Genomic DNA, 72089 nt, shown 5'->3' with positions numbered 1-72089 from the left:
ACAGTTAGAGTTGAGTAATCCCTCAGCCCAAACTTTCGTTAGTCATTTTGAGGATGACGACAAAACATTATCTAACTTCTGTTTACCGAAGAGATTGGTGAAAAGATATATCGTTTATTCGAATACCCAGAAACACACTGAAAACACACTGATAACACACTGTGGCAAGGCGTGCATGCAGTTTTAAATTAACTGGAAACAGATATAGAGTTTAGGATACAGGTCACATGTGAACAAAATAAAATAAAATAAAATAAAATAAAATAAAATAAAAATGAAGGCTAGGAAGGAACTTTCAAAATGGATTCCATTACAGGTATACACATTTACCTCATTATTTTGTAGTCAATTTAAATATGTTACCTCAGAAACATATTGCAATTTCTTTCTTTCATGTTTACATTACATGAAAAAGTTATATGGGCAGGTTTTTTCATCCAGTTTATTGACTAAAATTGGAAAGCACTGTTGTCATTTATAAGCATAACTAACCTTTTTTAAAGTGATGCATTTTCTCAGATCAATTTGAAAGCTACATGCTCATTGCATTTCTGAGTTTCTGAGTAAATGAGGAACTACATTTGTTTGCTGTATTTCTTCAAAGTAGTACTGAAAACACTGAAGCACACAAAGACACCTATTTTATGCATCCGATACTATGGTGCTAGCTGACAAAACAGAACAACAAAGCAGTAGGAAATACTGTGCTATTAACTGAACATGGACAAGTGAAGCTGCTTCCTTTGTGGACCCTGACACGTGTACAGTTTGTTGGCCATGATACAAATGATCTGAGGAGAGAGGGGGAGAGAACAGAGTAAAGTAAGAGAAAGTAAAGTAGGGGAGAGAGGAGAAATAGCAGTGTCAGTAAGTCAGACTTGGAAAGGGAAGGAAGGAGGAAATATTTGAGTTGTGACGTCAGAGAAAAGGAGTGGAAGTGCTGCCCTTTTATAGCCATGTTCTCCCTCTCCGGCACATTCCTCTACTCCTCCACCTCCTCCTCCTCCTCCACCGGGCCAAGAGCTGTGACGCAAACACAGGGAGTGGGGGGCAGGAGGAAGGGGAGAGGTGTTGATACACGCAGTGAGGGACAAGGCAGAAAATTTCCCTTAACGCTCCTTCTTTACCACTTCTCTTTCCCTTTCACTCCACTCTTCCTCTCTGAATTTTAACTTTCACCAGCTGGTGTGATTTGGCCCCAAAGCAGCCGTGCTGGTGCATTTCCAGGACTTCATTACAAAATGCCCCATTTCCACTTTAGAGGGATACCATTCACTATTGAAAGGGTTTGGGATGGCTAACAACCCTTAGAGAGAATCCACATATGAATGTTTTAAATTCTGTTGTAAGAGCAGTCTTCAGGAATTTTTGCAGCATCTCAGTTACATATGAAGGGTTTTATACCGAGCATCTGAAAAACATGGCAAACACATTCTCATTCCCAGGTCCCCGGTCGTCTGATAGTGACACCAAAGGCACCTTCAGGATCAGGATGAGAGACACTGGGCTTTCTCACTTTTATCATGTGTCCGTGTCACATGTTTAGTTCGGTTTTGGCTTAAAAACCACTTGGTTAAGGTGAGGGAAAAGCTAGGTTTAGGCATAAAAAACACTTTGTTAAGGTGAGAGAAAGGTCAGGTTTAGGCTTAAAAACTACTTTGTTAAGGTGAGGGAATGGGTAGGTTTACGCTTGAAAACCACTTAGGTTTAGATGAGAGAAAGGGTAGGTTTAGGCTTAAAAACCACTCTTCTAAGGTGAGGCAAAGAGTAGGCTCAGGCAACTAAGCAGAAACTGAACACAGTCTCAGTCACACACGAAGGGTCTCACTGGAGACGGGAATCAAACTCAGGGCTCGGATGTGAAGGTTCGATGACTTAACACCTGCCATCCGCCGAGACCACATCCTTTCATAGACTTTGTTGCTCTTCATCCCCCAAGTCACATACTGGGTACCTTTGGCGTCGGTATCACACACAGAGGGGCGCGACAAAGCTGCTGTATTTAACACCGTAGAATTAGAATGGGCTGACATGTCATGTTACAAAATGATTGAGGATGTCAGAAGATGAAATCACAAGGTGGTGCGCAGCTCCAAAATAAAATAATAATAATAATAATAATAATAATAATAATAATAATAATAATAATGCTACTACTACTAATAATAATAATAATAATGATAATGTTGATACTAATACTACTACTACTACTACTAATAATAATAATAATAATAATAATGTTCTATAATCTGCCCGCTAGTGACCTTCCTATTTTACAGAACAAGAAGTGAATCTAGATGAGCATGTATAAACTGATTTGAAAAGGAGAAACAGCACCCAATGTTTGTGGGTCTCATATGAAGAAGTTGTCTCACATGGGTAAGCCGACAGCAGAGCCCTACATTACCAATTACGGCAACTGCCCCTCTCAGTTTAAAAAAAAAAAAAAAAAAAAAAAAAAAAAATCTAAAAGAAAGGTTCTCTGTGAAATTTACACTAGTATATACACAGACATAGAGATAAATATGCATAGAGATAAAAGGTAATGAATTTTAATGATTATCAATAATTTGACTTACTGCTAGAATTGCCAAACTCTTGTATAATCAATACCCATGTTCTTTGTGTGGACTGTGTGTATACACCGACCAGTTGCACCATAGCATTGGGCAGAAGTAGAAAGTCCCTTCGGCTAGTTTCACATCTGTTTGCCTGAATAAAGTAAATCTTTCACAATAATCTGGCCCATGCATGTTCGCTGCACACTTCCTGTTACTGACTGCACACGCTCAGTATACACTTCTCCTTTCAGCCCTCACACTTCCTGTTTTTAATGACCTTGTGTTTGATACAGCATGGAAATAAATTAGTACTTTGTCTAATATGCTCAGTGACATTCAGCAGATGTGGGGCCAAGATATGGGAATAAAAACTTTCTGTGTTAAAGGCCAAGTCCTTGAATAACCTTCAAATATCAGCTTAAGAGTCAATGCACAACAGAACAGCAGAAACAGAAAATCCAAAGAGAAACGAATAGGTTTTAGTTTTAGTTTCTATTAAATATTCACAATATATTTACATCAGTGCGATGTGAAGGCCTGCATTTGTTCAGTGAAAGTTGGAACAGCATATTTGTCATCTGGAAGCAATTCCAGCATCCGGTTTTTATACAAAAACGCTTGATATGCACCAAAACAAATGAAAAGAAAAATATAAAGCATAGCAAGGGGCTTTCAATTGTTGCTTGGAAGTTGTTGAGTTTTTTTGCCATGGTGAGACCAGTTTTTGTTATATTTATTCTCTTGTTTGAAGAACCCAACCTCAGTAAAGCAAACCCATGTGTGGAACTGCTGTTTTTGCTCCTGATGAGCAAAGGTGCAGGTCAGGTGCAAAGGTCATGACACAACATGTTGAAGCAATTCAGTGTTATTCTTATGAAACATTTCTTCCTCTTAATTACTCAAACTAATTTTATTTCATCTCCAAACACCCATTTCTACAGCAGAAAATGTTTCTCTGTTTTATGGCCTCAGTGTTATCTGTTACGGCTTTCGAAAAGCTGTAAAATTCCTCCTCATCCCTCTGAACTCTGCACCCTTGTTGCTACGGGACCGGTGTTGCAAACCAGCTGGTTCTTGTCAGGAAAAAAAGAAAAAAAGAAAAAAAAATAACATTATTTCAGGTCCAGTGATTTAGTTTATGGGCTAAGATCAGCAGAGAGCTGGTGGCTGGTGAGGCGATTCATGACACAGCACACACACATCTTAGCCCGTAGGACAAAAGGCCTTTCTATGGAGAAGCACACGCACACAGATACACACACACACGCCACTCAATCACAGAACTATGTTTAAACAGGTGGGAAGAAAATGAAGTGGATAGGGAGGTGTGTGGTTATAGACAGGGATGGATATGGAGTGTGTGCGTGTGTGTGTGTGTGTGTGTGTGTGCAGTCTTGGCTGTCCTCCCAGGAATACATACCACAGTGACACTAGTGCCGAGACTAGCAAAATTCCTTCTTATAAAAATAAGCATCATGGAAAACTTGAGAGGAGAGGAGAGGAGAGGAGAGGAGAGGAGAGGAGAGGAGAGGAAAAGAGAAGAGAAGAGAAGAGAAGAGAGGAGAGGAGAGGAGTGGAATGGGGGTCAGGGAAGATGGAAGAAGAGCAGACTGGAAGAGCAAGAAAGGAAGGGACCAGTGGAAGCAGTGAAGAATAAAGGTATCCATGAATACATCCCAATACATCACATATCACACAGCCTATTCATTTTTTCCCTCTCTGTCTCTCTATCTCTCTATGTCTCTGTCTCTCTATCTCTCTATCTCTCTGTCTCTCTATCTGTCAATCTCTCTGTCTCTCTATCTGTCTCTCTCTCTCTCTCTCACCAGGAAAACAATTCTGAAGAAATTACCACATAAATATACCACACTGTAGAAGGATTTTGGTTACCCGCGTACAATCAGCTGACACAGACACGGTATTGGGAAGTTACATATGTTAGGCTATGTCTATATATGCACTCAAGCAAAACTTTTGGGAAGTGACTGACAGCTGTAAAAGGAGAAGCAGGGGTCTGATGACGCTGGGCACAGTGCGACTAACCAGCCATCTCACCTAAAATGGTGTTAACTCTAGGAATAAACTTCATCAGGGTTTTCATACTGGTGTGTATTCCCTCCTCTCCCCTTCTTCTCTTGGTTTACTCTTACCACAGTTTTATACACACGCCACCACCACTTTTCATATGATATGATACTTACCCTTCTCTTCCTGAAAGGGGCCTTAGGTGGACAGAAATCACCTTGAAACACCCGCAAATGAGACCAAATGAATGTGAATTTGACACTGGCAGTTCCTACAAGCACTCGGCAATCATCTTAATACCCTCTGGAAGTTTTCACCTGGAACTAAAATCAAGTAAAATTAACAAAAAAATATTTATGTCAGCATAAACTGTCATACTAAAAACCTTTGCTATATAAACTCATAAGAGTGTAGTGTTAACTGATGTACCGGCAGGCCTTTATTGTGTAAACATCATCAGACTGATGGCTGGTCTGGGTGTGCATGTCTGTGTAATCGTAAAGTGTTTATGAAGAAGTAACACACCGATCCATGTGCAGAGTGAGACATCTCACTAAAACTATTTAAAAGGCAAGAAGCCTGGAGTAGAGGCAACATCATTTTGCTGTTAAAATGATAATCCATAAGCTTCTTGTTTTAGTTTATTTTGGCGACCCCCCTCGATTGCCATTCCTTTCTTCTCCCAGTTCACTCAGGTACGTGCCCGCAAGGAGTGATAAATCCTCGATGAGCCAAGTTACAATAACGTAACTCTGTACACACACTTCATTGTGTTAAAAAATATGTTTCCATCAGTTGTCTGACTGAACTTAAATGGGTTCAATCACTAATTTATGGTATCAACTGGTAACAGAGAGTAGCAAAATGGACTTATAATTATTTGAATTTCAGATTTGCACTTCAACTGAGTAGATTCTTGGTGAGCTGAATAGGCCTGAATGGCTTTTGATCAGTAGGACCAAATTCAATCTCCATTCTCACCTATAGACTACAGACTATAGACTCCATCTCAGCACATATAGACTGGGATTCACATTTTATTTCTTAGTTAAGCCAATCTCTCTGTAACATCATAACATTTAGTCCGCAAATGGAAGTCATTGTCGGTCGTCCCTCATATTTGTGTATTTATCATGAGGACACAAACAGAATACAACATTTGGTACAGTGTCTTTCTCATGGTTCACAAAATAAGCTGAGAGACAAGCAGGCTGGTACACCACATGGAAACTACTGGAGGGAAGTCGACACAGGAAACTTCTCATTGTATAGCAGCAGAGAGGAAAGAGGAGGAAGTGGAGCAGTGTTTCTATACAAAACAACAGGGGTAGAAAGAGTCATAAAACACTGTGCTCAAATAGAGGCCCTGTTACCTTGCTAAAATCTGTAGAGATAAAATTACCACTGTAAAAACCCAGTCCAGTTAATTTTAAATTAAAAAAAGTAGCTCATTTAAAATGGAAGTAGAGTAAAAGTCAGTGAGTTTGTTTTTTAAAAAAGGGAACACTGTTATATGTGATTTTTTCCATGTAGATCTAGATGATAAGAGGACGGAGCTCAGACTAGACTTTTCATTGGAAAAATTAGTCCAAAAATAAAATGTGAACAAACTGAAACCCACGAATCCCAGATTACTGTTCTCATTGTCATCGCTTTTGATGCTTATGAAGACCCTAGAGAATCCGTACCCTGTCATGGATGTGATTTGAAATGTAGCACAGTACCAAACATCAGAAAAAACATGCCTAAGTAAAAGTAAAACTACTGACTATACAGATACTCAAAAAGTACAAGAGCACAAAAAAGCCACTCAAGTGGACCACAATAATTTTGAGTTTGTGTAATTACTTAGTTTCAACCTTGCAAAACGCACACATACATGCACACACACACTTGTACACCCACACATAAATTACTGTTGCTACTACACAACCTTCCTGGAATCTAGTATGTATTAAAAAAAAAAAAGGGAAGAGGAAGGCGTCATTTCATTTGACATGATAGTCCAAAAACTTCCTTCAATATCACTGTGATCAAACAAGCTGATCAATATTATGAGTGGTTGCCTGGATACGGAGGGATGAACATCGTGAGAGAGTATACAGACCGGGGATTGCATCTCCCTTTGGCAAACGCAGTTGCATGGTGACGCATACACACAGACACCCATATGTGCATGTACTGACATTATAGGTTAAGTATTACCATTCGCCGTTGTGAAAGGGGGTTAACAGACAAGATGTTTCCTCTTTAAAGGATTTTTCACATATACAAACACACACACAAACACACACACACACACACACACACACACGCAGACACACAGTGCAATCTGGATACCATTATGTTTAGAGCACGTCTTGTCCCAGATACTAGAATGTGTGTGGACGTCAGAGCGTTCATCTGGAAGATGGAAGATACTCTCAGGAGATACTCGGATAGACTCTACAATAAATTCACACTGAAGACACACACACACACATGCACACACACACACACACATACACATGCATACACAGTTCCTCATATAGATTGTGGTGGTTGCTATGTGGAGAGGTAACATACATTCCAACAATACATTCCAAACCTACTGCCCCACTTCTGTCTGGACAGGGACACACCAACAAGTACACATACACACTCACAAGTATGTCAACATAGGCTACACATACGCAAGCTGTTCCACTCTATTTCCACACAATGTGAGCTATCATCATGACTATACAATATAGACGCTGCACCACACCACCCGGAGGAACGTCAGGAAGGAGATGTGGAAAATTCAGTCTTCGGTCTGCCACCCCTCCGTTTATACGTTATTTAACAGCATTGTGCTCCGCCCAGGTGCTGGGATTATGAGTAATTTGTCTGTTGCTAACTAGCTCATATTTGATATGCTGGATTATACATTTTAAATGTGCATGTGACTGATATTGGCACTGATCAGTGAGAGCTAGGGTTCACGGTGGAAAGACTGGAAAGACAAGGACAACTAATGCATACATTAGACAAAAAACGCCAGTGCGCATGATGTAAAGTGTGCTGGTTTCCGTTCAAATGGCAGATGTATAGTGGTTTTCATGCATGCATCACAGCATCATGGAACTGCTATTCACACAGACTGAACTGATTTGCAGCTTTAACAAAGGAGGATCACAGGTGGGATCAGTCAGTGGGATGTATTCTTTCTCCTTTTTATTGTTATTCAGGGATTAGTGTTGGGCTTGTGGCAAAATGAGTCTGCATTTGAATATACAGCACTATCATTAGATCAAGATACACAGGATTAGTTTCACTCCTGCTGAAGGTTACCACTCCTCCAGTTATTAGGCCTTTCATTACACATTACTGTGATAATTTTTACATTTCTTTATTAATTCATTCAATACATATTCAATATTCAACATTCTTTATTCATTAATTTATTCATTTGAGTAATGAAGATTCTGACTCTATTATGACTCTGACTCTATTATGGATGTTTTATTTAACTTGGTCAGTACATAAATGAGACCCAAAAAAAATTATGAAGTCATCAAATAGCACTGCCTGAGGTAACTGAATAAATTTTTTTTTTTTTAAATTGTAAAATCAACATGAGTTTTGCCGTTCAGCAACCACAGAAACTGCAGTTTGGTGATGTCAGCGTACTGAAAATTCCTTGTCCCAAAACTAATAGCCCACCAGAAGAAATATTATTCGGTAATTTTACCAGAATAATAAAAAAAAAGGCTGATGTTGCAGAATAACAACATAGTGGTCTTTTTTCAGTTCCTCTTTACATAGCTTCTGTAAATAAATGTCATAACAACGCTCCTCATGACGCTTGTAGCCGCTCCATGGTACCCAAACGCTTGACATCATTCAGCAGTCAGTCTTCATGCGTGTGCCAGGTTTCTTTATATGGCCAATATCCGCAAGAGAAACCCCACCTTGTCACACAGTATAGATTACTCAGAAGACGGTTCAATTCACTGAATTTTCTTTCAGAGAGGATTTTTTTTTTCACGGAAATTAGCTGTGGACATCACTTGGATCATATTTCCATCCAAATTTGAATTTTTCAATTTTTGAATTTTTTCTTATTCCTTTTATGTACCATACATAAAATAACACAACCCATTCCCTCTTTCCCTCTCTTCTCTCTTTCTTTCCCTACATCTCTCTGTCTCTCTGTCTCTTCTGGTAGTGTGAAAGGATTCCACATATCCCTGCTATTGATCTTAAACCTTGTGATCCTGTTTTTACAGTTTTGGCCTCACAATAAATTGTCATAAATTACAAAAACTACGCATGAGATACTTTTGTAAATCGCCTTTTCACTGCAATCTCAGCTCAGAATCCTTCATTTTATTTTTCCCTTGTGCAAACAGACAAGAAAAGTTCAGGACCATTCCGTCAAGAGTTAAAAATGAGATTTTTCTACGCTCTGTTTCCATTCTGATTACACAAGAGGATGACAGAAACGCAGGGGGATAAACTCTCCCTCTGTTTTTGAAACAAAGATTTGGCTGTTTGTTTTGTTTGTGGTTCAACAGAATCTCCAGGAACTGTTGCTTCATCTTGGCCGCTGCTTGGCTGGCGTCGAGGCAGGAGAGTTGTGCAAGTCTACCTGTATCTGTCTATGTGTTTAACATGTCCCTGGATTTCTGGCATGGTCTCTCTCTCTCTCTCTCTCTCTCTCTCGCTTTCTCTCTCTCTCTCAAAAGATTCACATTTACACAGGCCTGCTTTTATCCACAGAAACTAATTTCTGTACATTTCAGCAAGTTTTGTACAGCTTTTGCAATTTCTCCCTAAATAAATACATAAATAAACAAACAAGTGGGACTGTACTGATGTTTTGATTTAGTTACACCATGTAGTTCATAAATTCAGCCACAAGGCTGCAGCATTGTGTGGTGTTGGCCAACTGAAGTAAAATTACCATGTAGTAATCTTACTTTAGGCCCTAAGAAGCACTCTGTTATAATGCTCAGGTTTTCTTTTTTGTCTCAGTAATAGAGGTGTTTATTCAGTTCTATGTCTGACATTGAGCTCATAGTTAGTGGTGCTGTTCTACTGGACTGCATTTTATTGAGAGCTGTTTCCAATATTCTGTCCCCCTCATTGTTTATAAATAGGAAGGACAAAAAATTAGAATCACCTCTCAATATAATGTAGTCCATTATAAGACCTCTGCAAACTACAACCTCAGTGATAAACAGTTAATTAAATTCTCCACAATGTCAACAAAAACTGAACATTCTAAACTTTGTTAAAATGTAGAATTGATGGCAGAGCTGAAGTGCATTAGACTGTACAGGTGGACCTGATAAAGTGGATAATGAGTGTATACTGATATCATTATCTATGATCTATGATCTGTCTGTAATAGCAGTATGTTATTCCATCATCTGCATGTTGCTACAATATCCAAACATATCCAATCCACTCACTGAGTGCCATGGCAGCTAGCACAGAAATGGTGCAACAGCCCCACCTGCAGGTGATTCTGAGCAATAGAGGCTCTACAGAAAAACAACTATATAGTTCTTTTGTGAACAAGGATCCAAATTACAGGACCATCTTTGTGGAAGGGAGGGGAGTGTGGCATCCAGTCGTTTTCAGTAAACTACAGATTGTCATGTCAATCCATACCTGAGCCCACATGAACAGACATTTGCTTCAGCTGATTTTCCTATTTGTTTGATTCTCACCAAGGTCAGCCTCACCCTTTCCCATTACTTGATTTATCTGAAATTCTCGCAGGCGCTGTATGTCTGCCATTTGGCCTCATATGCCAAAGTGAGGCTGAATCCCACAATGATAATAAACTTACAATCTGGTACAGTCCTATACACACACACACACACACACACACACACACACACTCACGCACACTTGCAATCTGGTACAGTCCTACACACAAACACACACACACACACACACACACACACACACACACACACACACACACACACACATTCACACACACACGACACCCTATGTCATTACCCCAGAGGCAAATGAGCTATCTCCAAACCTGCTAAAACCTTAACCCGCCCCCCTTTTTCTCACCGCCCCTCCACCATCATTGTCATTGCACTCCCTCCTCCACCACTCATTCCCTCCCTGACCAAGCCGGTGTTTCCAAAGACATTTGTAACTGTTCCTTGTTCTAAAACTTCTCCTTCTTCCTTCTCTCTCTCTCCCTCTATCTCTGTGTCTGTCTCACCCCTCCTCCCTGTGCTTCTCCTCCCCTCCCCGTCTCTAAATGAATCCACAGGAGGGAATTCCACAGAGGGGGAGAGAAGGAGAGGGAGGGTATGATGTCAGAGGTCGAAGGTGAGGTTGTGCCCTTTGCCCTGTGAGTGGAACCCTACTGGGCAGTGTGTGTGTGTGTGTGTGTGTGTGTGGGAGGGAGAGAGAGAGAGAGAGAGAGAGAGAGAGAGAGAGAGAGAGAGAGAGAGAGAGAGAGAGAGAGAGAGAGATGCTACATATTTGCAAATATGAACATTCCATTGCATTCATGTTTTCTCAGGATATAGCTGGTATGACACACTGTCCATGGTTAAATTTAATATTTTATCCATTAAATTACAAAAAAAAAAAAAACAGTTTTTAAAAAATGCATTCCAACAGACTGTGACATAGTGCTATATGTAGATAGATAGAACATGGAAAACAGTGCCAAAGACTTTGTTTACTGTTCAAAGTTTAGTTTAGTTAGGTAACACATAAAAATTGGTAACAATTTTCTTCCAACACATATTCGTTCCTAAAAATGGTCAGTAGGTAGAGGTAAGACATATTTTGGAACATGGCAGCATTATTCCTAAAACAGGGTGAAATGGTGCTGCTTGGATGCTGCTGATGACACCAAATGACATTCCTGCTCAGGTGAACACTGGCAGATTCACTGAATGAAACTGGCGTGTTGCAAATTGTTTCTGTATGGTGAAATTGTTGCATCCAAAAAAAAAAAAAAAAAAAAAAAAAAAAAAAAAAGTCAACTTTCAGAAAGAAAAACAGCATAGTTTTTAGCTTTCAGATGTTATACTGTATTTTTAACATTATGCAATCGGCATAGTTACCGCTCGTCCGACTGTCCCACAACAACAGAAAAAAATGCAACTGTCATAGTTGCACCATTTGAAGGAAATCCTGCATTCAGTAGCAGGAGCAGATCTCCTCCCAAAGTCCAAAATCCCTCTGTGTCACACAAACCCCAAGGGTTTCTGCAGACTTGCACACACACACAAAGCAGGAGCACAGTGCATTGTGAAAGTGGGATGGTGGGGGGGAGGATTGAAGAAAGAGCGGAGGAAAAGAGGAGCAGATGTTCAACAGGTCTACAGACTCCCCTCCCCTACCTCCTCCTCCTTACTCTTTCACTGGTAATAGTAGCCTCTTATCTGAAGAAGCCTATATGGGGCTGTAGAGGAATGGCTTCACTTAATCATGAGAGTTTCAATGGGCTGAGTGTGCATGTGTGTGTGCACGTGTGTGAGTGTGTGTGTGAGAGAGAAATAGAGAATGAGTCCACACACAATATACACACATGCACATGCACACCAAACAAACAAACCTGGAAGACAAACCTTGTGTTGTCGAGTCTGCCACAAATGGTGCTACAGCACAGTTGGCTTCCCTTTATAAGTTGTGCCAAAATACACACACAAACACAAACAAGTACACACAGCTTGTTGACACTGTTGTGATTAAGGATTAGACAGCGCATTCAGTCCCCCCCCTCTTCTCCTACTGCGTCCCCCCTGCTGCGCCTCCTCTGCTGTTGAACAAACTTCATCAAATTAGGATTGGGTAAAAATATTGATTTTTCTGATTAATCACAGTCTTCATTGGAATGATCTGATACTGAGTCTTAAAGGACCAGGCCATTGATTTTTTTATGTTTAGCCGAATATCCACAACATGTATATACTTCACGTGTTAGCTAATGTTTTCCCAAAGCAAGCGGTCGTATTTTAGAGCTCTAATGCCACTTTTCCTCCCTTTTATCCAGCCATTGGTTTCCATTCATCTCGCTATGACATGAAAATGAACTTTCAGAGACTTCAAACTTTCTTCACATCAGTTTTCCAGCACCAGAATAAAGTCGTCCACATTAGTTTCCCTAAAAGCAGCGTCACTATTGTGTTTTGATGCCTTGAAACTGAGTGGTGTCTCCCTACCAGAAAAATAGTCCCTGTGGAGACGTTTTCTTTACATGATGAATTACCAGTTCTGTGGTTTTATGAATGGCAACAACTTTATTAGCCACAGAAGCAGAATTTATAAGTTGGATGTTTCAACTAAAGATTTAAGTTTGACAATAGAGGGATTTTGATTATGTTGTGAAATCTGAAATACTCCCACATAATCTGCAAAACAGTTTGTTGCAATGCAAAATTTGGGTAAATTGTGGTGAATGGGCCAAACATTCAAAATTGCTGGTATGTTTTTTGTTTGTTTGTTTGTTTGTTTGTTTTCCAAATCCAAAGGTCAATCTTTCAATCTATGCCTTTTTTCAGTGTCAAGATGTGTCAAGATTTTTATCTTGCAGATGTCATCTTCTGAGCAATTGGCCTACAGAAACTCAGTTGACCAAGTTGCAATGAACAAACCATGATGGGAGCTTCACATTAGAGGCCAGCACCACCAAGCCAAAAGGCGTCTTTGTCTTTTGGATTTAAAACATGACAGCAAAGAGGGGTTGGACAAAAGTAAAGATACATGTAAGCTGCAAAATCAATACAGAGATTGTATCAGTACATTGTGAATCAGAATCAGATTGAATCAGAAAATCAGTGCCATTCACTATTCTGTCTCAATCATCACATCAGCTGTGTTCTGAGAAGCACTTCTTCTCTTTTCTTTATTTCCACCCCCACCTCTTAATGAGCTGAACAACTATGGCTCCCCATATTGACATGAGTCAGCTGTCCTGGTGAAGCCCGCAGTGCAGCCTGAACCTCTCCTAAAATCAAGCAGATGTTGACGTTTGGATGCTTCAGCTCTGACTTTGTTAATGACATCACCGCAGGAGTGTGTGTGACAAATCAAGAATGTGTTGGTGTTTTACTAGGCAAAAATCTGCAGCCAAACCTTATAGTGTCTCGAGCCTATCTCAAACTAGTCCTTCCTGTTTCTCTTTCGCCCTTTGCCCCTATTCCCTTTAAATACCCCCAAATCTTTCTCCGTATCTACCCCCACATCCCTCTTTCACTCAGCCCCCCAGCCCTTTTCCTCCTAACAAGCCCTTCACTCCTCTCTGTTATATCCCCTTTGTGTGTGTGTGTGTGTGTGTGTGTGTGTCGAGGAGGGCGGGCCATTAGTTTGTTAGTTAGTTCTGCAGCTCATTGAACTCATTGTGCTCCAAAGGCCTTCTAGCGCAGCTGGACTCAACAAGAAGCAAGAACTACTTTTCAGTCTTTCTTTCCTCCTTTCTTCTCCTTACTCCCCTCCCCCTTCTCTCTCTCTCTCTCTCTCTCTCTCTCTCTCTTTCTCTCTCTCTCTCCTCTCTCTCTCTCGCTCCCTAATCTCCCACTCACCCAAAGAGGTTTGTTTATGGAAGTAAACCGAACTTGCCGGCTAAATAGTTTGTTAACAGATAACATTTGTTTACCTAGCCAAATTGATGGAAGGGCCCGCTTACCTCCTAGCACTTATGTTGTTGACATCTTGCTAATGGCTTGTTGTTCACAGTGGTGGCCATCATCCAGGGGTGAAAAAGCAAACACACAGTCAGCCTCTTAAGACTAGGAATTAATTAGGTCGGTGTTTAAACTTCTAGGTTGGCACCCAATGGTGGGCTGAGACATAATTACGTCGGGAAAATGAGACTGAATTTTAAAAGTGGCAGACACAAGGAATTAAGTCATTTAATCAGACATTTTAGGAGTGATTTGGGGGAGAATGGGAGTTTACCTACCTGGCATACCTACCTGGTAAAAATCTGAGGAAATCCCCCCTGGTTACAACTCATGCACTCTGCTGGAAAGAGTGACATACAGGCCAGTAATAGTCTTGCATTAATGGCCTATACTTTCAAAAGGATTCACAGTTAAATGGACTCAGATTTGAAAAGTAAAAGTAGTCATTGTGCAGAATCACCCCTTTCAAATTATTGACTTTTTAACCTGTAAGAAGGATTTTAATGCTGTAAGTCTAATTGCTACATATGTTGTTGGCTAGATTCAACTCTGATAATGCATCACATCTTTGTATATGAAACCGTATTGTGCAGTGTAAATAGTAACTACAATTTATCTGTCATAAATTGTGCAGTAAAAAGTAAATTTCCCCCAGGAATGTGGTGCAAGTTCCACAAAATGGAAATGCTCAAGTAAAGTGCTTATTCCTCCACTTTACTTAATTGAGTAAATGCACTTAGTTCTTTTCCAACTCTGCTAAACACACACGCAGTCCCTTCACTTTTTTATTAAGATCAATGTAGTCATTACATACCATTATATGTTGTATTTTCTTTGTGGTTAGTGCTTTTCGGTGTCATCCAGTTCCCTGCCCCGCGGGCACAACACAAGCCGGGGGGATCTGCTCCATCATAAGAACGCACAGCCGTCATAACACGCCTGTCTGAGATAACCTCCTCTCCTCAGGCTGCGCAGGGATGACCTATACTATTACATCACGCTGCTGCAGGGGGATGGGGCCTCTTTTTTCACACACATACACACACTTAATGGTGACCACTTGGCTGGACCAAAACAAAGCTTCTCGGCAGGCTTTGTTCTGAGCTGAAGTCACGGGTTTAGAGCGGCGAGCAGCTGGTTTTAAAACTTGCAAACTTTTTCTCAGAACATGGAGTCGGATTTATTTTCTCGCAGCCCAAGAAGATGTTGTGGGCAGCTTCTGAGAACTCTTTCTTATGACCCCAAAAGTGACATCTGTGTGCCATTATGCGTGGCTATTAGCCATTATCAGGTGATTGACTCACATGTCTCCATTTTATGTAACCAACAGTGAAAAGAAAAGACGCTGGAAACACAACATGGCTTATAAACTATGATGCATTTGAATAATTTGGGAGCCAATTAAAATTTTCTAGCAATCAAGCAAATTCAAGGACATTTAGCTGCATTTGTTTTTCATTTATTATTATTATTATTATTATTATCATTTAATTTAACCTTCATCTAACCAGGCAAGTCATTAAAAACAAATAACCCTTACCCTTATTTATAATGGCTGCTTGGCAAAAGGCAGAGCCTCATAAGGGATGGGGTAGGGGCTAAAAAGGAAAATCAAAAGTTAAAAAGAAAGATATCCAGATTTTTCCAACACATCCACCAGTTACATACAATCACAGCAAGCATACATTTGACAGCAAGCATTACATAAAAGACATGCAGTCTAGCACACAAACATCAGCAGATACATTACATGTGACAACAAGCATTGCATAAAAACTTCACCACAAAAAAACAGACATGCAGTCTTGCACACAACCATTGGGTAAGCGGTGGACAACAGTGTCAGGCCATACAGCAGGAGTAGCAAACACAAACAGATAAATAGCAGCAAGAGAATGAGAGAAAGCATGGGACAAACATGAGGCAGACAGGCAAATGTTTGGGAAAATGAGAGGGTCAGGACACATCTGCATGCATCACTGAGAATAGTGTCCTTGAAAGCTGATACGGGTATTAATGTGCTTGTTCCTTAATAGTATTGTTGCATAATGAGTTAAACTTAGTTCTGGAATGGAGAATATGATGGGTCTAATCTATACAAACAAATGGCATAAGACATCTCTCTTGAATTCGTACTGCAGAATTTCCCAAACAATTCCTGAAGCAAAACTGCAGAAACCATGAAGAGAGTAGGACTTAAAAAAAAAAAAAAATGTAAAAATATTTAGCTACACCTCAAAACTACTGACTCAAAAACCCTCTGAGACTTTGACCTCTCTTTCAACAGATTTTCAGGAATATTCCCAGCATGATGGATGCTTTTATCCAATTTGTATCCAATTTCAGCAGAGCTAGCCAAAGTAGGAATCAGTTCTCCATGAAGGCATTGACTTGTTTGATTTTATTTTATAATAATGTTTTGTCTGTGTGAGTATATTGTATGTGTATGCATGTATTTTTATGTTTTATTTTCTAAAACATGCAGAACACTGATTCTTATTAGCAAAATGCTTCTTGCAGGCTTGCCAAGAAAACTACTGGTTTCAGTATGCAGCCTCTTCCCTGACAGTCTGAGATGTGTCACAGCCTCAGTCCTTCAAACCTGTGTGTGTGTGTGTGTGTGTGTGTGTGTGTGTCTGGGGTGTGTGGGGGGTTCAGGGATGGAGACAGTCTCATGTTTCTGAGGTGGAGCATTTCACACATTTACCTTTACCTTTGGAGTCGAAAGACGTTGCTGCTTGGCTAGACTGATGTCTCCAAGCTTTCTGTCCATGTTTCTCTTGCCCTGTCTGTCTTCCCCTTTGTTGTCAGTCTGTTTCTCCTCTTGACTTTTTTTCTCTGTCTGCTGATCTGTCTGCCTCCCTTTCTGTAACATCCATGTTCACCTATCATATTCAGCATCCTTTTTCAAGGTCGCATTATCTCAGACAAGTTTTCACAAGCAGTGTCCAAAGCCCTCTTATCTTCATCTTGATCTTCAGTGAAATGACATCATGACTACATTTAGCATGAGAGTTATAGCCTACAGGCCCCTGTTGTTTTACTGTGCATGTAATATCTACATGGACCCAAACTGGATTTAGAAAGTTTTTTTAACCTGCTATTTTTTTAAATTATTATTATTATTATTGAAGGAAATTCAAAGTGTAGGGGTAGCAATGTTATTCTCACCTATATTTTCTGAAAAAACAATAGGTTCTGAAATGTCATGATCCAGTGATAAGATGTAAATATGCCTTTGTAGAAAGATTCCTTTAGCTGACAACCATCACACAGTGCTTTGAGTAGGCCTACGTAGTCCTAGTCTCACCAGTGCAAATATCACCCATCGAAATGAATGTGCTAAGAAAAAATTGCAAGTTATGATGTGCATAAAGCTTGTTTTGAGGATATCAGCGTGGCATTAGACAGTGTTTTTTCTGTGCCAGTGAGCTCCAAATACAAACAAAAACAAAGAATTATTATCAGAAGAGATGATATCTGTGTTGAGCATGACTGAAATCAGATGTTATTGACGTTCAGCTTGTGTTTACTACTTCTGTGGGAGCTTGAGGTTGCAGTCCGGGACCCTGTGCCCTCAGTGGAAGCGGCTCCGGGGCCTGGCAGCCGGACTCACGCGGCGTGGGAGGGGCTAAGAGCGCAGTCAGGTTTTAAATCCACACGTGGTCTGCTGTCGGGCTTGTTTAGCACCACACACACACCGCTGGAAACTTCTGAGCGACTCATGCCAGCGAGTCGCCCGCATCCATCGCTGCGTGGGCAACGGGATCAGTCGAGGCTTTTTTTAGCAGACGCGACAAAATGCCATCCTACCCCCTGAGCCAGTTCGCTGACCTGGAGGAGATGATGTGCAAGGTGAGCGACTCGGAAAAGTAAAGTTTGAGGCGGAGAGAAATTTGGCTAACGCAGGGTTAACTGGGTTAGCTTAGCTGCCATGCTAACTTTCTGCAGCTTGCTCGATCACACTCTCCGTGGCTCATTTAGTTGATACTGTGAGCTTAATATCTATCCGTCCACTGGTAATTGCTCACCCATAACTTTATCGATCTCTTGACATGTTCATTGGCTCGAACTTGGACTGGACTTGAAGCGAGCGAACTCATCAGAAAGTGGACGCGTTGTGCAAGATGTTGTTGTGATCCCTTCAAACTTGGGCCCAACAAAGTTTTCTAGCATTAACCCGTACTTTCGCCACGACAAAAAAAAAAAAACAGCTTTAATTAATAACTTTATATTAATGCATCTTTATGATAAGCCGCCTAAAATAGCTTGCTCTCGAAGTCAATAAAATTACGAATTGCACTTGTCAATATGCAGTTACTAAAGTGATTGTTTTGAACCGCCAACATGGTTTTGGTTTGGGTCGTGCATAATTTCTGCCTTATTTTGCGTTTTTGACTAGTGCTTATTGTGCTCACAGTTGAACACCCAAACAAGTTCTGGATGGACGATTTGTGAGATCTGTCTGAGAGGGGTGTGTGATTTTTCATTTTGGTGCAACAACTTAAAAAAGTTTGTAGCTGGAAGTGAATTCTTGTCAGGGGAATGGGGTGAACATGGGGTGCCATCTCTAGTGAGGTTGGGAAATGATACAGCTTTATCTCACAGGCCATAGTATGGAGTTAGAAACCGCACCAACCAACTTACTAATATTAAAAATAGACCAGATTAGCCCATTTATTATAGCTGTACCTTTTCAATAATGGAGCAGTGCACCTCTCTGCACTCTCTGTAACCATCTTCATACTCCTTCTTTACTCCATGTTTTTGTCTAACAGATGTGTTTATAAAATTAGCCTCACTAGTCAGAGAGAACAAATTTGCCTTGGTCAAAATAAAGTGTTGCTGCTGACAAATGCAAACATAGAAGACAACAACTGACACAAGTCCTGTTGACAGAAGTTCATGTTTTCATACTATCAGCCGTGCATGCAGTTCTTCACACTTGCTCAGTCTCACATTCAGGCTGTCATGTAAAGCACATATTAAGTGCTTGTTAAGGAGATTGACAGTGTTACCAGGGAGAACTTGTGTCTCTAAATGTTTTCAATATTGATTTGCACACTTTTTATGCAGTTGCATGAGGTAAATCAACAGGACATTAAATTGAGCATTCCAAGGCAAGTTAATGTAACCGAAGTGCTGCGTAGAAAACAAGTCTTATCAGCTGCAGCCATGTATTGAATTTTGCTTGTGGCGAAACAGAATTCCCCAGTGTTCATGGTGTGTAGACTTAAAGCAATTATGTGTTTGCAACTGCTAATCAAATCTCACATCTGCACTTGAAACACTTGTTTGAAAGCGAAATACCAGTAAATACTCTAGATTTGCAGTCATTAATGTGCAAATAATACCGTAATTTAAAGGGTATTTGTTTTTCCCTCAGTCCTTAACAGAAAGCTTGAGGTTTAAAAACTTAAGTTGTATTGTTTGTCCCTCTTGCAGCAGTTACTGAGTCTCAACCTGCGGGAGCAGAATGCACTGCTGCCGTCTCTCAGTCTGGAAATGAGGACACCAGGCTTTGTTGGTCAGCCACGCAACCACGGCTCCTTCTCCTTTTCTCTCTCCTCCCTCCCTTACCTCCCCACCGATCCTTCAGATACTGCATTACTGTCTTCCGGCCAGTGGGGGCAGCAGTCAGAAAGCCCACTGTCCCCCCAGCTCCCTAATTCTGCCCAGTGGGGAAAGGCAGGCTTCTCGGTCCAGCGGTCTGTCAGTATGGTGGAGACAGGCAGCACCACAGCTGCAAATCTGGGCTGGCCCGGGACTGAAATAAAGCATTCCAAAAGTGACACCTGCCCCACTCCGCTGAGCACCAGCTCCTTCCTGCCCTCCTCTTCCTCCTCCAACTCCTCTCTCTTCTCCTCCACCTCCTCAGCGTCTGCCTCGTCTTCCTCATCGCGCTATAAGACTGAACTATGCCGTTCGTTTGCAGAGAACAGCATCTGCAAATATGGGGGCAAGTGCCAGTTTGCCCATGGGGCTGAAGAGCTGCGGGATTTAAACAGACACCCCAAGTATAAGACGGAGCCGTGTCGCACGTTTCACACTATCGGCTTCTGCCCCTATGGGATCCGCTGCCACTTTGTGCATAACAGTGAGGAAGATCAGAAACACTCCTTCTCTCGGTCCTCCTCCTCCTCATCCTCCTCTTCCTCCTGTGCCCCCTCACAGCCCCCGTCCTCACGCTCCCGCAGGCCCCCCCTTCTCAGACAGAGCTTCAGTTTTGCTGGCTTTCCTTCTGCTCCCCAGCAAGCCCTTCAGCCCAACCTTCCTCCTCCTCCTCCTGCATCTTCCTTTGCTCGTGCTCCCTCTGCCTCTCCTCCCTCCTGCGCTGACATCACCGATCTCCTCTCTCACACTTTCCTGGAGATGGACTCTGCCTTCGAGGCATCCCCAGCCCACCAGTACCAACCCCCCGTGGCTCCGACCTCATCAGCTGATGCCCGGCCTCAGTTCCTGCCCTCACCCGACTCAGGCTGTTCCCTGTGCGGGCCGTCCCCGACGGCTTCTCCATCCCTGAGGCAGAGTCCCGGTGCCACCGGGGGCTTTGCTGGGCCTCTAGGCACCCGCTCCCTGTCCTACACCTCTCTGTCAGACCCGGACCAGGACGGAAGCAGTGGAAGCTCAGCCAGCTCGCTCAGCGGCTCGGAAACCTGCAGCGGCATTAACGAGGGCACCGGCAGACGCCTGGCTGTGTTCAGCCAGTTCTCCGTCTCTGAGGACGCTACTAGCTTCTACCTGTAGGGTGCCATGTGCTGGAACACATGCACACACACACACTCTCACACACATTCTAATCCAACACATATATACACACACATAAATCACACACACACACACACGTACAAACGCATTTTCAGTCTCTGGCACACAAGCACTGGACTCACAGCAAACACTGTGTGTGTTTGTGTGTGTGTGTGTGTGTGTGTGTGTGTGTTGCAAAGAAAACAAAATGTGCTATTGCATGTACCAACTGACTCAACCCAAAAGCAGATTGCACCCTTAGAGATTCACCTGTTGATTTCCTGTGGTTAAAATCTCACACTTCTGCATGCAATAAAATCTGCGACAGTGGCGCTGATACTAAAATGTGCGTAGCCAACAAAGATAGTAGAGTAGATTAGACTTATTAAGACAGTGATTTTAGTAAGGCTGTGGAGGTTTCAGAAGATGATGTTGTAGGTTAAGATGCCTTGTCAAGACAAAGATAGTAAAACAAAGATGTTGTAATCACAGTGTGATTGGCCTTAATTGTGATTGGCCTGTAGTTAAATCTAGCCAAACGATTCCCATTTCCTTTTACTATTGTCTTCTCAATCTGAAGAATGTGATAAAGCCAAAGACATATCTGTCCCAAGCCCATAGCCTTTTTTTATGGTGGGACAAACACACTGTGACTTTTCTAACTTTGGGAATATTGTCGTTGCATTAACTTCACAGTATTGTTTATAAACTGGTGAAACTGTTTTCCTCGTAACTGTACAGTATAAGGGGCTGTTTATTTGACTGGCCTCAGATTAGCAGGCCTTGAAACCTGAATGTTAAGTTTTTCAATGACTGAAGTGCCTGTGGCGTTACTCAGCAGGTCATGTTACACTGTTGAGGTGAGATCTGCTGGTTAGGAGGGAGACGGCTGAGGGGTATACAAGTCCTTTTCAGCAGTGGAAGCTAGTACAAATAAGAGATGTGCTCTTTTAGATCTGTTTTGCTGGTAGATGTTCATAAGTGTTACTCATCTGCTTCTGTCCCATGAGTGACTGATGCCTCAGATTTGCCTCACAGACTTGTAGGGGTTATATTGGAAGGATTTCAAACAGCAAAGGTCACATAGGATTGATTATATATTATTTAATGTTGCATTCATGTCATGTTGGATTTATTGGAAATATTGTGGGAGGAAATGGGGAGGGGTGGTCATCCTCATCAAGCTCATGGTGGTGGTTTTTTTAAGTAGGACATGGGAAGTTTTTGGGTCGGGAGCTCCAGTGACCCCTGCTGCTGCGGTTCAGTTTGCAGAACTCAAAACAAAGTGCCTTCCCACTCTTGTGCATCTTCTTCCATGACATGAATGCAGCATAGGTTGCAAAGTAGAAACAAAAAGAATCAAGCCAAGTGAATGTTTTTTTGTTGTCTTTTGAAGTCCTGTTTTTATTCTTGGCTTTGTTTCCCAGAAGCCACTTGATGCTTACTGTTTGTCCCTATTAAGTGGCCTTAAACACAGACATTCAGGGATGTGATTACTTTGGGCACACACTGCCATTCAGTTTCTGATGAATATTCATGTTTTGACACACTCATCTCTACACACGCGCGCCTTCTCCCTCACTATCACTTCCTGCTGTTAATTTATACTGTTATGAATGTATGGTGCTATGATCACATCTCTAAACTGTATGTCTAGGATTGTTCCCTTACTGAGCTACAGCCAGCTTATTGTAGTGTTAAAGTAATGTACCCTAGTAGTGTTTCAGACATGTTGACTTAGCTGTGTTTGCGTGTTTCTGATGTTAGTAGTTGGTTAGAAGAACAGACACTGTACTGTTAACGCTCTATTTAAAATGGCCATTCGATCAACATGTTTGAGGCCTGTTTAGTGTTTAGTAAGTTAATTTCTTTAATTTATTTTAACGTATTTATAGAGGACTTTGAGTTGTTGTTTGTATCAAGTTTAATATATTTGGGATTTTCTTTTGTTTTTGTACTGGAAATAAAGTTTTTTTTGTTTTTTTTTTTTGTTTATTTTTAACCAATTGATTTGTTATGGTGATGTTCTTAACCTTTTCAAGAGTGGGATTTTAGAACACATGTAAAGCCCATACAGGCATGTTGTTTGACAGAAGAAAAACAAAAACAGCTACAAGCTTAGGGGAATACCCCCGTATTTGGGGCAAAATACCTTTTTCCGATTTACCCAGACTGAGACAAAACTTTCGATACCATTTTCACCTCTGTACATCCAGCGGTTCTGTCCCTATGGGTAGAAATTCATGTTAGCTTAGCATAAAGACTTGAAGTCTATGGGAGTCATTAGCGGATCTCCGTCAAAGTTAAAAAGTAAACCTTACAGCAATTCCAAAGCTATCTTATGTACATGATGTATTGTGTATTTGAAGTGCATGTCTTTGAATTAGTTATGAATGAATTAATCTTTTTTTTTGGCATTGCTGGGAGTTTTTTTTTTTTTTTTTTTACTTTGACGGATAATTTTGCACCGTAGAACGTGCACCATGTGAACACATTTGTGAGGGTACATGCCAGTTTTGGAACGCAGGTGCAAGAAGGGAGGAAACAAGCAGGAAACCATGAACTGTCACTACTGGTTTTCACTCTTACTCAAATTCCCTATTGGACTGTTAATATTGAGAAAGTGCAAGTGCATGACCACACCGTCTGGTTTTACTTTCAAAATGAGGTGAACATTTCTACCAGTTCATCTGTTTTTAAAATGGAGGTGTTGGGGTGAGCAGTGGGTAAGGTCAGGGCAGAGATGAGAGAATACTTCACTTTGCTGTGGAGCAATACAGAAGCTGGATGCCTGGGAAAATCTTTATTTTGGTTCACACAAGATGACTCATGATCCTTCACCCTCCTAGCTTTTTGTGTTTTTGAGGAAGGCAGCAGGGGCATGCACAGGCTCTGATTTGGGCAAAGAGCACTTCCTCGGAAATTAGTGTAGTCTGGCTTGTTCCTCACAAAGAAACTTTCCAAAAAAAAAAAAAAAAAACCCTGGCAAGAACAGTATCTAGAGGCCAAACTGCTCCAGGCCACTCAAAGTGAGGAGTGCATTTGAAGGATTGCTGTAAACACAATGCATGCAGTCTGTATTTAGGACAAATGATCATAGTCTAATTATGTTAAAGGGCTTAGCTTTAAAACTACATACAGGCTAGTAGTCGGCCTATGTATTACGCTATCTCGCAATTTTTGGTATCTTCATTCAGAATAAAACACTTTGTGGTCACTCTGGGTCAGAGCAAGATTAAAGAGAATGAATAAACCACAAGCCCTTAAATATCACTGCTGACCAGTGTGAAGTAAGAGATGGTCTACATCTCCACGGTAGCCATAACTGGAGGGAGAACCCACCACCTCACACATATTTTATGTTTGTAAAACTTGGCTAAACCAAGTATTGCCAAGCTACCGCAGCCCCGATTCACACTGACTGGTTCTGCTTGTGCGCTAAGCTGCGAGCACAGGCCAGAGTCCCTGCTGCAGACTGCACATCGCATGTTGGACCCTGCAGTGTGTGTCCACTCATGCCAATGAGATTTCATATGGAGATAAGAAGCCTTTTGTGTGGGATTTAATCTTACCAATCCTGGGCTCCAACCCCTTTTTCCTCCTCTCTCGCCCTCCCTCCCTCCTTCCAACCATCCATCTCTTTTCCTTCAATTAACCTCCCCCCAGCACCACCACTGCTCTAGTGGGATAACCCCACAGTGGCTGAATAGTGGTTTAATCTGTTTTAATTGTGGTGGACAACTCGTTTATAGCGGTGGGGGCTTCATTAGTAAACTACAACACACAAATAAATTGATCCCCATTAAAATATTAGTGTGAAACTGCTCCTGAGCTATCAGGCTCCATATTCAGGGAAACATGCTCTTCACAATGAAAACAGTGTAAATAACTAAACGTGCTTATTGATCAGTGGTGTATTTATTTTTTCTTCAAAGAGATTTTGGCACATATTGACGTAAAGAGCAAAACAAACAAAAAAAAAAAGTTGTGTGGTATTATTTTTTTAAGGTAGCAAAACAACTATCTAAATTATTAAATTATTGAGTTTATTTATCACCAGTTTTTTCCATTCATGACATACTGCCTTAGTAATGCCTACTTCTTGCCATGGCAACATTAAATTGAAACAAAATGAGAGGCCAGAATTCACTCACACACACACACAAACAAACAAACAAACAAACAAAAAAAAAAAAACACTTTATTTTGTCACTGTTAAAATTAGATGGTGTGACCACCTGGGAGTGATTAGTGGCCGGGAAATGGTTAAAGGCGTGTATGTGTGTGTGTGTGTGTGTGTGTGTGTGTGTGTGTGCTCGTCTGCATTCGAGTGTATGTGAGTGCGCGTGCACGCTGCATTGTGCCCGATACACATTCTCCCACACTCTTGCCCTGTGGGACGGAGCAGAGGCAGGCAGATGGCTGTATTCAATTCCACTACTGGTCAACATATGGTCCCTAGAGACAGGGTTTTGTGTGTGTGTGTTTGTGTGTGTGTGTGTGTGTGTTTGTGTGCATGCTCAGGAGAGGGAGAGAGTAGGGGAGATTTCACCCTGTGGCCTTACTAAGCATGAGTTAGGAAAGAGCAAGAGAGATGTGAGTGGCAGGGAGATAAAACAGTTAAAGGATAAAAAGAGATGGGCCAGTTTGAGCGGATGAGGATGACTGGGTGTGTTCTCTCTGCTCCGACAAATTATTAAAGCAGCTACATGGCTATCTTTAGATTATAAAGGTGATTGAGTGGGAAAACAATTTAACTGACCGCCAATCCCCTTACCTTGCTAAAAGAGGCCATACTATGGAGGAGAGCAGAACGAGGAGGACTCCTATAACTGATGAGTGACAGATGAGTGTGAGGGGAACAATGCCAATGAATAATGGGAGATTCCCAGTGTCTCCCTCGGGTCCAATAGAACAAGCAGTTACCACTGAGGTCAGGGCGCACAGGCCAGTGTGCTCTCTGAGGCAACTGAACTTCTGTGTTTCTTTTTCCTCATCCCATCCTATCCTATACTGTAATTATACCAGCTAATCAGTCAAAATAAATTCTGACTGCCTTGTAACATGTGGTTTAACTTCTGATTTGAAATACTATGCATTAAGTCAAATAGTCTAATGAGATACCAAGACTAGCAAGGATATGCCTCCCATATACATATTTTCCAATGTGAGCTGAAACACCATAAATAATAATTTAAAAAAAATAATGTCCCATATTATTAGGGGTACAGTGTGGTTATTTCAGTTTGGTAATAATGCTCCAAAAATCAATTTAACTAAAATATACTTAGTAGAATTGAATCAGATCAACGGTATCTGTCAACTTCTCTGTCTCCCAGTAAAACAGACTTCACCTGGACAGTGTTGCTGAATTGTCATGAGTCATCATTTGGAAAGGATGAGCGCTAGTTTTATTTTCACACCCCCGCCACCTTCTTTTTTTTTTTTTTTTTTATGTGGCCCCCAACATCCCTTTCCTCCCCTTCTCTCCTCCCTCTCACTCCCCATTCACTGTCTTTCTGTCTGAGTGAATTGGTGACATTGTGATGCAGCGGAGAGGAGGAGGAAGGGGACTGAAGCCACGTAGAGCAGCACACAACAGCTGTTGCTGACCCCTCCCTCTCACTTCCCCTCGACTCAGCCCCAGCTTTTCTATCACTTCAGTAGTCAGACTGTTAGTAAGTCTTTGAGGCATGGTTACATGACTTCCTTTATACTCGCCCCATGCCCCCTTCTCTAATAAACTGGTCCTCCTTCCTCCCTCTTTCACCTCTCCTTTCCCTCTCACCTCTCTTCCTCTGCTTCTACTTTCTACTATTCTGCCCCACAGGCTTCCACTCTAATCCCTCTTTCTGAAATATTTTCTTCTTTCAGGATAAGATTTGGACTAATTGTTGAAAAAAAAAAAAAAGCCCAGAGAGAGCAGGCCGTGGTCTTTCCTTGTTTCCTCCCTCAATCCTTTCAGCAGATTCCACCAGATTTCTCCAGTTGTATGGAAGATCCAAAAACCACTGGCCTCTCCCACATTACTGCCACCCATCTGGAGTCCCACAAAATCCAGAGATCTTACTGGATTCTTTTTTTTCTCTCTCTTGAGTTGTTTGGCTTATACAAGTGCTGCTGTCACCAGCAGTAAGACCGTAGCCCATTTAGAGCAAGCAAGAATTTAAGAGACCACATTTTTAAACAAGCCTTTCCCCTCTCTTAATTCTCCCCTTCTTCTGCTTTATGTCAACCAGTGATGCTTTATGGCAGAGTTTCTTTGTGGCTAGTTTATAGTGAGCAGCTGCGTGGCTGTTGGTGAAAATAAAAAGCTGGTGTGAGTGTGGGTGCTTGAAGATGAAAACTTAAGAGCCTCTCAGCAGATACAGTGGCTGTTTACAACTGAGCCAAACTTTGGCTACTCTTTCCAAGACATCTGCCTGAATCTGCACTCTGTTAGGGAGGATACATGCATGCACTGCTCTCCACTATTGCCTACAGATTGAATTTGTCAATCTGTAACCAAACATGCACACATGCATGTTTGGTTGTCAGCAACACTTGGATAGTAAGCACAACTTAAGCACAACTAAATCATGTCACTACCCTTTTGCACAACTTAAGTTCTGATGTTATTATTCATGGTACCGATCCCATGGCTTAGCAAGGGGTTCACTGGTATGTGCTTCCCATACAATTTTCCCCATGTGTGCTGTGAAGGCATATAAATCAAAAATAAGAGATGGGAGATGACTTGAAAACAGATGTGTAATATTAAATGTGCTCAAATAGCACAGAAAACTGGCTCATGCAGAGGCAGGGAATACAAAAAGTTGTACACAAACAGCACATTTCGAACTCAGGCTCTTCCTCAGCCATTCCACGTTGTTTGCACACAGAGAAACTATGAGTGGTGACTTTGTTGCTGAAGCAGTAATAGCAAAACTTCAAGGTGATTGGTTGCATACAAAACTTTATTCTGTAAAAATATTACAGTGATGTACTTCGAATAGAACTGGGTGTTTGATTAGAGACAGAAGACACAGTCAGCACCTTACTCCATCACCTGATGCAGCAACGTCTTGATCTATCAAAACTGTCAACAGGCTTTTTAAAAACATCTACTGTGATAACAAATTACAGCTGTACAAATGTAAACTGAAAACCATGGCTACAAAACATAAATTAAGTGAGCCATGGGCTCTTATTTGGGTCAATCAAGAGAGTTGCAGTTTCATTTTCTTCTCAATCTGTTAAGAGGGATAGTATGTCGAGAGATAACCACCATTGTATTTTCAGTGAAATAAAGCATAGACTGTTACAGATGGCAAAAAGTCAAAATAAAACTTTCTTAATGACCTAGTAGAACTGCAGAGCAATGCACTGAATATGTGTAGCAGTGATTCACTTACATTCATTTACCAGCACCTGCTCTCACAATGCAAAAGCACAGAGAAGATTGAACTTCTTGACATATCACCTACTGGGAACAGGTCTGAGCTGAATCCTGGTTCCACACCACCACAATTGTCTTTGTATCCTGCTTAGGCAATATCAGAGTTTTGGTGTTGCATAATCAACCACGCACCAGTATATATGCCATCAGGAACAAAGAATTTTGGACTTTTGGACTGGAAATTTGAACATGGGCCCAACCCGCCCACAAAAAAAATCTCCCACACATCTTAATCTTTTATTGTTACCTTGTATGGCGGTATCTTACAATCAAATGCAGGATCTCAGTTGCCAGTAATTTGCTGGCTTGGTGCTTGTCGGGGAATTTCAGGTAGTGAGGTAATGAAGTTTGTACACTTTGACCTGAAGGTGGCCCTAACAGCAACGCTGAGAGGTCACCAAATTTGACAGAGTTCATATTCTGGGTAGCATGAATGTACTTTCTAAACATCATCTGCCCAACAGAGTTTAAGAAAACAAATTTGATATTTGATTATGATTAGTTCTCTACTCTTTTATAATCCCATGGTTATAATATTGATTACCAACATCATGAGAGATATATTCATACCAATGGTTAGTTTCGGTAGAGATTATGGGGGTCGGCATTGATGTTCACAGGATAAGGACAAGATACACTTCTACTTAATTTATATATAAACAAACCAACCAGCAGACGAGTTCACTTCAATATGCCCCTGTTCTCTATATCCTAAATTCTTTAACTGTGGGTAAATCTCACATAGGAAGATGGAAGGAAAGAGAACATGGGATCCATAGGATAACATGGGATATTACAGATGAAGAGACTTTGGATAAAACCTGGTACAAAGTGCGATGACAGACATGACACAGCCATACGTTTCCCTCTAGTGGCAGAAAGAAGCCACAGCATTTATTTATGTCCTACTCACATCCTTCATCTACAATTCATAAGTCTGGTAAGATGACCGTTCATCAATAAACCAAACTGAATTTGCCCACAGCATTATTATATATCCGCTTTAGGGACTTCAAAGGAATGTGGTTAGACTTAATAAAGAGGATATTTTTTAATGACTCCATTGGTTCTATGGATGTCATATAGCAGAAAATCTGAATCTGAATTAAACAGTACTGCACTAAAGACCATTGAGACCATGCACAGTAACATCAGTGTGAATGCACACATTTTACACTTTTGTGTGCCAGGAATAATTACAAATTTTTTTGCCAATAACAATACTACTACCACTAATAATAATAATAATAATAATAATAATAATAATCTTTTATTTTGAATCCTGAGCTGGCTCATTTTCGAACAGGACCACAACTTTAATGTAAACAAGTATATGATTAACAAATGCAGCTCAGGATTCTATGGTAAATCATGTCGCAGCCTCACGAGAATGAAATAAAATATCCAGGGCAGAGCAAAGCTTCTCTGAGCGTATGTGTTTGCAAAGAGACAAGGGTTGATATATGAATGCAATGAGTCTGCAGTGATTTTCCGACCAGGCTAGGACAAAACGGTTCGTCCCTAGCTGTAATTCAGATGGAGGGTTAATGGAGATGGCGTGGGACTTTGAGTAGGTTGCAGAATCATAAATCCTAAAGTGACGTCCTGTCCTAGAGACGACCCATCATTCTGTTTTAAGTTACATTCTTCTCTGTTTTGCATACGTCCTAATGAACATTCAGTCATATTAACATGGGGACACAAAATTGCACAAAGAACACTGAAGTACCTTGAGATTTACATTCACATTATCTGGCTCATAGCCATTGAAAGTCAACATTCACTTTTTCACAGCTGGGCCAAAAGGGGTCAGTCAGGGCCGAGGTTAACTCGACAGATTTAAAGGTCCAAAGCATTATACATCACTAAGGCAAATGACCTCTGATGAAAACAAGGTGCAAACAGAATCAAGGTTTTGTGTCAAACTGAGTCACAGAAATAATGAGCGAAGCTTGATGAACCCCATTTCACCCTGTCGGTACCTGGTTGATGAAAGGGACCTGGCTACCCCGTTGAGCCTGTAGTGAAAAATCAGGCTGATGGTTGATTCCCTCTGTGGTTGAAATGTCCAGCGGGATGAGCAGAACTCTATTATCTCTTCTTTGAGGATAGCACAGCCTTATATCTACAGGGTTCTGCTCATTAGGATCAGGCAGCAGGGAGGATCGGGTCACAACTTCTGGATCACCACCTGGAATTTACCTGTCAGGAAAAACAGGCAAGATGATGTTGACTTTCATCTATTTATTACAATCTGTCAAACCAATCTATACTGAACTGTCCTTTATACTGACTGACTAGACCACATAAGTGGAGAGTGGAACTAGCTCAATAAAATAAAATAAGACAAAACAAAACAAAACAAAATAAGAATTAACTTCATGCATGTCCTCATCTCTAAAAATCTCTCGTCTGGATCAAGAGTTCAGTATCTTGCTCAAAGATACTTCAAAGCTACACTGGCAGCAAACCTGGGCCCCCTCCTGGTTCAAGGATGACCTCACTGACTACAAGGCCATCCTGATGCCCCAACCCAGTGATAAAAGTGTAGAATGTAAAAATTATTAAGACTATGAATGTGTTTTCATGGCAAAAATAAAATCTGGGTCCTTTGCTCCTGCTGCTTTAAGCGGAGATGCAAAAATTCCAGCAGGACACAAGGGAAAACATGAATATGTAGGTCAAACATGATTCAGAGTAGAGGGATTATATATAAAACCACTAGTCTTGGCCATCTCCAGTTAATGGCTTTTACTCTTTCAAACCCACAGGTAGCAGGAACATATCATTTCCTTTTTTACTCCCAAGTACCATTTCTTTACTTTGTGAAACAAAACGTCATTGCATGTCACTTTCAGGGCAGTGTGCCATCTGATTTGTTGATAACCCACATTGAGGTAGTTACTATTAGCAGCTATGCACACTGAGTCGTCACTTTATCAGGTCCACCTGTCCAGTCTAATGCAGTTCAATCCAACAGCTCTACCATAAATTCTACCTTTTAAGAAAGTTTATAATGTTCAGTTTTTGTTGACATTGTGGAGAATGTATACCTTTAACTCTATGTTTATATTGTGGTTGTGGTTTGCAGATGTCTTGTACTGGACTACATTTTATTGAGAGGTGTTTCTAATGTTTATTATTATTATACAATGAGGGGGGACATAATAGTAGAAACACCTCTCAATAAAATGCAGTCCAGTACAACAGCACCACTAACTGTGCTCAATACCAAACATAGAACTGAATGAACATCTCACAGTACTGTGATAAAAAGAAAACTTGAACATTATAGGCATCAGAAAAGTAAACTTTATAGCACAGCAATTGGATTGGACTGTATTAGATTGTGCAGATGGACCTAATAAAGTGGCCACTGAGTGCATATTTAAGGCAAATGTAATAGTACTGTAGATTAAGTACATTACCATACAGAGTGCATTGGATTTACTGAACTGTTTTTGTTTGTTTTGTCTTGTTTTGCTTTTTTAAAGTGATCTACAACAGCATTTAACACATGACACAAGAAAAACTGACAGTAGACTTTGTTTTTACTTTGATGCTTCTTGACTTCAGAGGCTTTGCTTATTCTTACAAAGCTCCTTGTAATCACTTCTGTTGTAATCATGAAAGGTCCAACCGCAGTTACAGCAAACAATGGCTAAATATGTAACAAAAATGCAAGAAATAAAGCCACATGATAAAAAGATACATCAAAAAATAACTTTGTATTGTGTATATGTTACATTTTTTTTTGGCCACAGAATGGAAGAGTTTGCCATTGTTTACATCTGCCTCACTGTCATTCAAATAGTGTATCCCAACCCACGTAAAGCAATATCAAATATTGCTGTTGTGTGAATGAGGCAAACTGCTGTCCAAGAGCTGAGGATCTCCACTACGGCTGCCAAAAGGTACATTATGTGACCTGAAAGCTCTCTATTTCATGTTAAGTGGGACAATTTATATGTATTCTGATGATAGTTACTTACAGGATGGCATGAGAGAGACCTCTGCTGTCACAACACTGTCTAGACCCAGGCTGGAGAGCGCTCCTCTTATCACACCACACGAATAGGCCAGGTACTGAGAAAAGAGACACATACAGACAACTATGGGTTTGGATCCAAAAAGGCTTATGTGCTTGTGTGTGTGTGTGTGTGTGTGTGTGTGTGTGTTCTCTAACCTTAGGGGCATCATCCAGGTACTGTTTTCCACTGGAGAGCTGAGTCAGCAGAACAAACTTGTTGTCCTGGAGAACATAGGTGCCCTGTAGAAGTGTATACACACACACACACACACACACAAGCAAACCTTAGCTATAGATTACGCCATATGCTGGCGATTTAAATTTAAAGACCTTGTGTTATGTAGAAATACGGCTCACTCATGCATGTTGATGATGCTTATAATAATAGTAAAAAAATCACACAGAGATACAGAGATACAGTAAATAAAACATCAGCTAGGGTGGCAAAGTGCATGGGTGTGCCATAAAATGATCTCAGGTCTGCATTGTTAATTAGTGACAAGTAATACACTGTTCCAGGTAACTGACATTCAGTTGAATTAATTTGCAGGAAAAGGTCTTAATGCATTGTTAATGTAATGTGACATACTGGCGCTCCCTCTGAGATTATACAAAAAAAAAAAAAGTTTCAAGCAATATTTTGAAGCAACCAACAACAGTCACTGGTGCTTTGGAGTCCAGATTTTTCACAGTAATCTGACCATCAAAGACACTGAACCACTGTATGCCTGTAATGCATTGTTACGTATCATGCATTTTCTCCTAAGCTCAGGAAATCATCTTATTTGTCTTGTATTCAACTAACATTATACACTATATCTACTTATTGTATGTTCCTCCATCCATTGTCAACTTAACACTACTCTGATGTGTCTACTGTTCCTGTCATTTGTATCTGAAGCTATACATATGTCTCTACTCCACTTTCTATACTTTTCTTTTTTTGCCATACTCAGTGGCCGCCCACCTGTCGCTAGTTGAACATTTTTCATAGTTTATTTTACCTGATGGTTGGTTCTGAGGTTGTCAACCTGCCTCCTGAACACCTGAGTCCAGAAGTCTTTGCAGATGAACTTCATTATGTCCAACTCATCCTTAAAGCTGGGAGAGTCCCTGGTAAACCTGGAGAGAGCAATCATCATCTCAGACACTGAGGACAACGAGGAAGTGTCATGTACACAAGACGTGCACGTCACACACAACCACACACTAGTGTACCTCTCAATGAGTCCCTGTCCCACTCTGAAGCCCATGCCCTCCAGGACAGATGTGCAGACAGCTCTGTCCTACACACACAGAAAGAAAGAGAGTGAGAGAGAGAGTGAGAGAATGAGACAGGTTATCTATTTAGCTGGCCAGCAGCATCATAACTTTATTAGCCTGGTCAACACTACTGAATTATCAAGCCAGTAGTAACCTCAAATATTTGGCAATTATGGTTAGCTTTGTCCTGAAGCATGGAAAAGTGAAATGGATGGTAAAAATGATTCAAGTCATTGACTGGTCCATGTATTTACTGAACAGACCTTGTTGTTCATCTCTCCATTAGTGGATTGTTGGTCCTTGAAAACATGAGACACCATCTCCATGTGGAGAAACTCAAAGAGAACCCCATCTGCCATGCCTGACACACACACACACACACACAACAAAACAAAGACACAGTATCAAGGTGAAAAAACAGCTGCTAAATATGAAAAATCGTCGATTAACGTTAAGTAGCCTGACGCTGCCAGTTAACTGCCAGCTAACGTCAGTAGCCGCAACATAGCACAAGCCGTTTTGTCGTTAATATTTTGTTTTTACAGGAATAATCTTGTTGTACGAGAATGAATGAGGCGTTAAAGTGCACATTAATGCTACTGAAGTGAACCTAAGTAAGTTATACGAGGTGAAAAGTGAGGCCAGAAACTTCAGGCTACCTGTTAGACGACTTTTCAAGAAGTAAACAAAAGCCCGCTTCCTGGCTACGACACGGCAGGCACGCGTCTTCCAATCTCGACATGTAACGTCACGTCACGTGACACTAGAGCACGCGTCACGTGGTTTCACCGTTCATGTGATTTGTGTTTTGACTTCGCTGCCAAGGTTTGACGTTTTTTACATTTCTTTCAAAGTATAACACGAGTTTAGGTTACCATTTTAGATGTTACAGTTTCTCCACGGGCAAAGTAACATACTGAGATGAAAACAGACCCGTTTCCATGTTTTATTGAGACATTACTGTCGTTTTTACGTGTCTGTTTGCTCTCCATGATTTGTCTGTGCAAATTAGCTAACATCTGGAGGGTCTTTCACAAATCAGGATTAGTCAGATAATTTTTAAACGGTTGTGTAGTGTCTTATGGGTCTTTAAATTTAAATCGCCAGCATACGGCGTAATCTACAGCCAAGGTTTGCTTGCTTGTGTGTGTGTGTGTGTGTGTGTGTGTGTGTGTGTGTGTGTGTGTGTGTGTGTGTGTATGTGTGTGTAAATGAATGAAAGCAGCCATGGCCAACAGGTACCCGATTGTGGTGCAGGGCGAGGCGTCAGAGACAGACTCCGATGAAGAAGTCTACATCACGTCCCTGTCTGCGCCCCAAACTGTGTCAGTGGGAGCCAAGGTTGTCTCACATGGCAGTGTGTGTGTGTGTCACGTGTGTGTGTGTGTGTGTGTGTGTGTGTGTGTGAGAGAGAGAGAGCGAGAGCGAGGGAAGCCACGATCCTGTGTGTGAGAAAGAAAGGAGAGCAAGCAAGTATGTATGTAAGAGAAAGAGACAAGAGACTGATAGAACAAGAGTGTGTGTTTGTGAGAGAGAAGATAGCAGTAACACCAGTGTGTGTGTGTGTGTGTGTGTGTGTCTATCCATTTGTATGCTCTGCACCTATGCAGTCCATGTCTCCACCACTCCTGTCATGAGACTAATCCGTTTTTCTGTGTCCCTGGATGCTGCCAGGTTCCTGGGGAGGCGTCTGAGACAGACAGCGAGGATGAGCCGGAGCGGGCGGACAGAGAGCCGAGAGCCGACACGAGTGCAGCAGCGATCCAGGAGAGCGCTCAGATACTGAGGAGAGACCTGCCTCCTCTCATAGTAGTCAGAGACCATCCTGATATACAGTCAATAGTGGAAGACAGGCCGAGCCCGACCCACAGACCACAAGGTGAGGAAGAGCAGCTTTAATTTTATTAATAACAGTCATCATCATCATCATCATCATCATCATCATCATCTCCATAATCATGACAATACACAAGCTTATTCTGGTTCAAAACCACATGTTATGGATTGGTAGTCATAATTTCAGTAGTAAACGTCACCTGTCATTGGTGTGTTTCTGTTGGTCATCCCTGTAAATATGAAAACTGTCAGAGTGCAGTTCTGAGCATCACTTCCTCTATTCTATCAAAATCTGATCAGAGAGGTCTCAGATCATCATCTCCATAATCTTCTCTATAATCAGACCAGATCTACGATCAGAGAGGTCCCAGATCAGATGGACAAATGAGCAAAGAAATGGTCATGCAAATCCACTTTAGTTTCAGCTATTATTAATTTTTTCCAGGTGACACCCTGCTACAGCAGAAGCTGCAGGAGTCTAACAGTCGGCTGTACTCTGATGTGGGACACGCACTTCGGCAGGCTTATGGCAATGCCAGCCGAGAGGTTCGTTGATATGTATCACATTCTAGGTATTTACAGAGAAAACACTATAGAGCTCTGCCAACAAGCCCTTATGCAGCTTATTGATTCTCCAGTGTTGTGAAACTGAGTATTTGAGCACAAAACATATTGCATATTGCAGTAATTTTTTGTGTGTAATGGTGCCCAGCAAGAAAAAAATACTACATAGTATATGATGTAAGAGATACCATGCAGCCAGTGGAGTTTCCACTGTGGCTAGATTGTTCACAGACAGTCTTATGTGGAGCATCTAAATGTAATTGTAAACAGTAGATAAAATAGGCCTACACCCCCTAGAGTGTAAGTAAACATATAGTCTACATTTTATGAATGAGCACACAGGTTCACTCCTGTAGCAGCAGTCCTCACCATGAGGTACCTGTAAAACTTGGAAGAGAACTTGGAAAACTGCACCGTGGAAGTTATGATTGTTTCATGTGTTGAACTGCATGAGAAATGAGTGTTCAGTGTAACCGCCACTGTCACTGGTACCTGAGCAGTTTTCCAAGTCTCATGAATCAAGATAATCATTTCCATAATAACAATAAAAACATCCTGTGTCATTCATCTTGTATCAGCTAAGTGACCCACCAGAACTGTTCATTTGAACTGGAATGCCCCTTGTTTACCCAGTTTACCCCTTTCTTACCCAGTTTATTTTTGTTACAGGTGCGCAGTGCTACAGCTCAGCTCAATGCCTCACAGAGTGCCATTATCAATACTTCTCACAGCATCAGATTAATACTCGATGACCTGAAGGCTGTGTCGGAGAAGATAGACATCATCACCAGCTGCCATCTCCTGCCTGATATTAACATCAGTAATCCAGTTAATAATACAACCCCCGTGCCTTAAAGAATGAGCATTATTATTATTATTATTATTAAACGTATCGGTTATACATAGAATTATAGGTATATTGGAGAGAGGGACAGTTTTTCCTCCACAGTAGGTTTTCAAAATATATTACAAATTACAAATAGTACATACAGTACACTTATGAACAGCTTCAGGTTACATTTAAACCTCTGGTTCAGCTGTTAAATATTGTTTGTCCCTGTGCTGAGATCTTCAGATAAACTTGTAAGACGATGGAGTCAGTCTGAGTAAGAAAAATACATGCACATCGGTTTTGGGACTTTTTGCCTGGATTACACTTTTGTTTACATTTCACATTTTTACTGTTTGTTGTTTGTGAAAATAACTTAAACCCAATGTTATCGCTCCATATCAGCTATAAGAACAGGTTTATACATTGCTCTGTGCTCCCCTGTTATAGGCAGGTGAAAAAAAGCAGACTTGAGCATTTTTTTAAATGAATTTTAAAACTGTTGTGTTATAATATAAAATGCCAGAAATAATGGAAACTAATATTTAAAAAATAAAAATCAAAGTAGTGTTTAAAGGTGGAATACTGATTTTATTTCTGTACATTTTGTTTTATTGGTGTTTTTAAATATAAAGCAAATATGCTTGTCTATGTTTGCAAAGCACACGATGTTGATACACAGACCTTATTCCCAGTAACTGGAATCCAGCCACAGACAAGTTAGTCCAGACTAGAACATTGTTGAAGCAGCTCATGATTTGACATTTATTGGTAATAATCATTAAAAAAAAAAAAAAAAAAAAAAAAGTAGAGTTTGAATATTTCTGTACCTCACACTGAAGAGAAACGTGACAGTAAAAACAAACTAAAATACCAAAAAAAAAAAAAAGTGCAGAAAAATCTTTGTTAGCTGATTGTGCAGTGTGTGTGGAAGGTGCTTGAATTAAACAGCCCTGGGCTGAAATCCTCACTTCACAGCAGTATCAAAATTTAACCAGTGAGCTCCTCTGAGAATAATGTTGAAGGTTACACATCAGAGTACTGTGCAGTACATCTAACTCAGATTCATGTACGTACATGGATGCAGTATGAAATATGAAAAACCCATCCCTATCAAACTGAGGAATTGCTCTTGTTCTTTCAGTCGTAGCTGGACCTGAGAGCAGCCTTTTCCCAAACAGCAGAAAGGGTTATAAGACGTTTCGCTCACACAAACAAACAATTTGTTGTATCACATGTTGGAGGTATTCACTTCAGTTCAGCCTGTCTCTGTTCAGTTTAGTTCCATTTAATCTCAGCAGTGGAAAACATCCTCGTCAGTGATGAACTCAGGGCGCTACTGGTATGCTAGGAATCCAACCTTAGTCCTGTTCTTTGAATTGTTTCAATCAGGTAGTTTTCTACCTAGATGTTTATCTGTCCAACATCTGTTGAATCATTCAACCATCAGTCCACCCATCCATCTATATACACAGTACATGTGACCAGTGATCAGATTGGCGTGTAGACGTACACCAGCACCACCACCAAAAGGTTGAGAACTGTGCCTACAATACCCAGAATGCCATACACCTGGTCACAGTCGATCTTGCACCGGGACGGTTCAGGGGGCACATTTACCAAATCGGTCACCTGAGGGAGAGAGGGAAGTGTGTGCAAATATGTTCACTGCAGAAATGAAAAACAAGATTCATTTTGGTGTCATGACATATTTCAGCCACCTGGTGGTGCCATTGCTACAGATAGTATGAGGTTAGGCAAAAGCAGGGAAATTAAATTGATGAGACAGTTTCTTTGCGTTTCTATTCTATTCTGTTCTGTTCTGTTCTAGACTAATCTGTTCTTACGTTTGCAGTCAAATCTCATATCTGCAAACGGTTTATGTCCTACCATAAAGGTGTCCCACGTAAATTCATTGAATGTTATTTATTCATTGACAGACACAAAATTTTGAGTAAAAGGAATAGATAGAAACTATTCTGTAGTATTCCTCTCTACATTTGTCTATTTTCACAGTTCTTTTGAAGAGGTAAGACATGTGGTCACTATAAAATACTGAATGCTGAATATTTAGCAAATCTTTTGTCTGATGAGTTACAGAAAGTTTTGTTTATTACAGATTGGGATATTTACCTCTCTGCTGTCTCGTTGTCTTACTTCACTGTGATGTTCCATAGGTCTGGGCTCCATTGTTCACTCTCCAAACTCTTATCAGATCGCAATAAAGTCCCCAGTCATGGATAAATCCAAGTCACAGATCCAAATATTCACAGGGAAAACACCTGATAGGACTTTGTTCACCACTGGTAGCTCTTGGAGTACACGTCTTCTTTTTCTTCGTTCATCCGGGCTTCAGAGACCCACAGGTCAGTAATAAATAAGAGAATAAATGGAGGCTATTTCAGACTCTAAGTCGTGTCTAGCGGTGGAGACTGAGACTGACACATAAGGCCAAAAAGCTGCTGCTCAGCTGCCCAGCCTGCTATTTCTGTGTCAGGTCATATGTAGTTGGCTCGTAGCTCCTTCTGTGTGTATGTGTTTTTGTCTCCAGTGGGTTATGTTACCGTGGAAGAAAACAGGCCTCAAATACTTTGTGATGACATCACCAGTGCCCTCTTATGTGTGTGTGTGTGCGTGTCTGTGTGCATGTGTGTCTGCCAGCACTCTCCGAGTATTCCTCTCTGTCTGAATGATGGATGAGATTTATCGGTTTCTCTCTGAAGGTGTGTACGTGTACGTGTACGTGTGTGTTAAGACTCAGAAAGCCCTCAACGAAGATGAGGGAAATCCCAGAAGAGAAATCGCCCGATGCCTGTGCTGCTGCTATTGACAATCAGTGTCACGTTAAACACCTCCAACTTACTTTGGGGATTTTTTGTAACAAATTGAGCTTTAATGTCATGAAGCTGAAAAAACACACAGAGCTATATTAAGTCATAACATCCATCATGTTTGAAGCAGACAGGAGAGTGGAATATTATTATCCATTATGGCTTCAGTACAGGAAAGGTCAAGGCACTGAAGGTCAGAGGTGAGAGGTTAGTTAGAGGTTAAGCTGAGTTCCCCTGGTCATTTTTTTATGATTGCATTTGAACCTAAAAATGGGGTTGGGAGGACACTAAAAGTGGTATAAAAACAAACAAAAAACCATCCAAAACTGCTTACAATGTTTCTGAAGTCCATGCAAATGATAATTTTCACCAAATTAACCTGTGCAACAGGTTGAAAAAAATTATTGTGAGATACAAGAAAAATAATTTAAATGCTTCAAATTGCTTCTTTCAAGGGCAAAAAGTCAACACAGCTACCACTGATGGACTATAAGAGAGGATTTTGTCATTTGGTTTGAAAGGAGTTAAGACTCAGTGCACTAGTTAAATTCAAATGTACTGCACTCTCTTTTTATTGCTGATATAATGTCAAATTAGTGAATATAAAAGTGAAACTTGTGTTATGGTGATGAGACTTTTTTGTTGTTTCTTATGAAATTGTTTTGCTTTGCCACAGTTGTCTTGAGATACACAGAAATTATAGACACTAACCTAAGACACACTATAGGTTCAAAAACTCTCCTCCTCACCGTCCTCTGCATATTGTAGCAACCATAATGAAGCTAACATGCCAAAAAAAACAATATTTAAAGTCATGCAAAACTGCAAGTGATCAATTAAAGTGAGGACCTTTATATTTAACTGGAATAAACAGGTAGGCTATCAGTGACTCAGTGTGATGATGTCTATGTAGGCTCAACCACCAAATTACATGGCAATTCTTTTTTTTTTTTTTTTTTGTCACTTCAGTCCCATAACAATTTTCCCATAACAGCATTAAATATTTTAAACACTCTTCTTTGAGAGGCTACAGTGGTATCTTAGTGTCTGTAAGTCTTTCTTCCACCGGTTTCATATTATCAGATGTGTGTGCTGTGTATCAAGTCAGGCTCTGTGGGATATTATAGCAGCATTCTTGTCACGTATCTACACTTTGAACCCATGGCACTAGGGGTTGTGACCCCAAAGCCTTTTCCTCCCTGAGGGTTTGACCTACATATGCTCCTCTGCTCCTGCCCTGGAAGATAAACCTGCACAGTGATGATTATGAAGCCCTGTTCTCTGCCGGTTTACTCTTGTGTCTATTTACTTGTGTGTCAGCGTTTACAGTAATGTAGATCTGTCTCGACTCACTGTGGATCTCCTGGTCTGTCAGCCTGCCAGATCTTCTATCACACTCTCAAATCTTAACTACTTTCATGTTTAATATGTCTTTAGGGTTATTTTGTGTCTCTGTGTCCCTCAACAACTGGCCATTACAGTGAGTGACAGAGGTGATTGATCAGGGACTCTCATGGGACTGAAGATGGAGTGAGTATAATGAAACTCCAGAGACACGGCAATCTCCAGCCATCATTTGAGGAACCTGCCTTTTCAGCTAAAGACGCATTTGTTGCATCCCTTGATATCTATTATCTCTCTAGTGTGTGTGTGTGTGTGTGTGTGTGTGTGTGTGTATTTATCCCTTAGCAATCCCTTCATTCCAGCTGTGCTGACTGAGCTGCAGGCTTTGAGCGCTAAATGAATGAGGAGCAATTTACAATGGTGGGATACCCAAAACACAGGAGGACAAGACTCTAAAAAACACCACTGAGACAACAGAGTCAGCACTGACACAGAACCAAAACAGTCATCCTTCTCATGTCTTGCAGTCGCTCTTCATTATACAGTAATTAAGCTCCAGAATAAGTCATTTCTGATACATGGTAGCATGTGATTTGTGCTTATTTTCTGTTTCATTGTTTTACTTAGAAAGAAGAAAGATAGATAGATAGATAGATAGATAGATAGATAGATAGATAGATAGACAGACAGACAGACAGACAGACAGACAGATAGATAGATAGATAGATAGATAGATAGATAGATAGATAGATAGATAGATAGATAGATAGATAGGCAATACCTCAATAGAATCTAAGTTGATATGTTACCGTCAAAGTCATTTGCTCTCTGTCAGTGGGATATGTGATGCATTCGCAAAGTGAATGGATTCCAGTGAGCAGAAGCAGCAAATGCAAATTTGAATTTCATCTTTCAAGATGCACTGTAGCTTGTGCATTAAACAGTGACCTAGGTGCATCTGAAGTACCACAGAGACGATAAACATGAGCGGAAAACAATGTGACTCAGTGGGTATTTTCCTTTTAGGTTGAATGAACTTCTGTGGGAATTGTTACACTCAACAGGCAACTAGGACATTATATTACTGTTTACATAAAACATCTTTCCCTGCTCTAGTGACAGTGGCTTGAGGCTCAAAGCCAGGGATGGGGTTCATGCTTGAGCTGGCAAACTAACTAAAGACTAAAATAGGAACACCGCAAACAATGGACCAAGGCACTGAGAACAGAAAATATTGTGGTATGCAAAGGTTACAGGAAAACAGAGAGAGAGAGAGCGAAGAGAGTGAGCAAGGAGGAAAACAAGCAAAATTAACAAAAATGCTTGATTATAGATTTGAGCATTGGTCAAATTTATGCTACAGCTTGTGTGTGTGTGTGTGTGTGTGTGTGTGTGTGTGTGTGTGTGTGTGTGTGTGTGTGTGTGTGTGTGTGTGTGTGTGTGTGTGTGTGTGTGCGTGTGTGTGTTTGTGTGTGTGTGTGTGTGCACGTGCAGAGGGCAGCCACCCATATTAGCCAGGTCAGTGGCTGTCTCATGGGGCGCCTGAGGACACGCTGCCAGTTTATCTGGCTGACTGAACATGGCTGCGCACAACAGTACAGGTCTGCCAATGCAACTATTGTACTTAAAAACCAGGTCTACGCAGTGGGTGATAACCCTCTTTTACAATGTAGACCTGTTTCCCAGCACTAAGTGGGCACAACAGACAAGATGACAGCATCCAGTCCTTGCTGCTGCGGGCTGTGCTTCCACCTCTGGTGCTCTGCAGCTTCAGTTTGTATTTGTGTGGTTTGTTATTAACCTCGCACAGCCATCTGATTTTGCACGTTCATTTTCTTTTGACAAGTGAAACCATTTGGCCACACTTCAACCGAAGAGTTGTTGGAAGTCACAAAACGGCTGGACCAACCAGCGTCCTTTGAGGAACCACAGGCATGGCTGAGGTGAATGATCTTCCTGATGCAACCAGCAAGAACTGTGTATTAACATGTTACCAAGCTAGTGATATGAATGCTTGCACCTCCACCATAACAGTTGCTGCTGTTTAGCTCTGGCACTCTCATACTGCATCATATGGTTCATTTGTCTGATTGTTCAAGTGAAGTCCAAGTTAGCCAGTGACTGGCAGGTGACTGATCCTCCTACTATCTGCTATGTATTTTTGAAAATGCCCATTGCTGCAACTCCTCTTCCGTAGTAATCTAAACCAAACAGTGTCCAGGCTGTGGTGAACACCAGAAACAAAATCAGAGTGTGGCTATTTTACCCTGTTTTGTCACTCCATTTGAATTTGTGAGTAGTTGCAGTTTTTTCCTTTCCTACAGAGCCCTGGAGAGACCATGGATATTCTTCTACTTCTTCTTCTTCTTCTTCTTCTTCTTCTTCTTCTTCTTCTTCTTCTTCTTCTTCTTCTTCTTCTTCATTTTGGGCCCTTAAAATACAAGGTTGAAGTCACAAAGTCCTGATACATGTAAACAATTTTCTTTTTCATGCAATCATTTTTTTTTTCAAGCTCTCAAACTCATAAAATTGTTCCCATGTTTTGCTTTGATTGTACACTTGTCTAAGGAAAACATGCCCATGATTTAATGGATGAGCTGACAGCAACCATCTGTGTAGTTCTGGACAGAGGTTATTTAGTTGTATATTGGAGTAGGGATGCACTATGGAGACATATTGAGAGCTTTTGCCTCCTGTGGCATTACCGAGGACACTTAATGAACACCCTGAGGATGTGTAGACTTTATTGGCATCAATAAACTTATTTATTTCAAGTCACTGAATTCAATGTATTTGAAAAGCAACAACAGATTGCATGGCTATAGATGGAGTTTACAGGACGATATCCGAAAGCAGAATGTATTATGAATTATTGTAATTAAAAAAGTTGTGTATTTTTTTATTTTCATTTCTGAATTTTTTGGGCAACATTTTTGAGATGCAGTAAGGGCACACATGCAATATAGGAGAGTGATCTAGTCTCTGGCATCGTGGGCACATTTATAGTGGGAACATTTATATTAGGATTGTGTGACCTAAAAAATAAATATATCTATATCTATATCTATATCTAAATATATAGATAAGTAGATATAAATGTAAATGCAGATATAGATATGGATTCCTGCAGCTCTGCACTTTTTATTCTGTTTTTTCTTTCTTTCATTCTTTCTTTCTTTATTTTATTTTTTTTTTTTTTGGCCTCATTGTGTTTGGCCCACTTGCTTGCCACATGTTTTCTCACTATCCCAGCCCTTGTGTTTCTAGTTTAACCATGAAGGAATCAAGGTTTCAGTCTCTATCGGTCTCTTCATTCTTTTCCTAAAATTCGTCTTAACCTTTTTTGATTTGATAAAATTTACTTTAATTGAGCGCATTTGATTTTATCTAATATTTGCCCACTTTGCACCCATTGCACTCCTGGCCTGGAAGGATTAACAGTGGCAGACTATAACAGTGATTAAGGGCTCTAAATAAACTTGAACTTATGCAAACTAGAGCCTGAATGGTGCCTAGCTTTCAAGCTGAGCATTTGTCGGGAAAAGGTAAAACTGTGGGCTCACGACCCAACTAACTCAGATATTGGCCTACATGTAGCGATTCTAACTGATTAAGATGCCCTGATTCACCCGGGCTCAGCAGACACTGGAGCAGTGGGGTGGTTTCTCAGGTGGACTGTCTTGTTGGTTGAGAGGGTTGAGGACTCACTTTCCGGCCTCCTAATGTATTTGTCCAACAAAAAGGGGGGCAGCAGGGTTTTTTCAGGGTAAAATGGCCCTTTATATAATCCTGATATTAGGGACAGGTAACCGGAGTTCTATCCTTATAAATCTTTCATGCAGATAAATAATGAATGGCAAACCTGTGAGTGTAGGCAATGGTACAGAACAGATATAGATATGTAAAATGTACCGTGCTGCATGTTCTTTGTTTGTTGGTATTTTGTAATTCAGAGTGCACAGACAAGTTCAGGGCTGAGCAGGCCAGCTTGGACAGAATGCCACAAGGTCAGATTTTTATTCTAATCCTATGGTTAGTTTGTCATTTTAGGATGATTTTTATAATAGAATTTCACAATAAGAGGAGACATTTACTTGGAGATCTGTGTCCTGAGTCGAGGTTTTTTTTTCTTCTTAATTATCTGTCTTTCTTTCTTTCTATTATAATGTAGTGAATCAGGCCTCATCCCTAAGTGCACAAGTTTACAGTTGCATCAAATAGATGTAAATTAGGGGCAGAATGAAAATGCTAACGAGCAGATTTAAATAAATAAATCCATAAAAAATGTAAGTGGAAGCTCTCTAGAATATGTTTATGGTCGGTGTACATAATTTTAATGTATTCTAATGTATAGTCATGGATCTTGTTGACTCGTGCAACTAATGATTTTCTGTTTTCCATGCTTCATTGACTAATGTTTGCAAAAATGTCTCATGTGAATTATGATAATTATATAGTGGCTCTTACATGAACCCCCACCCCCACAAAAACCTACTTTCCAACTTGCTACTTGCATTAAATCAATGCCAGAACTTCCATTTAAAACCCATGTATTTCTAACATTTGTCATAATAAACAGCTGAGCTCCTTGAGTGTGAAATTTTCCATCTTTATTTGCATTACTGTATATAAAGACTACATGAAAATACGCCAGAGGTTCGCAACAAACTTTGAGTCTGTTTGACAACTGCACTGGAATTGAAAACAATAACAATGTTGTGATACAATTGTAGATGACACAGATATATTATTCAGTGTTCCTCTCTTTAACTTTGCAATTTCTTGCCTTAGACAAACAAATTTATTATTTGCTGAAGCAAGTGGACATAAAGCATGGAGCTTCTCTGCTTCAGTAACACTGTAGCAGCTATTGTCCTTGAATATTAAACAGTACAAAAAAAAAATTCAATATGTAACACAAACCTGCAGCTGCTGGGTCTTTTCTTTGGCATTCTGATGTCACAAAGTTGCCGCTGAATTGCTCGTCCTGTCTACTCAGGCATTAATTTTTCCCCTAAATGAACCATAAAGTATGAAAGAGATGAAATGGCCATTCAGAATGAATATCAGGCTAACCTTACAGTGAACCCACATTTTCTTAACCTCTCTTTGGCTGAGATGTAATGCTGTAGTGATGCAGAAAACATGCAGCACAGAAATGGACAAGACTGTACAAGACCGTGGAGCTTCAATTCAATCTTCCTACACGAAAATCAGCTGTGTTGTCTTTGTCTTACATGCATTGTTTTGCCAAAATTAGGGATTTAAGACAAATAAATCGGTGCACGTGCACTTCAAAACATGACTGGGGCTTTGCTGCTCAGACTCTCCCGCTGTCATGGCTCTGATGTGTGTGAGACATGACAGACAAGGTTTAAAGAAAGAAAACTGAACCCCGAGGATGGTGAAACGAAAGCACATTCGCATTGTGGCCTGTAATATTTCTGTGATATTCGTGTAACTCTATTGTGTCTAAAGAATCTGTTCAGACACATTCTTTAGACACAATTTAAGAAAAACTCACGCATGTTGTCAATATATATTTTAGAGACCCCCAAATTTCTCAAATCATATCTTTCGGGGAGCTCATATAATGAGGACCTGAGCTGTCCCTGGTTCTCTTGCTGTTCCCACCCTCAAAGTAGTGTTTTTATTCATTAAACAGTTGCTTTATAGCCAAACTGCACTTTTTTTTTGTTTTGCTGGAGACTTTCTCTGTTGGAAAAGTGCTGGTCTGGCCAGTGTCGGGGGTGTTGGGCTGGACCAGAGCTTAATCCAGAGGAGGACAGGTGAGTAGGTGGTCCTTCAATCCGTCCTGAGACACGTCTGACACACGTCCCAGGCCACCTCCGAATGCCGAATGTGGCCTGAGTGATCAGATCTAAAGATGCACTGACGATGCATTGCTACCTGAACTTAGAGGTGTCAGGTGGTGATCGGATCACTCAGGACACATGTTTATACCAGGTGGAAACAGGGTCTTTGCTTTGGTTGAACATTGCACTAACTCAGAATGAGCATTTCTGAGTCCAGACCTAGAGTGAACTTTTGCTTCTTCTTCTTTTTTTTTTTCAACCTTGCCTCCTCATATTTAACAGGGTAATGGGAAGGAATGCAGGCTCAGATGTATTTTGATCCACCTGTTTTATGTTTTAATATTTTGATGTTTCCTTGTGGTATTCTGGGCTGCGTCCCTAACATCACGTGCATGCACAATAATATGACTTAACTTGTAGAATAAATATGAAATAAACAAAACAAAACCATGATCAGGCATCCTAGTAAATCCTACATTGTAATATTCTGTATTCTGATGCTGAGTGAGACATATTGAGTTTCCTTGTGCAATCAAAGTGTGTGTTATGTGTGTGAGTGTGCATATGTATATATTGAGGAGGTGACTGAATGTCCATGAGTACGGCAGATGGCCAGGACTTGCCCCAAGGCTCTCTTCTCCTATTGGCCGGCTTGGCAACGAGTCTGTCATGGAAAAATACTGGTCATGACCGAAAGCTTTCACTGCATTCAGAACATGTAGCCCAGGTACTGTGGGCATTAGGGCTAGCATGAATATTTGATGGTGGACTTGTCTTTGCACTATACACACACACGCACACACATGCACACAACACACACAAACACGCACAAATTGGACATATTGGACTTTTACCAATACATCATGGTATTGGTGTATTGGTATTGTCCTTTTATCAAATATTGGCTCATCAGTGATGGGCCTACCTGACCACAGCTACATAAAACATTCTGTGAAATCTGCAATCACGTGCTATTTTCATAGTAATCATGGTGACATAGTAGGTCATAGTAACACATTTTTATTATGTTTTGTTTCTTTTGTTTTATTTGTTCTTCATTTACAGGCCAAATGTTGTCCAGAATTTCTCCCTCCATTGAATAGGTGGGGATGGGTCACCATGCCTTACTGAGCTGCTAATTCATCTAAAATCATGTGTCCCATGCTGCTTTTCCACCATGCCACACTATTGTGGGAGAAACACTGAACGGCTGTCATTTGAATGCCTATTGAAAACGAAAATGGCCATGCTAAAAAATATTGAATATTGGCACAAAATATTGACTATCATTTAGTTCAGTCTAAAAATATCAACATCTGTATCAGTCTTTAAAATCACTTATTGATGGAACTGTAGTCTGTATCCAAATAAACCTGAGCAAAATAGCTGAGTTGTTAGCTGAGTTGTTAGCAATAATATTGTCAGCAAGTGATTTATTTATTTATTTATTTATTTATTTATTTATTTTATGATGCAGTACAAGTTGATCAAAAATAGTTTTTTGTATTTCAAACTATTTTCAAATGTGTGTTTTTTTTTTGTTTTTTTTGTTTTTTTTGTTTTTTTACAACTGTCACTGACTGGAGATGTGGCTCACACTATACTTTCATGCACTCTTAGAAAAAAAATGGCTCAATAAACCGCATTGTAGTTATTAAACAGCCTGACAAGTCGCACCGGTCCCAGCCTGCTAACAAACCTCTCAGTGTGAGCTGGAAGAGAAATAAAATCAAATTCATGTAGAGTTGCTAGCTTACTACTGTGTGTGTGTGTGTGTGTGTGTGTGTGTGTGTGTGTGTGTGTGTGTGTGCTGTACATAGAGAGAGAGACAGAGCGAGAGCAGCCCAAGGCTATCAGGCAGAATCAAACCGTCCTCTTTTGATTCGTCTCCTTCAGTGGTTTGGAACTGATCCCACCTTTTAGTAAATGCTAACATCTTAACAAATGCTAATTTTTCCAGCAGTCAGATGTGGTTAGGTGTGTCTTATGTTTTTCCAGTATTCTGTAGACATGACCATGGAAATGCGTAAAGCCATATCTGATGCGGACTTTCTGTACTTCCTATAGGTTATTTGTTCAGACTGCAGGCAAATCAGATTTGTTTCCCAAATCAGATCATTAAAACAGACTGTCCGTACTCACTTGTACTTATTTGCAAGTGATCAGATTGAATTTGTGTTTCCTGACATCACCAACCTATCTGCATGGATTGCTGTGGTCATAATGATGTGGAAGTAACTATATACGCTGGTGACATGGTTTTCTAACGCAGAAGCATGATGAAGGTCCATCATATCGCCCTCCAAACAATAGCGTTGCCAACTCTTGTCCTCTGTGTTGTCCTCCATACGGCCCTGCTAGTCACAGCATGGAATCCGCTCAGACACTCTGATGCACCCGTCACTCTGGATTTGAAATCCTATTTGAGCGACCAGAGCATCCAAACTGAGACGCATCTGTACAAAATTGATTGGAATCACATTTTTAACTATGTAAACGTAAAAATTGCATTTCAAGCGTTATTTTGTAATCCAGGCTTTCTAAAATCAATCTGGATACAAACTGGATATAACAAAAAATGGGTTTGGGCTGGCAGTCTGAACAGGGCCTTAGTGATCACAGACTGGCCAAAAGAAACTGTCAGAGTAGAAAATGTGCATTTCTAGTTCAAAAAATCAGCCAACAAGAAACTGTTTAGCCAACAAGCTGGATAAACATTGATATCTATTGCTTTTTATTACAAACATCCTGTTCTGGTGATTGTGACTCTGGGACTTGAACTCACTTGGGATTGAAAGGTTGAACAGTCCAGCCAGTCAACTCTCGCAATGATTGGGAACATTTTAACTGAGAATAAACATCAATAATTTATTTTTGGCATCAATGCTATTTAGTATTCCCTGCAAAGCATAATTTAAAGCTAGCAAAAGCGAGATTAGGAGCAGTTTAATGCAACCATTAAGAAACAGAACGCACAGGTGTGTGCTGAGGTGTGTGAGATGCATAGGCAGCAGCAGCAGCAGCAGTGAGCAGGTGAGTTTGACAGCTGAAATAGACGGTGAAGGCAATGTGCAAGCTCAGCTGACACATCCGCTGATCCAGAGCCCAGTGCCACTCCAGTGCTCTGCCTGAATTAGCTCGCAGGTTTTGCGTCATTTATGTGAAATCCATATAAATAACTCCCTTATAACTATGAGCATAAACATGTAATGCAACAAGGAATCTTAATTTTCAGTGGTAACCAAAATCTCTGTACCTCTTCTCACCAGTCAACATGTAAAATCACAGCAAGTTAAGTAAGCAGTCATTTCTGCTGCTGGCTCAGTGAGGAAACAACTCAAACCGGTGCTAGAGATCCTCCTCATTTTGACTTTGCAGTGACTCTGTCCAACGGTCTGTGGAATAAAGTTTGAGATTTAGTCTTTTGGGACTAACAAGTGTGAGCGTGCACGTGTTTGTGTGTGACTTGAAGTACTCTGGGTGTACAAAAGTATTGTGTTATATGAAATGACAGTTTCTGCAGGGGATCATGTGGGTCCACTCAGTACTATGTCTTCTCTGGTGTTAGCTTGTTGGTGGAGAAGAGAATGATGAGAATGAGGTGCAGATTTAGGCCAGTCCTTCCTGCTCTGCTGTCAAGTGCATGTACGTTTGCCCCTCCAGCAGAAGCAGAGCACTTTAACCTAAGACTGTATCCATGATGGCATGCCGCTCCAATGGAAGTGATGCTACCCAGTCCCAGAGAGTTTTTAGATCCATCTTGGGGTAAACCACAATGACCGAGTCCTAAGCAGATGCTGAAGTGTTTGCCTTCTGTAGGGTATTTGTGGTGAATATCGTCAGCCAACCCACACTGGTCCAGCCCAGAGCCTTGGCTACTAGTGCATGCCTCTGTTACCCAACTCTGGTTTGTGCTGCATTGCATCAGTACAGTGTCTTGATTTGTATGACATCGCCTCAGTTCAGGCTTTTGCCCTCTCTCCTGTTTCTCCCTGCCTGGCTTGCAGCTCCTGTCAAAGAAATATGGCACCAGAAGGTAGACCATAACTCTGTGGCACCAGCCTTCCGCAGAAAAACGCCTGCTGTTGTGCTCGGCTGGTACAGAGGCTAAAATAGTCTTGATCTGCACTGTGACCCTCATCACCACCTCAGCACATTCCAGTCTCATATCTGGGCGTTTTCCACGTTTAACATCAGTGAGCACTAGGAACAAACTGACTTATTATAAAAAAAAAAAAAAAAAAAGGTCTGTACATAGGTTATTTTGGTCAAAATGTGGATAAAGAATACATGATTATAGCAACACAAACATAAGGAAACATCTCATGATACACATGTGTGAAAGGGACTGTACAAAAACACTTAAGATACCCAGTCCAAAAGGAGGTGTGCTCCAGATTATTTGAAAATGAGTCCATAAATGAGCCGTCTCTTCTCGAGCACTGACATATCCTGTCCTTGCCCCTCTGTCCTGCGTATGCCTTCTCAGCACCCTCTGTTCGCCATCTGTCACCTTACTGGAAGCACACTTCAGTTTCAAATCAACATTGGGGGGAACTGCTATGATTAGGCAAACAGTTTCAGTAAAACGCAAATAATCCCAAGCTTGGTTGGGAACCAGGATGTGTTTAGGAAATGTATTTTAAGATTTGACCAAATGTGCAGGTGGGACAGGGGGACGCGTCCAATGTATAATATGAGATCTTTAACTATTAGGAAGAGCCTGTAGCTATTGTCAGGTGGACAGATGTTGCATGTTAACCCATTCTTAGCTGCTGATACTGTAGGCTGGGGGGAGCTGCTATAGCCAGGTAAGTGTATCAAATAGTGTATCAGATGGATGTGTATATATACACAAAGACTAATAAAAGCAAGTTGAGTATGATACCTATGACTCCTAGCACAGCCAGGAATCTCTCCTCTGGTGTGCTCAGGTATGGACACGTTAGGTCCATGTAAAAGGCTTTGAGTGATTCCAGTATCTAGAGAAACCAATAGCTGTCAATCAGTAGCACTGTCCAATGATCTTTTTCACTGTATGGATGTTTTGTTTGTTTGTTATTTTTGAGTGCATGTAATTGTGGTCCCTCAGTAGGCCGTGGACACTGTTTTGGTCCCTATTGACTTAAACAGTGTGACAGTAAGTAGGCAAATAAGACCACCACCTGTTTTCAGGGGAATGTACTGTCAATACAAAAATGGTCAAACTGAGTGCAGGCAGTATGTGTCATTTCATTTAGATGACTTTAACTGGCATTAAAACAACTCAAATCTCAGCAAAGAGCTTGATGGAAAGAAGGATTGTTGGGGGAAAAAAGTAGAGACTGTACACTTTCAAACTGTACACTCTCAGAGTTAAAAGTTCGGTGAAAAGTTGTAGATGCGGCGTAATATACCACCACCAGACTAGCCTGGATTCCCAGCCATCAAACAAAAGCTATGCCACAGTCAAAAACAAATATATCAGATTGAGCATATTGCCCACAGTCTTTTTACCTTAAATCTAATTGTGTCAATTAAGTGAAGCTGTCTTAGGTGAATATATAGACAAAAGTGAGCAGTGCTGATCGTCCTGTGCCTATCTCCTACTGTGTGAACAGTTGCAGTCTTATGGTAAACGAGTGGAGCTGTCTTCTGGGTGTCAGAAGTGCAGGTATAGATACATGTGGCCACTATCCAACCGAGCACACTGCCAACGATCCACAGATCTCAACTCATACTCTGTGAATAATTTAACTCTCTGAGTAAATACTTAAAGAGGCTGTGGCAGTGTGGAGATGATGGAGGTAGAAAATTTGAGGATAAGTGGACGATGATCCTTATTAAAGTCTCGTTGTGGCGGTTTAGGTGACGGAGGTGTAGATGTAGACGAATATGACCACTAGAAGATTGAGGATGGTTCCGATGATGCCCAGCACGGCTAAGATTCGCTCCTCGCGGTCGTTCACAGGCTCTTCCTCTCTTGCGTGCGCGCTGCAGACATATCGGCTACCGGGGACCATGGTTACCATCACAGAACCCCACTCCCACAGGGTGCGATGCCTGGGGAGAGGAGAGGAGAGGAGAGGAGAGGAGAGGAGAGGAGAGGAGAGGAGAGGAGACGGGAGGAGAGGAGAGGAAGCAACAAAGGGAGAGAGTGCACAGAGACAGAGGTGAAGGAAAGGACAGAGATGAAATTAAAGAGATGGGAGGCAAATGGAAATAGGAGGGAGAGGAGAAAAAACAGGTTAATTAATTCTGACACAGAGTAGGAGAATATTTCCCTTCTCTTGCCCAAACACACACAGACATCTACACACACACATACACACACAGTTTTTTTCCTTCATACATTTGGACATTGCATATTAATCAAGGAAGTGTAAAAAGTTAAAAGTCAGTGAAGAATGAAATGAGTTTTACACTTTGTTCACTCTCTGACCCATATCCAGTGCCAAAAATGGAAGTTTATCCTCCTTTAAACCTTCCCCGCTGCTCCACTTCCTATCTTCCTACTTTTCCTCCCTCTATTTCTCTCCTTCCTTCTCCTCCCCTTTATTCCCCTCCTTTTCCCACTGTTAACTCACTCTTAGTCTCTCGTTCCCATTTCTTCCTCCCTGTTTGTGATCATCCCACCTCTTTTCTCCCCTCATGGTTCACTCCTCTTTCACCTCGTCTTACAATCTCAACACCGTGTCGTTGTTGTAAATCACCCTTTTAAGTTGAGCAGCTGTAAGCATGTTTGTTGAAATTTTGTTAATGCACATGCCTTCTCTTCATGCACGTCATCCTCTGCCTCTTCCTGTAAATAATCTAATATATGAACATGAAGTATGCACCACCATACTAAGCAAATGGAACCTCAGTCAGGAAGAGTTATGCTGTAGGCCTATAGTTATACTCACTTTATAATCCTGCCATTGTCTTCTCTCACTCATGCTCATTCATAACTTCCCTTGCTCTCTTTGTCTGGCTGTCAGCTGAGTTGGATCCGCTGCTCACATCACCTGGTTATGTCTATCCAATAGCATAGCAACACACCCCCATTGTTAGCCTGTCATCTTTCTCTCTGTCTTTAGTGCTGTCAAGCTGCCATCTCGGGCATCCTGCCACCTCCCCATCTCCACCTTCACCTCACAGATTCCTCATTTCCTTCAGTCTCATCAGATGTCATCAGATGTCAGGAACCACAGTCATCACCGGTGTCTGGACTCCACGGGGGGGATTTTGTTATGCTGCTGCTCGAGGTTGACACCCCTTGATCTTAAAATCTTCCTGTAGCCTCTAGGTGCCAAAGATTTTATCATCACAGACAGACTTTATCATCACTTTTCAGTTATAATAAACAATAATCTCTTCCTCATTCACTTGTATGTCCCGACTGAATGTTGGCAAATTCAGTATATTACATACAGTATGAACCCAATATGTACTGATATATGTGTAGCCCATATATGTTAAAAAAATATATGTGTGCCAGGAGTCCCAGCTCTTAGTGTGTTTTGGTGGTGGTGGTGTTCATGTTGTATCACTATCCCTCCTGTCATTCCTGATCACGCCTCCCTCTCACCCCAGGCAGTCTGCTCATTACCTCCACCTGGTTTTCACCGCCCATCTCCATACCTGTGGCTCACTCCCTTATCAGTCGCTCAGTATATATACTAGTCCAGTTGCCCCTGCCCTCTGCCAGGCTGACTTGTGTTTTTTTCCCATGCTATCCAGTGTATTCTTTCCATTTTGCCTGTTTGTGGACCCCTCATTGGATTTGTTTGCTTGCTGACTGCTGATATGGTCTTTGTTCTGCTTGAACGGTTCAAGTAAAATTGCCTATCCTTGTAACTCTCCAGCCTCATTCTCATGCTTTTGGGCTCAAACTTGTACTGGTAAACCTTATAGTATGTAACTTATATACATGTGCATACGTATGTCTATGTACTAAAATGTGTTAAATTCAAATACATTTCATACTAGGGCATATTATATGGAAATGCATTATTACATTTCAGTATGGGCTCCCCTTCTCCATTCTCCTCCTGTGTTCTCTCCCCCTTGTTTCCCCTCCTCCTCCCACTCATCCTTCCCATTCTTCACCTCATTTTCTGACCTATCACTTCTTCCCTCTCAGTCCTCCTCGCTCTCCTTCTTTCCTCTTCATTCTCCCACCATTAATGCTTTCCTCTCCTTTTACTCTTCCTCCTTCATAGCCCCCTAATATGGAATAATCATGGAATGATTAAGATTGCCACACCATTTCTGTAAATAGAAGTGTAATGAATCTCTGTCTGCACCTCCTCCTCCTCAGGCTTGTGTGCTCCTCTGACCTCTTCTTCCTCCACTATGCCCTCCTCCACCATCTATCACTCCTCCTTATCCTCTCTCCTCATCCTGTTTCCTCCTCTCTCCTCCTCCTCTGTCTGATCTTCAGCCTTCTCTGTCCTCCCACTCCTCCTCCCCCTTCCCATATTTCTCTTAACTCAGATTTTACTGTCTCTGCCTCATACTGGCTTACCCTGCAGAGCCAGATAAGGTTGGATCCACAAAGTGTCACAATGCATTAGTGCTGATCTGGGATCAGTTGTGTCTGTTAAAAGTGAATGAAGTTGGATGTTGATGGGGGAATTATCACCACTCCTCTGAGACGGATTGAGGGCGCAGAGAGAAACGGAGGTTAGGAAGGTTATGTGTGTGTGCGCATGCATTGCATTTATGTGTGTGGTTGTGTGTGTACGCACATGTGTGTGTGGTCTTCATTGGTTAAAGAAGATCAATTCAGCATCCATATATACTGACAATATTTGCAGATAATGAGGTAAGTCCAGATAATTCCAAAACTGTTTTACTACTACTACTACTACTACTACTATTAACAACAATAATAATAATAACAATAATAAATAATTATTATTGTTATTAATGTTTCTCAAGAGCACTCAGAACCATACCAATGATTTTCAGTTCTTGACCCATTTACTACAATTTACCCATATTTTACATTGAAACGAATCATTTTGGAAATCATGCAGGGCTACTAAAGATTTCACAACATATAATAAAAGTCCCTTGATTTTCAAAATTGAATTTTTGGTATAAACACACACCTTATAATGTTCTGCTTCCGTGGCTAACAAAGTTGTTGTTATTCATAAGCTACAGAACTGATAACTGACTGTGTAAAGCGTTTCCTAGGGACTATTTTCTGGTAAGGAGACTCCACCCAATTGCAAAGCATCAAAGCACGACAATACTGCTGCTTTTAGGAAAACTAAACTTCATTTTCATATCATTGTGGAATTAATGGAAACTAATGGCTGGATTACAGGGAGAAAAAATTATTTCTGAGCTCTAAAATATGATAAAATATGAGAGAAATGTGAAGTATGTACATTTTGTAGATATTATGCTAAACATGCAAAATCAGTGGTTTGGTCCTTTAAATACAAGCGCACTGGATTATAGTATAGGATGCGAACTTGTACAATCACGGTGTGTATTATGATAAGGCCCTTTCCTCCTCTTCCTCTCCATGCCTCAGTTTTCTCCCAGCACATCTAAATCCGCCGCAGCAGAAATGTCACGTTGGATGTTTTAGTCTCTTACTTGCCGGCTGCCTGGCAAAGACAGGAGGGATGGGGCTGGAATCCGAGGTTCATGTCTGTGCATGCACGTGCATTGGTGAGTGTTCATGTGATCATGTGTGTTTCATGCGTGTTACTTCGTCCTATATGGAAACCGTATGGATATATTGCTCATTTTAAGAATTCAAATATGTTGCAAATCTTTTCAGCTCACTGACCATTCACAGTCATCATGCGCTTAGAGCAGCAGGGAGTCTGTCTGCCAAAAGAACCATCCTGATCCCCAATACGTCTCATGCCAGGGGGTTCACACGCACCCAACGGCAAACACACACTCAGACAGACACACACCAATACAAACATGAACACAATCACACACACTGGAGTCTGCTGACAGTTTGCAAGTAAAATCTGAAGATCCTGTTCAGCTTAGCTTTTTCACAGTGATTCTTTTTATTTTTAGTTTGTACGATTTCTATCTATTATTATTTTTTTAATTACCTCACTTTATTAAATTTATTTATGCAAAGTTGGTACTTTCAAAAGTGTTAAGCTATATAGGCACAGAAGGTCGATTCTATGCTGAAATCTTAGTCTTACAGGAATACAATCAGTCGTTGTCGGTTGTTCTTGTTTGCTTTATTGCCTTTTTTCTTTTTAATGTTCTGCATAGTTTAACTGTAAAGCATGTTGCATTGTATTTCATTGTTGAAAATGTGATAAATAAATAAAGTTTAGTTTGGCATGGTTTGGAGCTTGGGCCTCTAAGGAGAAAACAGAGTGTTGAACTGTTTTCTTCCCAAACCTTGTTTCTAAGACAGAAAAGCCGCCGAAATCCCAAGCCAGTGAGCACATGTCTGAATGCAAATACACACATGTGCAGAGATGTCCACAACAAAAAGATTCAGTGAGTCTCCTCTCTTTCCCTGCATCCTCCTCTGGACCTCCCTCTCCTCTCCTCTTCCCTCCACTTGTTGTTCTGTTTGTTCATTTTGTTGGTGCGCTAAGTAAACAGTCCAACATCCAACAGCTGTTCTGGAAGCCCAGGGATGTCTGTGTGTGTGTGTGTGTGTGTGTGTGTGTGTGTGTGTGTGTGTGTGTGTGTGTGTGTGTGTGTGTGTGTGTGTGTGTGTGTGTGTGTGTGTGTGTGTGTGTATGTGTGTGTGTGTGTGGTGAGGGAAGGGAGATAGCACTATCTTTTGATGTGGCTTAGCCATTCAACAGTGTAATGTGATTATTTCCAACCCAATTAGAGGGAAATAAATGGCACACCTCAAAACTCCAGGCTGTGTAAAGCACACATGAGAGCTAAAAGGCAATGGAAAAGACAGAAAAAGGAGAAACAAAGAGGGTAACAAAGAGGCAGACTAAATGAAATTATAGCACTTAAAGTGAGATTATAGGGGAAGATTTGTTGAAATCACAGTTTTTGGAGAGAGCTTTGAAATTTTGTTTCCCTCATTGGCTGCTATAGCGAGCCAACACAAACCCTTGCAGGTACCAACATTCATCAATACACACAGTTTTCTGCTCACTGGAAAGCTCCACTTAAGTGGGGCGGTACTCCACTCAAGGCTGCCTAGATAGTAGTTATGTAGGGAAGCGGGGTGGTACTTTCACACCTAGCCAAATTCCTGTCACAAACATATAATCCCTAATTAAAGACGAGTACAGTCTCGTGAATTTGCTAAGAAAACAAACTCTGTCTGAAATGGAGATAACATGTTGTGGATGTTAGTTGTGTGAACATGATGTTCCTTCACCTCAGAATGAATTATGTGATGGCAGGTTGGTGAGTTGCATGATAATTACTGAGAGGAAAGAGGGCATACTCTCCTAGATCTTTCAACAGTTAATGGACAGTTAATAGATAAAGTGCCAGATAAAGAGGTGAGTATACTCTGTATACAACTGCACACTACACTCTTGGCACAAATTGGTCTGTGACAGCAAAATGCATTGGACACACTATTTTTATCAGTCCTGTTTATCATGTGAAATGTTTAAAACAACTGTGGTTAAAGTTAGGCTTCAGTCTAGGCAACTTAAAGGGTAAACCAGTTAAAAACATGGCTTTTCGTACTTAGAATTATTCTTGAGTACTGATTTCATCATCAACCAAGATTTGACTTTTAGGAGCTGCATTTTCTACAGCTGTCCATTCCAGCAGGGCCATGTGGGGTTTTGTTCCCCTTGAAGCTAAAGCTTAATATCAGATAGAAGTGCTTTGCTAAGTGAAATGGTAGATTTGTACCCAGGAACAGCACAAAATCGCTGTGCTGTGCTAACAAGCTAACAGGTACTTTTACCATTTGCTGAGCCTAGCAGAGGGTAACAGGGGGAGTTGAAGTCACTGAAACAGGGGCTGGAGGAATAAAAACTGAAAATGTGTTTTGATTGGATTGCTCTGTGCATACATGAACGTTACCTTTAATCCCCAGCAAAACCAAGCATTTAAATCAAGTGGTAGGCTCTAACTACCTAGAACAATTTGGTTAAGGTTCAGGTAAAGTTTGGGTCACGGTTAATAAAGTCTTAAATAGTAGCTCACAGTGCAAAACCTATAAACATAAACTGGAGATTGAACCCAGGTCACATGAATCGATGACAGATATAACCCATCAGCAACATCTTTACTTTTGCACTGTCAAGATCTTACCAAGTCAAAATCTTACCAAGATTATTTGTCTTATTTCAAGTAAAAATGTCTTATTTCTAGTCAAAATATCTCATAAATTTTTACTTGTGACACAAGTGAACAAGTAAAAACGTGCTTGTTCCATTGGCAAATTTTGTTTCTTGTTTCAAGCTAATTTTCACTTGTTTCAAGTAAATTTTCACTTGAGTGTAAGAGTGTAAGTGTAATGAGATATTTTGACTAGAAATAAGACATTTTTACTTGAAATAAGACAAATAATCTTGGTAAGATTTTGACTTTTTGCAGTGTGTCAAACAGCAACCTGCTTCTTGTTGTGGCATATGCATTTTAACATGCCATCATTTCACACGATTCTGAGCGAACAAGCTGATAAAGCATGTAATGATACACATGAAAGAGTGCATAAAACTACCTGTTGATTCATATGAAATGCAGAAGCCAGCTAACTGTGTCAAATGTCAAACTAGCCAGCTGTTTGGTGTGTTTTGTCTTTATGTTTTTGGAAATTTGCTGTTTTCTGTATCAGTGCCACATGTTTAAGCTCCTGTCGCACATGGACGAAGTTTTCAATTCGCAGTCCTGTGGTATTTTTATGTACCTCTGGCTCTATGACATAATGGTACATCAGTCTCTCCTCTTCATTGAGAACAATACCACATCTATCCTATCCTAACTTTGACTGTATAAATTCATTAATTCCATGACTGTATTTGATAAAATTTGTCTGAGTCCGCTCCCTCTCTGCACCCTCCCTGTTCTCTTCTTCTTGCACGTCAGACTCTGGCTCTGTCGTTTCTTTTCAGAGCTGCAGAGAGAGCTTTGAATTTAGCGGCAATCTGATAGGATGCATATGTGATCTATTTTTTTTTCTTCTGTGTTTGTATATGTCTGTGTTTCTATCTCTGTGTATTTTATGTACATTTGGACAAGACAGTGACTCAGTACGCATGCCTTGCAGCCGCCTTTACAATGCCCAATAAAGAGCAAACATCCACATGGGTTTTTCACATATTTTATACATACACCGCATTGTATATTTTTAATCCATGTTTGACCGGTCAAGTTGACTTAAAAACTAAATTACAGCAAAAGCCTAAAGGGGGGGATGGATACACACATACAGACACTCACTTTTTCCTATAGGGACTGCAATACAACCACAACTGCAGTACTACTCTGTTTCAAGCTCACGTCTCCAGCCATCAAACTACTGCTGCTCCCAATATGTTTCAAGCTATTCCAAGAATACAAACTCTCTCTTTTGCTCTCTCCCTGTTCCCTTCCTCCCGTCCCTTCCATCCTACCAAGAACACAAACCTTTCCTCCCTTTTAATGAGCAGACCACAAAAGCTCAAGCAGCTCAAACTAATACTTGAATACTTTCTGTTTCTGAAATCTTCAGCCATTCCATCTCACTGACAAAGGCAAGAAGGATTCAAAGACGTGGCCCAAAAAACTGTGTTACATTAATTCTTAATGGTGTAGAAGAGCAAGTATGTGTGAATTCATGAGCATCATGACAGCAGGCAGCTTCTCCTGTGTACCTCTGCCAGTATTCAGTTAAAGCCATTGTGAAAATTTTCTGAACTTTTTATGAATAATGAGGACAGTGCGCAATGCACAATACATGCAAGGATAGCAGACTTAACAACAGCCACCACTCTTCACTCTGAATTAGCTTTGCATGGCAGTGTGCCCTTTGAAACTCATGCATAATATTCATCAGAATAGGTGCAGATAGCTGCTACGCTTATTTCACTGTCAAATATATTTATATAGGGTGTGATATAAATTCTCTGGAGATAGTTCTGTCGGCATTGCAGCATGCATTAGTGATAAGTTGTGGGTCTGAGGTCTGAAGAACACATTTCACTACCGATGTAATCTCATGGACATGCATCCTAGATGGAAATAAGAGCTTGTGAATTGCACACGGGTAATGTTCTCATTCTCAAAGTCTCATTTTTGAAGCATTTTTAAGTGTGTTTCATAACTGTGATACCAATCCCATTAATTAATAATGCACTGCAAAATGCTGAAATAGCATTTAATGTCAGTGAGATCAATCTACCACCTTTGCAGACTCGGCACTTTCAAAGAGGAGGGCACCCCAGCCTCTTATTATATGGCAAACAAAAAAAAAAAAAGATGAATGCCACTAAATTCTCAAAAGAATATAACATAGAAATGCCTCAGGAGCTCAGGACAAGTCTTTTACCCCATCATAACCAAATATATAAGAGCATTTCCCTCCATTGTTTATATTTTTTGAGTACATTTGACATCAAAACATTAGAATCAAGACAGGCATTTAAAAGTGTGACATTAAAGTTTCTTCAGAAACTTTAGCTAAGTCTAGTTATTATTACAACACTGAAATTATTTTTTTAAATGTGATTTTCTGGTTTAATTCAACATAATTTAAAAAACAAATAGTATAATATGGGCCCCTTAATAAACAAACAAACAAACTACCTAACTAACAATTGCACTAAAGTGAAGAAATAATGAGATCCTCACATTAGGTAAACATGTCATGATGGTTACCTGTTTTAAGTGATGATGCTACAGCACAGGCAGCCTGAATTTTACATTTCATCCAAACACACGCTTGTTTAAGCCAGTAAATGATTTGTATTTGCATTTGCTGTAATCATTCATCATCATCATAGTGAACCCTAAAATCACCAGGATTTCCTTGTTACTGAATCCCTTTGCAAAGTAGAAGTTGATGAGGTCAGTAAACAAAGTGCTGTGCGCTCCCATTTGAAACCACATAGTCTGCCTTCAATTCCTTAAAAGTTTAGTCTTATAAGAAGTTTATGGAACCATTTCAGTAGCTTCATCTCTGAGTCAAGGTTGAGATGTTTGTGAATTGCATATCAAAGAGTATTTACAGCAATAACAGGTTATTACAAAAAATAGTGTATTCTCCCACTTGACAATGATCCATACAGTATAAAATGTGGATAATGTACCTGATTTGCACTTCAGGGATTCGGGGAATTCCAACAGTTGTACACAGGAATATAATATCATTTTTTTTTTCTTTGTAGCACTCATTTTTTGATCAGTGTGTCTTTAGTAGAATGGTTGCCTTGGGGTTAAGAGAAAGGTGCTGTATAAATATTCACTCTCCTGAATGAGTTATCAGTGGGAAACATGAATCTGACATTGTATGCAACTGCACATAAACGCCATCTGAACTGATGATTCATGAATGGATTACATCTGAAACATGTCTTCTACCTTTTAAAAGTTTTGCAGTCCTGTATTTTTTCTTTTTAATCTGAATATTTGAAACAGAACTTGTTTTTTGTTTTTTTTTTGCTTGTTTGTTTGTTTTTTGTTTTTTTCAGTGAGCTAGTTGGTCTACCCTTAGTTATAAGAGGTTGGAAAAATGAAAATAGAAATGAAAAAGGAAAATAGTGGCTAATTTTCTTGGGGAGCAACCTCCTACCCCCCAGCCCACTCCCAAAATTGCACACCTCTGCATTTCGGATCATAGCTTTGCCCCTGACCATTAACCTAATCTAGGTCCAATACAAGCAGTGGTCGTGGCTTGCATTTCTGATGAATCAAAAGACCGTCTGAGATGACAACCCTCCTGAGCAGCAGAGTGGTCACTCAGAGCAGTCGAAGACGACAATGACATAGACACTGCAGATGGATAATCGACAGACAGGAAAACAGATTCTGTACCATCTGTGTCATATAAGTAGCCAGACTGTCTGTATGACACTCTGTGAATGCACTGAAGTTGCTCGTCTGTCTGTGGATCTGCACAGACATACAGAGCCACAGACAGCTGAGCAGACAGAGATACAGGCAGTCCAGCAGTAACGCTGCACTCTGTCGTCATCTAAAATTAGAATCCAAACCATTAGCTTTAAAAAAACACAAGCACAGAAGACCACATGAGGGTGGTAACAGGGGTGTGTGTGTGTGTGTGTGTGTGTGTGTAGCCTGAAGTAGCAGAAACCTTTCCCTGTGGAATGCACTAATGGGCTTGTTCTGATCTTTGTCTGAAACATTAGTAAAAGGTAGACCAGGCAGTCTCCACACACACACACACACACACACACACACACACACACATTGACACGCTTCATCTCATGTGTTTTTTAAGCACTTTTAATCTGCACACTTACTTCAGTCAAGGGGTAATACATGATTATACCATATTCATATTCATAATGCACAGGCCCTCAGCTCACATCTCTCTGTCTCGCTCCCTCTCTTTATGCTTTTTTATCTCCGTACCACCCTCTTCCCTCCCCTACACACACACACCCATTCACAAATGAGGGTAGAGAAAGTCTTGTACTGACTGTTCTGTTCTTTTTTTTTTTTATTCGACTGACTGGCACTGATTTCAATGCTGTTAATGAGCAACTGTCAATGCACAGCGAGTGATGTCTGCTGTACCGTCTGATGGCAGCAGATGAGAAGTCCATGAAGACTCTATTCTCCAGGGACTGCTTCCTAAAAACAAATTCCAGTTCTCTCAAAAAAAAAAAAAAAAAAAAAAAGACGAAAAAGAGCAGCTGTGTGTTTGACATATTCTGATTAAGGAATCCACTTATTATTGCATTCTGTGTATTACCCTGCAAAAAAATGAGTGCATGATTGAAATGATCAAAATCACTCCACACCAATTAACATGTATGAATTACACTATATTACCAAAAGTATTCGCTCACCCATTCAAATGATCAGAATCAGGTGTCCTAATCACTTGGCCTGGCCACAGTATAAAATCAAGCACTCAGGCATGCAGACTGTGAAACAAGACATTTGTGAAAGAATGGGCCGCTCTCAGGAGCTCAGTGAATTCCAGCGTGGAACTGTCATAGGATGCCACCTGTGCAATAAATCCAGTCGTGAAATTTCCTCGCTCCTAAATATTCCACGGTCAACTGTCAGCTCTATTATAACAAAATGGAAGCGTTTGGGAACAACAGCAACTCAGCCACGAAGTGGTAGGCCACGTAAAGTGACGGAGAGGGGTCAGCGGATGCTGAAGCACATAGTGCAAAGAGGTCGCCGACTTCCTGCACAGTCAATTGCTACAGAGCTACAAACTTCATGTGACCTTCAGATTAGCCCAAGTACAGTACGCAGAGAGCTTCATGGAATGGGTTTCCATGGCCGAGCAGCTGCAGCCAAGCCACACATCACCAAGTGCAATGCAAAGCGTCAGATGCAATGGTGTAAAGCACGCCGCCACTGGCCTCTAGAGCAGTGGAGACGCGTTCTCTGGAGTGATGAATCACGCTTTTCCATCTGGCAATCTGATGGACGAGTCTGGGTTTGGAGGTTGCCAGGAGAACGGTACATTTCAGACTGCATTGTGCCGACTGTGAAATTTGGTGGAGGAGGAATTATGGTGTGGGGTTGTTTTTCAGGAGCTGGGCTTGGCCCCTTAGTTCCAGTGAAAGGAACTTTGAATGCTTCAGGATACCAAAACATTTTGGACAATTCCATGCTCCCAACCTTGTGGGAACAGTTTGGAGCGGGCCCCTTCCTCTTTCAACATGACTGTGCACCTGTGCACAAAGCAAGGTCCATAAAGACATGGATGACAGAGTCTGGTGTGGATGAACTTGACTGGCCTGCACAGAGTCCTGACCTGAACCCGATAGAACACCTTTGGGATGAATTAGAGCGGAGACTGAGAGCCAGGCCTTCTCGACCAACATCAGTGTGTGACCTTACCAATGCGCTTTTGGAAGAATGGTCAAAAATTCCTATAAACACTCTCCTCAACCTTGTGGACAGTCTTCCTAGAAGAGTTGAAGCTGTAATAGCTGCAAAAGGTGGACCGACATCATATTGAACTCTATGGGTTAGGAATGGGATGGCACTTCAGTTCATAGTATGAGTAAAGGCAGGTGAGCGAATACTTTTGGTAATATAGTGTATATAGGGCTGCAGATACCCCTTGATTTATTTAGACTTCTAAACTCAGATGACTGATTCCTTCTCTCCATTCTTCTGTGCCAAAAGTAGGCCTATCTGGTTGTCTGAAACTGTAAAAGCTACAGCAAACAAACTCTGCATCTAGGTTGGAAATCTCACCTACCACTGAGACAACAAAAATGCTACCAATTGGCCCCACGGTGATGCTGTCATAACATATTTATATTTTGACCTATAACTCCTTAACCATAAGTGGTAGCGACAAAATCTTTGTTTTATCCTGCTTACTGCCTCGTATCCAGACACACATTGTTTCTGTTGCCATTAATGTGGAGGTAGACAAAGGTTTCATAATAAATGTTAAATACAATATTTAATATCTGAGAGGAAAAATGTTCAGAGAAAATGCCAATTACTGGGACAACGTCTCACTAAGGGGACAGATTACATAAGAGTGAGATCCAGCCCATAGATAACAGACACTATATGACACTGTCCACCTTGAGCTGTCCTTTTTGTACTTAGTAATTATGGCAAAAGCTCCACTTACTGTCAGCTGGCACTGGGAAGCTGTCGCCTCTCCTTTTGCCACAGAGCCCATTTCCACAATGTGGCTGTTGTTTGGCTTGCAGTTGGCTGAGTAAAATAGAGGTGGTACCACCTTTGGCTTTCATTTGATTGATTAAGCTTACAAACTGCCTTGTTTGTTTTTTAGAGTGGCTGTATTAACACTGGTATGAAATTACTTACCGTATGTCATCAGTATAACTGATTTCTCTAACAAGCCTAACAACAGCTTTAATTTTTAATGACATTTGTGCCTAGAAAGACTGAATTTGTACACCAATCAATTTGTGTCAACTCTGGCCTACTTAGCATTTCATCTAATCAGGAATTAAAATGAGGATAGAATCCCAAAGGCTGATGGAAGTTTTGACAGTAATGAATTTAATTTTGTTTCCCCCAGATACCTTTCCATCACCTGCGACACTGGAATTGGCTGTTTAGCCAAGCCAGTGATCACCAAGCAACACAGTTTTCGGCCTGCTTGTTTTGTTTTTTCAGTCAATATATAGATTCTTTCTACATTTGTAGTATCTGTATGTATATTATACTTGCTGCACATTATTCTCATGGCTTTCTTACTGCATGCATTTCCTACTAATATGGCACATTGCTGCTGGACATCTATTTAATCACATTCATGTGGCATACAAGCAGCTGGTACTTGCCAAAAGAATGCTATCAGTGTTTCAATTACATTCATCAGTAGTCTTGCAGTACTGTTGTGGTGTGGGTTGTAGTGCTTTCAATCTTTATTTGTTTTACAAACTGGCTAATTTAAAAAGATGAGGAGCAACACAGAATAGATGCCCAAAACATTACTCCTGCAGAGCCTTATGCAAAAACTATACTTGATTTTAAGTAGGGCCTAAAGGCATAAGCTATTCACCTCCCCATCCATATCTTCCCTGCTGGTCTTTCATCCCGAGGCCAGCACCGATTCATTCCCGTCAGCCACTATGATCATCTGCCTTTGTCAGAATGCCTTGTCCTTCCACACTGCATCTTTCATTGTCTTGTCATTGTTTTGGTTGCAGTAGGCTGCATGCTTTAACATCTTGTTTGGCAGATGAAATCATGTTTTCTGAGACAGAAATAGCCTGTGTACACACACTGGCTCACTGGTTTTGTTGTGGGAATGTTTTAGTTGTCTGTAACTATAAAAGAGAGAGCGACAGCTTGGCTTTCATATCTCAACAAACAGCCCAGTCCATAGAGACAACCATGGAGTTTTCACAGTAGCAAACACAATACACTGTCTGTCCCTCCCTACCTCAAGACAGCGACAACCTGTCAGTTTGTCAGTCCTGTCTGTTCGTTGAAATCTGATGAACAGGACTTAGCACTCCAACAAATATTAATAAGGATAAACAATTAATCTCTGCTTAGGCATCCGCTCTGTTTGCAACAACTTTGCTTTTTTGTGCAGTGTGTTTAAGGTCATTTCATCTGGTTGTCCTTTAGCAACGAATCCCCAGAAAGTTATGAATGGAGAGTCATTAAGGAAACTTTGTGAACCGTCTCAAGGAAGAACTCATTAACCTTTTCACAAAATGCATGTATTTTTTTTGAAGGATTCACACAGGTCTCTGTGTGACTCATATACAGGAGGCAAAGCATCCACTGTTGACCCAGTTCTACAACTTGGGGTACCAGAGAGCTCACTACTAGTTTAAACATATCCTGAAATTTCATTTGGGATTTGATGCAGAGGGAGAGGGGCATCCCAAACGACCACTAAACAAATGAAGTGCTGACTGACTACACCAGGAGTCGGTAACCTCAGGCACGCGTGCCACAGTTGGCACGCCACAGCATAATCATTGGCACACTGGCAAAGGCCCTCTCAGTTAGGCCTATCGTTTAAAATCACCTGTCAAGGATGGTACCAGCTCATGAGTGACAGCGTGAGTTTGAGTGACAGCCCAAACTCCCGCCTGCACACCACATTTTGCAGGTGCAGCCGCTGTCCTGCTGCCCCACCCACATTTACCACAGAGACCCACACTTCAGGTGTGGTAACCGTAACGTTAGCTTGCTGATGGCAATACCGCCTGCTAGAAAAGCTGAAGTTAGGGCATTCCAGTCCTCTTGGACAGAGGAGTTTGGTGTTAAGCCACATTTTGAGACAAAGCACCAGACGGCTTTCAAAGACCAAGCTGATAAAGTCGATTAAACGCGCTGTGTCCAGGTGTGGGAATCAAGCCAGCACCCTCAAAGACCTCACCACTGCTAAAAATCATGCCACTGAAGCTAGTTATCGCATTGCTCATTGCATTGCTAAGCATGGAAAGCCGTTCACTCATGGAAAATATATTAACGAGGCTTTTCTCAGTTGCTCAGATGTGCTTTTTGAAAACTTGCCAAACAAAGAAACAATCAAGTCAAGGCATTCCCATGTCAGCAAGAAGTTTTTGTATTTTGTGTCATACTGTAATTTAACTTTGTTTTAGCCTACTGTCGATTATGGCACACTCATTGACAAGAGAATTTCAATCTGGCACTCCATGTCAAAAAGGTTGCCAACCCCTGGACTACATGGTGATAATTGGTTAAAATGCTTTATATTGGCCAGAATTACAGCAGACATATCTCATGTTCTGAAACATTACATTAACACAATATTTCACTGGGTAGTATGATTTGAACAGTGTTTAGTTCATTAACAGTGTAGAATTCAGTATTTTCATTTCTAATTTAAAAGAGCTGTTTTTGAAACTCACCCCAGTGCTGTTATAGCATTTGCCTGTGTTAACATAGGCTAATGTCAAGGAACACTGACAACTGACAAAATGAAAAACTAAAAATGAATTGGCCAGACAAAAAAATATCTGACTTCTCGTCACTCCCTGTCCGTCCAAACTCTGCCCTCTCTCCACATCAGATGCGGAAGATACTGAGACTGACTAAGTGAAAGTTCTCAGGTACAATCATACCAGCCAGACTCCATCAGTAAACAGTCACTGCAGATGATAATGAAGCACGGCTAATTGAGTCTCCATGCCCGCGGCTCCCCTGTCTGCAAGGCTGTTTATATCAGCTGGGCTGCAGGAGTTTCCCTGGTTACATTATGACAAGGGGAAATGCACTCGACCTATCTCTGTGTTATTTATTCCGCTGGTATTATTACATATAAGATAGCAGAGAAGACATCACAGACAATGGAGGGCAGAGCAGACAACAGCAGACAGATAGGGCAGGGAAGATGTGAGGCAGTCCTGAGGGAACAGTGAAGCATATTTACTGTGTGTCTGTACCCGAACCCGTACCCATATTCAGCGGGTATCGAATTATGGCTTATGTTTTTGCTTGCTCTTGTTGTATCTTTTGGCTGATTGACGTGTCAGTGAATCCTTGGCTCAGGACCAACCATTCTTCAAAGTTTCATCTAAATCTGCTCAGAACGTTTTGAGATATCTTCCTCACAGACAGACAGATAGGGCAATTATAAAACCTCCACCACCACTTTGGCAGAACTTTAAAAAGTCTGTAGCCTTATGTTACTCTACAACATAATTATTTTGTAGATATTTGGCTTTATGGATTTTCACAACAGACTGTTGACAGCAACATTGTATCCAGTCTTATCCAGTTATTGTATGCAGAGCCAACCTGGTCCCCCAACCCATCCTTACCCATACTGTTTGATTATTGGGAAGCCGGAAAGAAGGCGGAAAAATGACTAATAATGTCCTGTACAAATTAAGCTCTAATGTGGTGCTGTGTCCCCAAGTAAATATCAGCAGTGGCATATCCTATAGTGACTCAGGAAATGAGGAATTGCACATATTGATTAGTGTCACTGATTGGTTTGTGCCATTGATTCAAGTGGAACATTCAAGTTAATGATCTCACAGCTTTTGTGTTTGCAACACTTAATGTACACTCCCTTTGGCAGAAATCAATGATAAACACACTCTAACACACACATGTATGCGCACACACACACTCGCACACACACACACACACACACACACACACACACACACACCAAGATATACAGACAGCTTTTATGAGCCATCCCCTAAGGTATAAAATCTCTCACAGTACAGGCCAGTCTTCTGTGGTGAGCACAAATGGAAGCACATTTTAAAAAGACTCAGAGATTCTCTCCTCTTTTTCCATCCTTTTCCTGCTCTGTCTATCCCTCCATCTCATTTTCCATTCATTCCTTATCTCTACCTCGCTCCTTTCGTTCCTTCTCTTATCTGACACACACATAGACATAAATGCAGAAATCCTATTGCACACAAACAAGCACACACACATACGTGCACACATACACACACACATACATGGTGTAAGATGATTCAGAGAGTAATGGTCTGGGAACCAGATCCGTGTGACACTAGAACGTACCACAGCCTCATTACGAGCTCGGCTGGCCAGCAGTGCTAGAACAAGAGGCCAGCAGCCATGAAGTGACTGTCACTTCTGCTCAGCCGCAGCCCTGCTCGCTCTGTGTTTGCGCATGTGTGTTTACTTGTGTGTGTGTGTGTGTGTGTGTATGTGTGTGTGTGAATGAGAGAGTACTAGAGATGAGGGAGAATGAGTGTTTGTGAGATAAAGACGAAGAGAAAGGGTGAGTGTTTATGTATGTATGCATGAGAACAGGAGAGAGGAGTGAATGTGCCTATGTGTGAAAGAGAGAGTGTGAAAGATACTGTGTGTGTGTGTGTGTGTGTGTGTGTGTGTGTGTGTGTGTGTGTGTGTGTATGTGTGTGTGTGTGTGTGTGTGTGTGTGTGTGTGTGTGTGTGTGTGTGTGTGTGCGCGTATGTGTGTGTGTGTGTGTGTGTGTGTGTGTGTGCACGTGTGTGTGTGTGTGTGTGTGCACACGTTGCGATAAAGATTAAGTAATATCCTGCCCCTGCTACTATATTAGATCTCAAGAACCACATTCTCCCATTAACGAGCTTTTAGACCCCAGAGTGCCATGTTGCATTTATATAAGGAGCTTTTTTTATCATGTCTTGTTGTTTACTGTGTGTCAAGAGTGTTACTTCTGTGACAAATGAATTTTCCTCAGGGATAAATAACATATAGTCTACTGTAGATGTACAGTGAAAAAAAAAAGGCAGATAGCGTTGATGGCACGTTGTAGCTGCTCTCTTACAGCCACAACACCTGCTCAAATGATGAAGGTCTGCATTATGCATACCATGATCGAAAAATTACAATAATTTTTATATCCATTGTTTAATTTACCCATGGAGTTGCAACTAAGAGTGGAAACTTGTTCAAGCAGACCGAGAAAGCAGAAGCGGTGTTTTTCATCTTGTGTGAGAATCCTATTCAGTCAGTGACAATCAGTTTAATGAGCCAATCAGTACAGATGCTTTGCTTAGAGAGATGCTTGTCACCCCACATTTTATAGTAAGAATTTTGTCTGACCTCTGGAGCTGGAGGTGTTGCATCAAAGAAAGTGATTCATTATACCTAATTTTGGTTTCAGTATCAGTGAAAAAAATCACTTTTTGTCAGGATATTCATCATGAATAAAGGCTTTCTTTCCTTTATAACATTAATTCTGTAGTTATTCTATGTAGGGACACTGGCACTATTCACTGTGTTGAGGAACATTGTCTGTGGGCCAAGTTGCATCTGCTCTGCCTGCTTTTCACTTATCATGACCGCAACTCAAAGATATCTACTAATTCATAGTCTGAGTTTGTTTTAGAATAAATAATGCATAGAGATGAGCACAGGCCCTCTACTGCTGGTGCTCTAGTTTGTTGCAATCTAGAAGTGCCAACACTGAGTGACTGGATATTTGTTCATTGGCACAGAGAGGGTCGGGAGGTCACCAAAATTGAGAGGGTTTTTCTCTGGTGAGCATGAATGTGCAATGTGCAATCAATGTGCTCAAATATCATGACAATCAGCCCTATAACACGTTTAAAATTTTGGGCTAAGGGTGGTACTAGAGGAGCGGTGGAGGTGACAGCAAATTTGACAGAGTTCATGAATATGCTCACCAAATTTCATGGCAATCTACCCAATAGATATCAAGATATATTGTCTTGTAGTAAAGCATTGATCAGACAGACAAACCAATGGATCAAGATGGACATCCTCAGCCAATAATAGCCATGTATATATAAGGCTCATCAACCAGGACATGCAGCAAAAAGGAAACTGCAGTAACAGTGCTCGCTGTTAAACTGCTCAAACTATTCAACTGTAGTTCAACAGCATCGGCTCCTCAAGTTGATGCTGTTGGACATTTAGCTGGCTTAGCCACCAACTCAGTGTCCACTCTCATCATTCATTGCATAACTCTTGCTCTTTCCTGTTTAGCAGCGCCACATGATGAACAGTGCTCTGACTTCTCAAGCTTGTCATGACTGTACTTCTTCAACAAATATCGCTGACAAACTATACAGTGCATTAAACGTAACACATGCTAAGAAACATGCTCATTATAGTGCCATGCCCTGGCACTTGCACACAAAACCATTAATGGGGTT

At 40.9% G+C, this 72089-nt stretch overlaps 3 protein-coding genes across 7 annotated transcripts; 2 read left to right on the top strand and 1 right to left on the bottom strand.

Annotated features, from left to right (window-relative positions):
- The first annotated feature begins 17903 nt into the window (after positions 1-17903).
- Positions 17904-47755, top strand: LOC115369945 (mRNA decay activator protein ZFP36). 4 transcript variants are annotated; one of them, XR_003929205.1, is made up of 4 exons: positions 17904-18079; positions 19670-21007; positions 32694-32711; positions 47708-47755. XR_003929205.1 is itself a non-coding variant. In XM_030066684.1 (3 exons), exons 1-2 carry the CDS (start codon positions 18026-18028, stop codon positions 20969-20971), a joined length of 1356 nt encoding a protein of 451 aa, XP_029922544.1. In that variant the 5' UTR covers positions 17904-18025; the 3' UTR covers positions 20972-21017; positions 32696-32716. The 4 variants fall into 4 exon arrangements, 3 of the variants coding, with proteins under 3 accessions (XP_029922544.1, XP_029922543.1, XP_029922542.1); XM_030066684.1 differs by lacking the exon at positions 47708-47755 and having other exon boundaries at positions 19670-21017; positions 32696-32716; XM_030066683.1 differs by lacking the exons at positions 32694-32711; positions 47708-47755 and adding an exon at positions 21052-21069 and having other exon boundaries at positions 19670-21017.
- trappc6bl (trafficking protein particle complex subunit 6B, like) lies at positions 27894-34421 on the bottom strand. The gene is made up of 7 exons (XM_030066688.1): positions 34362-34421; positions 33966-34063; positions 33658-33725; positions 33444-33561; positions 32596-32679; positions 32402-32495; positions 27894-30611 (listed from the first exon to the last, which is right to left on the bottom strand). Exons 2-7 carry the CDS (start codon positions 34059-34061, stop codon positions 30580-30582), a joined length of 492 nt encoding a protein of 163 aa, XP_029922548.1. The 5' UTR covers positions 34062-34063; positions 34362-34421; the 3' UTR covers positions 27894-30579.
- On the top strand, positions 34424-37387 carry bloc1s3 (biogenesis of lysosomal organelles complex-1, subunit 3). 2 transcript variants are annotated; one of them, XM_030066685.1, is made up of 5 exons: positions 34424-34527; positions 34928-35043; positions 35377-35581; positions 35984-36084; positions 36772-37387. In XM_030066685.1, exons 2-5 carry the CDS (start codon positions 34930-34932, stop codon positions 36955-36957), a joined length of 606 nt encoding a protein of 201 aa, XP_029922545.1. In that variant the 5' UTR covers positions 34424-34527; positions 34928-34929; the 3' UTR covers positions 36958-37387. The 2 variants fall into 2 exon arrangements, with proteins under 2 accessions (XP_029922545.1, XP_029922546.1); XM_030066686.1 differs by having other exon boundaries at positions 34509-34527; positions 34925-35043.
- Positions 47756-72089: the final 24334 nt, after the last annotated feature.

The sequence above is a fragment of the Myripristis murdjan genome, chromosome 13, assembly GCF_902150065.1.
Source record: "Myripristis murdjan chromosome 13, fMyrMur1.1, whole genome shotgun sequence".
Classification (NCBI taxonomy): domain Eukaryota; kingdom Metazoa; phylum Chordata; class Actinopteri; order Holocentriformes; family Holocentridae; genus Myripristis; species Myripristis murdjan.
Note: the sequence above shows the minus strand (reverse complement) of the source record. Positions and strands in the feature narration are given on the sequence as shown.

What these genes read in the sequence shown, in the direction of transcription:
- LOC115369945 (XM_030066684.1), top strand. Translation starts at nt 18,026, where the DNA reads ATGCCATCCTACCCCCTGAGCCAGTTCGCTGACCTGGAGGAGATGATG. An exon ending in TGGAGGAGATGATGTGCAAG is followed by an intron (nt 18,080 to 19,669) that starts GTGAGCGACTCG and finishes TCCCTCTTGCAG; the next exon opens with CAGTTACTGAGTCTCAACCT.
- trappc6bl (XM_030066688.1), bottom strand. Translation starts at nt 34,061, where the DNA reads ATGGCAGATGGGGTTCTCTTTGAGTTTCTCCACATGGAGATGGTGTCT. An exon ending in GGACAGGGACTCATTGAGAG is followed by an intron (nt 33,562 to 33,657) that starts GTACACTAGTGT and finishes TGCTCTCTCCAG; the next exon opens with GTTTACCAGGGACTCTCCCA. An exon ending in ACCTGGATGATGCCCCTAAG is followed by an intron (nt 32,496 to 32,595) that starts GTTAGAGAACAC and finishes CTCTTTTCTCAG; the next exon opens with TACCTGGCCTATTCGTGTGG.
- bloc1s3 (XM_030066685.1), top strand. Translation starts at nt 34,930, where the DNA reads ATGGCCAACAGGTACCCGATTGTGGTGCAGGGCGAGGCGTCAGAGACA. An exon ending in CTGTGTCAGTGGGAGCCAAG is followed by an intron (nt 35,044 to 35,376) that starts GTTGTCTCACAT and finishes GGATGCTGCCAG; the next exon opens with GTTCCTGGGGAGGCGTCTGA. An exon ending in ATGGCAATGCCAGCCGAGAG is followed by an intron (nt 36,085 to 36,771) that starts GTTCGTTGATAT and finishes TTTTTGTTACAG; the next exon opens with GTGCGCAGTGCTACAGCTCA.